The 72,089-nt window shown below is 37.6% G+C and overlaps 1 long non-coding RNA gene across 2 annotated transcripts; it reads left to right on the top strand.

Annotated features, from left to right (window-relative positions):
• The first annotated feature begins 27,262 nt into the window (after window positions 1–27,262).
• On the top strand, window positions 27,263–65,623 carry LOC145672812 (uncharacterized). 2 transcript variants are annotated; one of them, XR_014128674.1, is made up of 3 exons: window positions 27,263–27,341; window positions 47,878–48,060; window positions 63,991–65,623. It is a non-coding gene; the product is annotated as an uncharacterized LOC145672812 (long non-coding RNA). The 2 variants fall into 2 exon arrangements; XR_014128673.1 differs by lacking the exon at window positions 27,263–27,341 and adding an exon at window positions 39,114–39,208.
• Window positions 65,624–72,089: the final 6,466 nt, after the last annotated feature.

The raw sequence follows: 72,089 nt of genomic DNA, 5'->3' as shown, positions 1-72,089 counted from the left end.
GCTCACCTTGGACCAAGTTGAAGCCATTCAATTGCACAACGAACATTATTGTCTTTATGTTAAGTTCAGTGCCCCTAGTACTTATGATAATTTTTTGCGTACAACACCTGAGAAGTTGATTTTTACTCACTCCACTGGAGCAGAAAGCTTCGTCCATATTTCCAGTGCAAGTGAAGATGTCACACGAGTGCGGGTTTTAGAGTTGCCCATTGAACTTAGTCTCGAAGTGATTCAAACAACATTAAGTCCTTATGGAACTATTTCTAAAGTAATAAATGAACAATGGTCTGATAAATTACAATTTCCAGTGTCTAATGGAGTTCGTGTTGTGTATATGACTCTAAAAAAGCATATTCCGTCTAAAGTGACATTTCAAGGTCATCGTGCTACAGTCATGTATCCTGGTCAGCCCCCTACTTGCTTCTACTGTGGCAACAGTTCCCACGTATATAGTAATTGTAATAAACGCCAACCTCGTAATCTACCTGCCCGACATTCGTCTGGTACTTTACAGATGACTGAGTTGTTCGTAGGACCTCTACCCCACACTCCTCAGTATTCCAGCTCTACTGCGTCTCGTCCCTCCCCTGCCACATCAGAAGCTGTGGAGATGACCGAACTTGAACCAGGTGTTCCTAACATACAAGATGTGCAACTTTTCCCCTCTTTACGAACATCGGATTCACAAGCATTATCCCCTGTTATTACTAGTGGTATCACCTCATGTTCCGATATTCATACAAGTGCCTCTCCTCCAGAAGTTCCGGAGAGTTCCCAGCATAATTCTGTGCCCCCCCTCTCTGTTACTTCATCAAGTCTACCCCTTAATAGTGGTGATGTGTCTGCTAACTTAAGTGCTTTACAACCCGAAAACTCTACAAGTGAAAAGTGTGCTGATAAGCTATTGTTGCCTAACGTTGAAGACACAGGTGGTCGGAACAAAAAACGCAAAGTGTCAACAACCAAACAACCGTCACGTGATCCACGTGTACTTACTCCAGACAGTGTTAAGCCTACTTCAGAAGCACCAAGTGAAGGTCAGTTATTACCTGACCAGGATAGCTGTGCGGTTTTGGGAGGATGGCGCTGCTGTTGTGTTTACATCAGTTTCTTGGCGAGCGCGGTGGGACAGGGGAGCGGAGAGTTTCACTTTGCAGTGTATCCAACGGTTTTTTAAAGTTGCATTTTAGATGTTGTGCATAGTCTAATCTCTTTACGCTTAATAAAAAACGCCGTAACTTATGTATGTATTGTAGTGAACCATCCCTGAAGTAATGCAGATGTATTGTGAATAGTGATTTATGAATGGAAATTACCAATTTAAGAACAACATAGCACAGTTGACAATTCAGTGAGCTTCTACCGTGTATTAAGCATATTGTATAAAAATTGATTACGTTTTATTCGATTTCATTATAAAACAGTAGCAGTCTGTAAAACGCAGGAATGACAATGTCAGTGACTAAAAGATTAATTTTGGGTTGATAGCTTAGAGTTTTGCGCAATATCTTGTAACTGTAAGTTTAAATCAAGTTAAGGTTAAGGCTCATGATGCTACTGTTTAAGTGTATGTTTATCGATTGACAAATAAATTATTTTTTCGAGTTTTAGCCAGAGAGGAATCTCGAAACGTTTCCTCTCGAGAACTGTGAAAGTCCTTTCCGCTGGTCTATTGGCCAGCGCATGTGCTTTTATTGTATGTGGTTCTGGCTTTGATTCCCATTGAGAGAACAAAATTTAATTTTACAATCCTTCACTCTCATTAATCATCTGTCTCCTCTAGCATAAACAACATAATCATGGGACGTTAAAATAAATATTTTTTTTTTCGAGAAATGTGAACCCTTTGGGGGAAAAGGAGGTGAAGAAATTTTTCCATCCTTTTCTAAAGATTTATGGGATTGGATAGCTTGCCTTTAGGGATTGATTTGTACAATTTGGTTCAGTGCACCCTTCTTTTAGGATTATTATAGAAATCCAGCCCTTTGGTAGAGTTCGAATAAAAGTATTGATAAAACATCAGCGTATGGGTAGTGTAAGAGTAAGTATCATTGCTTCAGCGCACAATAAATTTTATTTATGAGGAAAGAAATTACCTCTGGACTAATTCTGAATTTCTCTTAGGTTTTAGCTATCAGGTCACAAAGAATTAAATCTACTAACTGTTTTCACACACAATATAATTTTGAAACTTGGGAATTTAGTGTTATATTTGTGTCTGTAGTATATAATAATGCTGATACGTTATTCTGTTGAACATCTTAAAGGTATTTGTCGATTGACTTCAGAGGACTGAGTTTAGCCCGTAAACACAAGTTGCCTATAGTTCAAACATATCAGATGTACGGTCTTGTTTAATAAAACCTGCTCCTCCCTGTCCTCTATCTGAAAAGTCCTATATTGTTATTCACATATGAAATTCAAAGGCAAAGTTAATCGTCTTTATTCAGTTGTATTTTAATTTCAAGTGTAAGTATTAAAATGCGCTACGCATGGTTGCAAGAGGTTGGGTGGCTTTTTAAAAAAATACTGAACTGACATATCTAAGGGCACTCATCTTCTTTATAAATTGATGTAAGAAACGGCCGATTGATTACCAGCCAATTACTTCATCACCGGTATCTTTGAGCAATGAGATAACAATGGAAGACAAACTTCGTTCTTTTCAAACTTGATACTTCGAAAAACTTATGAAAGTGGTTTTGTTATTCAAATACATATTCGCTCTAATCAATTTCAGAAGTAACATTAATCTTAGAATAAAGTAATGGCTGTAAGAGTTACCCTGAAAATGTATTTTGTATGTTTTCTTTTTCACGTAATTCAGAGATTTTGTCTGAATTTTACTGGAGTTATAAGGAACCTTCAATTATCAGGCACCCCATTTTAATCGCTCCCCCTCCGCCGTCAATGCAACACTTCTAACCGTCTCCTCAGGGGTCCTGGGTCCACCCCTGATTGAGATGGTACATAAAAATAACTTTGTCTAATCTCTGTCATTATTTAGCATGGTTTAGTATTTTTTTTTAAAAAAAAAACGATATTTCTGCCACATTTTGAAAAAACTTTATTTGAAAGTTTTCGAAATGTGGCAGAAATATCTTTTTTTTTTAAATTACTAAACCATGCTAAATAATGACAGAGATTAGACAAAATTATCTTTATGTACCATCTCAATCAGGGGGTGGACCCAGGACCCCTGGGGAGACGGTTAGGAGTGTGGCGGTGAAAGATTATCAGTTCTCTCTCTCACCAAATTTTTGAAGTACATCCGAATATGATGTCTATGCAAAAGAATTTTCTTACTCAAAACCCCGATCGCTCCGCCCCTGACTTGAGCATATGCGTGAAGTGGTTTATTACGAACAAGACAGAAAGAACTGTGATAGATTGATTACAGAACTGTGATAGATTGATTACAAGTAGTCCGGTTAGAAACACTGCTGCTTGCTTTTTAGTTCCAAAACCGGCCGCCCGCACTCGTTCGCTGGTTGTGTTATACCTCCCAAGGTTACTTCTGCAGTTCCCACTCAACCATAGTGTTTACGTTTTTGGTGCTTTGTTTTCGTATTGATACGAGCGACTTACCTGTCTCTCGTTCACCAAGATGTTGTTTACATATTGGAGTTTGTGCATTCTTATAGTTTTTTTTTACTCACTATCTTATGTTTCCCTTCCATTTTGCAACAATTAATTTTAACAAATCTATCAGTGTTCTTAAATTTACTGCTTTACAGGACTTTTTACGTTGTCATTCCATTGATGTTTGCTTCTTACAGGAAGTTGGTACTGCATCCTTTGTGAATATTCAAGGTTACAATGTTTATAATAATTTCACTTACAACGCTACCGGTACAGCTATTTTTGTTCGTCAGGGTATGCAGTTTGACAATATTTTTTACCATCCATCTGGTCGCTTAATTAGTGATATGATAGGAGATGTCAAAATTTTGAACTTGTATTCACCTTCGGGGAATAATCAAAGGGCTGCCCGCAACGAATTTTTCGACACAGTGGTTGCTCCGGAATGTGCCGGAAATAATGCTGGTCTTATCATTGGAGGTGATTTTAACTGTGTCATTCATCAATCACAGCAAATTCCGGGCTACAATTATTGTGCTACTCTACACAGGTTGGTAACAGGCCTTGGGTTAAAAGACTGTTGGCTTACGTTACATCCGGATTCTCCAGGTTTTACTTTTTTTACGCATACAAGCTCGTCCAGAATAAATTGTTTTTTTGTTTCTCAACCTTTGCTTCACGGGCTACTTGATATGCAAATTTCGCCCACATGTGCTTCTGATCATTTTGTCCCACATTTAAGTATTATGTTAAATGTTAATAAAATACCGAGAGGCAGAGGTCTCTGGTATCTCAATACATCTATTCTAGTGGATCAACTATATGTGCAAGAGTTTACCGATACCTGGCATCGCCTCGTTCAGCGGCGTTCTCCTCGTAAAACTATTGTTGACTATTGGGAATACAATGTTAAACGCACGATTCGTTATATGTCTATTTCCTATTGCAAAGATAAGGTGCAGGGTTTTAATCAAATGTACAATTTTTATTATGGTGTCCTCCACAATTTATATACTCTGGCTCTTCAAGGGGACAAACGAATAAAATCCATTAAAGAGGTGAAGGCAAAACTATTACAAATCCATCGTCGTCAACGAGCGGGAATTCATATTCGGAGTTAAACTCTATCCATGGACTCCGATGAGTGTGTGTCTGTATATCAAGTATTGCGCGAGCGTCAGCGCTCTAGGTCTCAACTTATTGAAAATATCACTGATGTACATGGAGAATCCGTCACTAAGTTTTCTGATATACAAGCTATCATCCTTCGACACTACCAACAATTATTCAATATGCAGGATGTCGTCACAGCACCTCCCATTGACTACTTTGCCCATCTGCCGCATAGATTAACAGTGGAACAACGACAAGCGCTCACTCAACCATTTTCTCAGGAGGAAGTGAAGCAAGCCGTCCTCACAGCCCAGAATTCTAAAACGCCTGGCATAGATGGACTAGGTATAGAGTTATACAAGACATTTTTTCATTTAATGGGACCCATGCTTACTGAATGGGTGAATTATGTACTGCAAGTAGGCATTTTGGGAGAATCCTCTCGGACTGCTGTCATTGTGTTAATTCCGAAGAAGACTCATCCTTGTACAGTGGCGGACTATAGACCTATATCTTTACTCACCTGCGATTATAAAATAATTAGTCGATGTATTAGTGCCCGATTACAACCTGTTCTTGCCCAACTTGTTGGGCCTCTTCAACATGGTGGTCTACCACATAAACGTGCTCAAGATATTCTTGCTGCTATACGTGACGTCATCACCTACCATCACGATATTGACCAATGTGCTGCGGCCTTAGTTGTCTTGGACTATTCCAATGCTTTTGATCGAGTGAACCATACATACTTATTTTCTTGTCTTCAAGCCTATGGATTTGGCGATGATTTCTGTAATTGGATTAAGCTGTTATATTGTAATTGGACAATCAAACTCAAAATTAATGGATATCTCAGTTCTGCCTTCCGCATTAGTAATGGCATCCAACAGGGCGGTCCCTTGAGCAGTCAACCTTTTATTCTTAGTTTAGGGCCATTTCTATATAATGTCCAACATGCCCTTCATGGTGTCACTATATGTAATACTTCTGTGCGAGTTTACTCATTTATGGACGATGTAACATGTTTCACGACTGGTCACTCTGACTTCGCCGTTTTACTACAGCACATACGGCTTTACGAATCAGTATCCGGAGCCACGCTTAACCCTAATAAAACGTACGTTATGCCTCTGGGTAAGTCAACCACTATTACTACTACTTCCATTGGTCAGTTGCAACAGTCAGTTAAAATCTTGGGAGTGACTTTCAGTTCCAGTGTGGTGGACATTATTACTAATAATGTTGGCCTTGCAGTGAATCGGCTAACTTACGTTCTTGACCAACATCGATTTCGGAACCTTAGCCTTTTATCTCGCTTAGAATTTGTGCGGTTGTATGGATTATCTCAATTATATTACATTGCCCAAGTCCTACCTTTTTCTAACTGTCATCTTGCTAAAATTAAGAAAATTGTGGGTAATTTTTTGTGGAAACCTATGATTTTTCGTGTTTCGTACCAAATCTTGTGCAACAATTTCCAACAAGGTGGATTAAATTTGAAAGATGTCGAATTGCAGACCCAAGCCCTATTTCTCCAACGATGTTTACGTTTACTCCACGAGCATCCTGATCATCCTACCACTCAGCTTCTCATGGACTTATTACACCGTGTTCCATTAGAAGCACCTTTTTATCTTGGACACCTCCCGCCTCAATATACATATCTGAAACCGGTTTTGTATGAGATTTGTTATCGATTGTTAAATCATGATTTAGACGAAGTGCCCACTGTTAAAAGACTGTATTCGGTACTTCGACAACCTTGTACTCTTGTTCCTACCATTGTTACTAAGCATCCCCATCATAATTGGCAACGTATCTGGCGTGTTCTACATGCTCCTTATTTAACTTATCGTGCAAGATCCGTATGGTTTATTGTGGTGCATCAAATTGTTGATACTGTATCCCGACGACATTCACTTGGATTTAGTGACTCTGGGCTTTGTGCTTCTTGCAATGTAACGGACACTATTGCACATCGTCTTACCGAATGTGGTGAAGCAACAGTGGTGTGGCCTCAGTTCTGTCGCTATATGGCCCACATGTGCCGCACTACTCCCACGGCTATTTCAATAGACTTTATACTTTTTCCCGACTTTACTTTTTTTCCGAGAACAAAATATCAAGCTGTTAATTGGTTGATTGGCAACACTGTTTTATACTTGTTCGTAGAATCTCAGAAACTTGTTCATACTACCTATATTATGTTTTTATATGCTCAGCTAAACCAAATTCCTTTTGCTATGCGCAATAGGTTGTTTGCAAATTTTTTTAGTGTTCTATCTGCATAATGTACCTTTTCTTGTATCTGCCCATTTGTATTACCTTCCTTAGTTTGTTTATTGACTTGTACTGACATTAAGTTGCAATATAAAAAAAAAAGTGGTAGAGCGTTCACCTCTGGTGCTTGGGGTCCCGGGTTCGATCCCAGCCCCCGCCAAGTGAGCTTTGTGGTGGACAAACACCGTGTGCGTGGGTTTTCTCGGGGTTCTCCCGTTTCCTCCCACTTTCTTCATTTCACCATTTCATTCATTATTCATCATCACCGTCTCCTTTACCGTGAAACTCAAAGATTTCATTTCATTTTTACTGGGAGGGACAAACATAGTTTGTTCACATTATGGAGATGTCCGTTAAGAGAGGTAACAGTGTATAAATATTTCCAATATTTGAATGATACTATAAGACTTTCTTCGGCCTATATTAACTTGTAAAATAGATGTAAGATTAAGATATGACTACCAAATTTTAAATTTCTCATTAAATTGTAATATTATGTTACTTGTATGTAGTTGACTTTCTTCCCTCTAGGTTCAGATTTGTAGGCGGTAAAGGTTGAATTACTTTTTTTTCATAGGAAAAGTTTGCCCGCGGATTTCGGTGCGCATTATAAATTCGTCTGGAATAATATCAACATCGAGTCTTGCAGAAAGTTCTTGATGACAATTTAAAATTAGTAACGCGTTGAACTGTTTTTGGCCCATGTTAGATCGTAGATAGATGCCCGTGGTGGATGGTAGCGTCAAAAATAAACGAACAATGGAATGTCTCCCTCTTGTCAGTCACTGGCATAGAAGATTCATTCTGCACTTTTCCGTTCTCACTACAAAATGATCCATTTCTCAAATGTGCAATTAACACTATTTGCCAGCAAATAATGAATGAATGAATAAATAAAACTAAAACACTTCACTAAAACTCACACTCCTCTTCTTCCACTAAACTGAAACGATAACAAGGCACTACAATAACGTTTTTCTGTCAACACTACCGATAAACTAAAACACCGAAATCTTTGGAGCAAACAAGGGAGTATACGTTGTTACTCAGTACATTTTCTCCACCCGCACAAAATGACCAAAACCCAGCATTTAAAAAATATGGAAAGAAAGAAAATCAGAAGAAAGAAATGAACGAAGGCAGCGTTGATTTTCTGAAACCAGGGTTCATAAACCCCTATATAAAATATCATGTGTGGCGAAGGCAAGGAGAGGAAATTTCAGGGGCTTCCAGAATTCCTAGAAAAAGGCCCACGATACTTGGTCTTTACATAGGCTCATCTAATAATAAAAGAAGGGCAATTCTCTCTCTCTGTTTGTTTTGATACTTCAGGACGACAGTCCTCACCAGCTAGCAGTAAAGAATTGAAGCTGGGAGCGGGAGGAGAAAAAAAAAGTCAGAACAATATCAGGTTTCCTTCTTTCAAAAAAAAATTCTGAAACATAAAAATAGATGTTTGGCGACACTAGTTTTACTAAAGAAAACTGAATACTAGTATGTTCTGAAAATGAAAATTACCTGAGTAGTCATTTTTTAAAACTAAGTCTGAAAAATTTATTTTAAAGGGATAAGAATACTAAAACAGGACTGAAACATTGGGGGGACTCAGCCCCCTCATCGGTAATATTGGGGGGGCTGAAGAGGTCTGAGCCCCCAGGTTCCGGCGCCTAAGGTGGTAATTAAACCACGCTACTGGACCGTAATAACAACTGAAAATATCTATGAACAGGTCCCCGAATTTCTTACTTTCTGCATTCATACAAACGATAGTTAGTTAGCATAATTAGTTTACATTTAATGTAACAGGTAACATTTGAATTGGTAGTATCGGAAATCTTATGATAGTACCTTCTGCTTTAATTTATCCCTTAACTTATTATCGTTAAGAGTTCATCAAACGAAGTGCTTATCATGCGAAAATAATTTAAAGAACTTCACTTCGTCATTGGTTAAATCAATCAACATGGAAAAAAACTGTAGCTGAAAATATTTGGTCTAGGAATTAATTCGTGCGGGTGGACAAGAGATGGCGCAACGAACGGAGCGTCCCACAGTTCCGTGTATCCACACATGTGTTGCAAACCCCTGTCATCGCGTATCGTTCGTAGTATAGGGCAGTGGATTAAAGCGTCAACAACACCAGTTTGTAGTTAAGTGAACATGGCGCAATTTGTGCCTGATAGTGTTTCTGCGGGGTGTCCTGCTGCATTACTTTAACATGCAGAAAAGTGCGACTGAAAGTCATCGTATTTTGGTGGAAGTGTATGGTGACCATGCTCTAGCTGAGCGAACGTGTCAGAAGTGGTTTGCACGGTTTAGAAGTGGTGATTTCGGCTTGGCAGACCAAGAGCGAGCTGGACAGCCAAAAAAATTTCAAGGCGAAGAATTGACAGCATTGCTCGAGCAGGATTCGTGTCAAACGCAGGAACAACTTGCAGCAGCATTAGGCGTTGATCAAACAACAGTCTCCAAAGGCTTGAAAGCCATGGGAATGATTCAAAAGGTGTCACATTGGGTTCCACATGAATTGAAAGACAGAGACGTTGAAAGACGAAAAACCATTTGCGAATTGCTGCTTCAACGACAGAGCAGAAAGGGGTTTCTGCATCGAATTATTACGGGTGATGAGAAGTGGATCCATTACGAGAACCCTAAACGAAAAAAGGCCTGGGTGAAACCAGGTGAACCAGGTCCATCACAACCAAAACGAGATATTCACTGTGCACAGGTTATGCTGTGCATATGGTGGGATATGAAAGGTGTGGTGTACTATGAGCTGCTGCAACCGGGTGAAACTATGAATGGAGAACGTTATCGACGACAATTAATGCGTTTGAAGCAAGCTCTGGCCAGAACACGACCAGAATGGGAGAACAGACATGATAAACTTATTGTTCAACATGATAACGCTCGCCCACATGTCGCAAAACCGGTCAAAACCTATTTAGAAAATGTCGGATGGGAAGTTTTACCCCACCCGCCGTATTCACCAGACGTTGCTCCTTCGGACTACTACTTGTTCGATTGCATGATCAACGATTTGATTGGACAGCGGTTTACTTCTTCAGAAGATATCGAAACATGGGTCTCTGACTGGATCGCTTCCAAGGATGAGGACTTCTTTCGCCACGGAATTCGTACATTGCCTGACAGATGGGCGAAAGTGGTGGCTAGCGATGGACAATATTTTTCTTAAGGTATTTATGTATTTTGTGTTTGTACTACAGCTTCAATGTGTGCGTACCAACCGCACGAATTAATTCCTAGACCAAATAGTTTAAAGTATTTTCTATGTTGGACGGAAACGCCCGCACGAATTTGTTGCGAGCCTACAGCAGACTTTTCTGCTCTTCTGAACTGGTTGATCTGTGACGCTCGCACGAGTCTGTTGCGGGCCCGCAACTGAATTTTCTATTCGTCCGACCCGAGCCTTAATATACAACATGCGGCCATTTTTTGTTCTTGTCTTCTTCCTCTATCTTCCTCTCTCTTGCTGTGTTTCTTGTGACCCTATCCTCTTCGTTGCATCCATTTCTCCTTAGTTGTGTCCAGAACTTTTTTAAATCTGTTTTTCTCTGTTCTTTATTTGTGTTTAGGTCTCCTATTCTTTTTTCCATGCATTTTTTTATGAAATTCTTCTTTGTATCCTCATCCACATCATTTCGTTCCTTTACACAATAGAAACAAAAAAGAAGATGCAAGAAAGGACTAAACAACACCAGGGTGATGTAAGATTGAAAAAGGGACAACAATGCGATATGCAAGCATCACAAAGTGACAAACCACGGGATACGGTGGGAAGGAGCAGAAGTCATACAAGTAGAGAACAGAACTTTGGTGAGAAAATGGAAGGAAGATAGGGAGATTATGAAGGCAGGAGACAAGGTGATGAATTGGAATGCAGGATTCTCGATAAATAAAGAGTGGAAGAAGATTCTGTTTAAAGAAGATATGAAAAGGAAGAAGAAAGAGAGAAAAAATAATAATTAGGAAAAGGAAAATAAGGATAATTAGAGGACAGAATGTATCTAGCGAAAAAAGTAAACTTTTAATTGGACACGTGTGCAGCTAAAAAGTGAAAGTGTTACCTTTTAATGAAGGGGCGGAGCCTAATTAAAAGTTGATCTCCGCAGAGTATATAAGTGATGACCAACTCCGAAACAGCCAGAAGGAGTGGAAGTCTGATGAAGACACAGTTATTGTGTTGAAACTGTTACGTGATAGTGTTTTTAATATATTATCACATAGCCTTGCTCAGTGGGTTATTGTGTAATAGTACAAAGAGAAAACTAGGCCTTATAGAATAGTCATAAAATACAGGGGTGGACAAAAACTCTAAAAACACTTCATACAGGACACTTAAGGTTGGCCCTCCACTGTACACCACATGTTCCGGTTGCCGATCGTTTTTTTGTTTTCAATGTGTCGTGTGGACCTTCCTCTTCTGTCAGCGGTAATCAGTTCACCTGTGAGTGTCGTGGTGTGAAAGTGATGAGGTAAAATAGGCAATCTGACAGACTTCCAAAGAGACAGGATCGTTGGTGCCCCTCTTGTTGGAGCTTCTGTGGCAACAGTGGCAAATATTGTGGGGGTATTGAAAGGCACTGTGTCCAGTGTCACGAGGGCATACACAATTCATGGGCAAACGACGTCTGCAAAGCACATCAGTGGTCGAAAGACAATCCTGTCAGATAGGGACCAGAGGGCATTAAAACGGATTGTAGCAGCTAAAAGGAAGACCACTGCGATGAAAATTACGTCTGAACTCAATTCCGGCCTACAGAATCCGGTTTCATCGTAAACAGTGCGACGGGAATTTCATAAAATGAAATATCATGGCAGGGCCGCTATCGCCAAACTCCCTGGTCACAGCAGTAAATGCGGAGAGGCATATCCAGTGGTGCAAGGACCACAAGGAGTGGACACATGAGCAGTGGAAACACGTAATGTGGTCCAATGAATCGATTTTCACCTTGTTTCCAACAACCGTTCGTGTTTACGTGTGGAGAACACTGTCGCAGGCCTATGATACAGACTATCTGCTCCCAACTCTAAAGCATGGGGATGGTTCGGTTACAGTATAGGCAGTGTTATCGTGGTGTTTTGCAGGTCCCATTATAGCCCTGCATGGAATGATGAATGCTAAGGCATATGAGGGCTTTTTGGGGAACCAGGTTCTACCCACGACCCAAATATTGTTCCCTGATGATGATGGTATCTACCAAGATGATTTGGCACCCTGTCACGTTGCAAAAACGGTGAAATCGTGGTTTGAAGAGCATGACCAGGAGCTATCACACCTCTCCTGGGTCCCACAATCACCAGATTTGAACATCATTGAGCCATTGTGGTCTGAGTTAGAAATGCGTCTTCGGTCTCATTATCCTCCAGCTGCATCCCTTGAGGAAATGGAGCATGTTTTGGAGGAACAATGGTACAAAATTCCACACAGTACGATTCAGAAGCTGTATACGTCCATTCCACGTCGGATCCAAGCTGTTTTGGACCCAAAGGAGGCCCCAACCACACCATACTAGGTATGATTTTCACACTTTTGCAAACGTTTTAGATTTTTTTTGTCAACCCCTGTACATGTGTCATGATTAGAATTCCTTTCAGGCTAAAAGATAAAATCCTTTCTGAAATTGAAACTTTTCTTGAAATCAAAGTTTTCGCATGATCTTCTCTTACTTTTTCTACAGAGTTTATTAACTTTAAGAAGTTATTTTGGTTTCCTTGCTTTATCACAATTTTGAAAATAGCTGAGAAAGAAAGATTGTACAATTTGGTCTTGACGTAGTCTAGATATTATATGGAATAACTTTCCACTGAACCTTTTTACATTTTTAAAGTATTGCATTGTAGAAAATGAGTTTGACAGATGGCGTGCATAGTCTAACCTTTTGCTTCTGAAATTGAGCGTTAAGGCATCTGATTTCCAAAAGGGCCGGTGGAACAAAATAGGGAGGTTAGGGGCAAAAATTTATTCACGAAGTATGTGAAATAGAATTTCATGTTAAACTTTTATCTTGGTATTGGACTAAGGCCATGACATATTCTATCTATAGGTGTTTTACATTTATTATTAGTATTAATAATAGTAATATTTATTATTATTATTATGCAATCAGCAGCTAAAGATTTAGCTACTCTGGGAAATAGGAAAATGCTCGCTAATATAGCACTTTTAAAGAATTATCAGTATTTCTTTTGCAAATTCTCAGTCTTTTTTTTATTAATTATATAATAACTCCTTGCATTTATATCTTGAGTTTTATATTAATTTTGCAATGGTAAAAGATATCTAACTGACATAAAATTTGAATATTATAGATATAAAAAGTCGGTCAAAAAATGCTCTTGATCCTCTTTGTTTGGAAAGTGAGGAAGGGAAGTGCATGTTTATTTTATTTTTTTTAAAAAAAGGAAATTTCGAAATGGATAATGAAAGGGAAAATGTAAATTCTGGAGGTTTTTGACCCTCTTTGAAGAGGTTTTATTACCTTGTAGAGTTATATGGTTGACTATAGGGATCCATCCCCTTTAATAGTACATGGAAACGTTGATGCTGCCAACTTAAATTTTTGAAGTTGTACATAAAACCAGCTCTTAAATTTTGGAATTGTCAAAGAACATTCTGTAAGTATTTTAAAGAACCTAAATATATATTTCTGTAAATTTGGTATGTACAGCATGTACCTTTTAATGGATTAAAAAAATGCTAAAATTGAGCAATTGGAGATTTTTGACCTAATATATCCTTCTTGATGAGGCTTTAAAGTATTATATGTTTATACGGATGAGTACAGGATCAATTCTTATCCATACGACATTGGTATATTGATGTTTTCCTTTTAATATTTATGTTGACGATATTGGCCCATATCTTAAATTTGGAAATTGTCATAAATATGTATATATGTTTAAATGTTCTCCAGGTGTTGAATATAGATTTCTATAAATTTTTATTAGTCATGATTGTAACCTTTTATGGGTGCAAAATTGTCAAAAGTAGCACTTCACATTCAGTGTGAATTTAACATTTTGGCGGTGATATTGAATTAGAATAAGGCTCGAATTTTGAATGTTGTGGTTAATGTTCACTAGGATAGATTGTAACCCCTCTTTAAAGTATGGAGGGGTAAGTTGGCAAGCAACTTAATTTTGAGAGGAGTACCTAGGACCTTCCCCTTGAATTTTGGACATTACTAAAATTACGAACTTGGTATTGTAGTCTAGGACTAGGGATTAGTGCGAGGTGACACTTTGAATGTAGTTTTCTCTAAGACAATGTTTTATTGCAAGATATGATCATGTGGATTAGTACCATACACCCGTTTCTTTCTTTCTTTCTTTCTGTGAACGGGGAGGGGAAGAGTTAGTGTATGTGATTCATAAATTTTGAAAAATAATTAATTTACTAGAATGCTAATGTGGGAGGAAACATCACACACAAGCTAATAATTACTATGATTATGCGCACCCTTCCACTCACAAAGTTAAACAAATGAAATTAGTTCAGTCGGTAGAGTCTGTATTCTTAATATCAAAATTTCAAAAAAACTAATTTAGAATAAATGTAGCATGATACTCTTGCTTACAGGTATGCGCAGTTTTAACATCCACCCTGAGTGTGAAAATTACCCCCAGTTACATGAAACATGCTCATCGTATTCACGGTTTATGTATAATCCCGGCATCTGGCCTGAAAAGAAGACATAAGGACAGGAAATTGTAACACATACCTGACGGCCAAGCTGTGTGAAGAAAAAGAAAATCCAAAATTTCCCCTCCAATCCTTTTAATGTGCAGAACGAATATTCCAATTATGCTAATATAATTTGTTACAACGCACTCGCGCGCAGCCTCGAATATGAGACAAGAAAAAAAAATTATTTTTAATAACACTTATCGTGAAGCGGAGCTCTCGCTTATCGTATTGTTTGTGCACATAATTTAAACTTTCACCGTTGTCTTCATTCTTGAAGTGTCCATCTAAGTATGTTCCTATTCCACTGCACCGCGACGTTGATTCCTTCGGCTCCTTATCGTTGACGGCCAAGGTTGTCTTGGGTTACCATTTCCCTTCTTCTTCTGGATCTCTGGATCTCAGCTGTCCTCCTTCCACAGGTGTCTTTCAGTAATAGCAGCTGGGTCTCACTACTTCAGTGGCGGCTTTGCAGGCTGTCCTCCTACTCATGTTACTATTAATAACACGTACTTGTACTGAAAGTTTTCTCATTCGCAGCATCACGAAAGCACTTAAAATATTATAACTATTTACACGAAAGATTAGTACAAGGCTATTGGCTTAGTCTCTTGTACGCGTGTACTATCTGATTGAAACAAGCTGCGAAGTATAGCAACATTGGTCACGGGCCTAAAATGACGGGCGTACTAAGTTTGTTAGGACCAATAAATTAGTACTTTTTTATATATTCACTACGAGTAAAATAAGAACATGCTCTCCTGAGCTTAGTACATGATCTTCATGTTTAGTTTCTGCAAGGCACGTCACTAGTTTAAAATAAAAACTGTTACTTCAAACCGCACTTGCCGCAAAACAATCTCAACACCATCAAAACCATCAAACAAGTTTCTTCGAAAACCGAAATTGTCGCAAATGATGTGTATGCCACTAAAACTATGAATCAACTGTCCTGAGTGTTAGCCACTCTTTGGTTTTATCTCAACGGAAGTTCATTGTCTGTTTGAACTCCGCGTCGGGTCAAACCACTTTCAACCACTTCCACCAAAATAGGTAGGGAAGGTACTCCCCTCACAGTAGGCCTACCTGTGACCTACTTAACTTTTAAAATCAACAGGTTTGTTTAAATTTCTGCGTATTGTATCTCACACCAATTAAACTGTTTCACGTCACTATATTCATTCGCTAGCGTATTTAATAAGCTTTTATTTGGTGTATATCACTCACAAGCACTATTCCGTGTTAATTAGCAATGTTTAATTAAACACAACAAAAGATACTAATCTTGTCACTAGACCTATTCGTGGACCTGTCATGACCTGTGCTGCCATCTCGTTACGAAGTACCTAACTTTTTGTCCAAGTGACGTTTAGAATGGCATAAACCTGGAATGTTTACTTTTAATGTTTTTAAACTTTAGAATGATTTCTCAGCGTAGATAAAACAATATAAACAAACTACACATATTATATAATATTAGAACAGTCCCTCACGGGCTGTCATGATCTGGCACCTGAAAACGAGGATTATTTCTTGGTTTGAGGGTTCCCTTCTTTAGCATCCAGCATTGGTATATGGTCGAGGTTTTTAAAAAAACTAATTTTTGTGTTTGCCCATAGGTCACCTCTCGAAACCATCAACCAGGCCTATAATTGCTATTAGAACAAGCCATTAATATTATAACAAACAAAATATCGATTTAAAATATATCTAAATAATACGGATTCATCCAGAAAGTTTATTTACACATTACAAAACATACTCATGTAGCAGACCATGCAGGGGAAGGCAGACAAAAATTACCACACACCAGAGACATCTGACGGATGTTTCTGAATTATTACAACTAGGACCAAAGTGGACTCTTCCAAAATTTCAAATTTCTTCAACTTCTCCTCTCAGGCAGAAGTTCGTTGGTAAAGCGACGCTTCTTGTATCTGGGACGTGAAAAAGAGGTGTGGCTTGCAAAGTTCACAATCCATTGTATCGTCAATTCGCCACGGACATGCTAAAATTTTGCTTGCTTCGAACTCATTGTGAACATCGACTTGCTGTCTACACAGTATCAGTGTATGTCCCTTACAAATAACACACTAGGGAGTGGGACTATCTCTGCTTATAGACAAAGTTTGGAGCTCCTTGATACTATATCAAAATAAGGTGGCTACAGTGGATAACTGTACATACCCACGCTGCAGTCAGAACAAAGCTCCATCAGAAAAGCAAGCTTTCTTAAAGTTTTTTTGAGGGCTTCTCTGCCTCTACGAAAAGCAAACTAGCGTATATGAAACTCAAAATGTTCTATCTTCTCCATTATTATATGTAAATCATACTGCAATATCATTGTCCCAGTATCATGTCCAGTCCTGATGTTAATCTACATATACTTAAATACGCTAAACAATAATACATATACATAAAATACTAATATGTCGTTTGCTCCCGCTGCTACATATGCAAATCAAATAAAATGAATATGCTTATTGTCCTAATTAAAAGATTAAATATTCACAAAATATAGCGAAAATTTAATATGCAAATAATATATAAAAACACTGTTAATGGGCTGTTCACATTATTCCCCTCCTAAGGAAATGCAACCGTTAATTGCTTAATCGTTGCATTTTCTCAGAAGTGGAGACAATACATTTTACGCAAACATCATACATCATCCGTATATTCCTAAAGTTAACAAAATATTCCTAACATACGTAAATATATTCCCACAATAATGAAAAAGAGAAAAAAACTAGTTATCAATACAACACAAACAATACACAACTTATGTATATACAAAACAACACTCAGCGCAACAACTCTCTTGTGCCAGTGGTGGAGAGGTGCGACCGTGAGTGATGGGATCATTCAGCCTTCCTTCCTGTATGACGCGTTTTGTTGACCTTTCCTCTTCTACGACGTCATCAGGTCAGCTGGTTCCTGCTGAGGCGCGGCTTCGCGCTGTACATATCTCTTCAAGTGGAACACGTTTCTTTTCATTTTTATTTCTTTCGTCTCAGAGATGTTAGTTATCTTCTGGAAACGCTATTTTTGAATACTGCGTACTGGACATTACTTGAAACCGACAATAATGCGTAATTGTTATTCAAATGCATCGGAGACTACTTTGACTTTATTTCACTATGTATCTTAACGAGACTTTCTCCACTCATCAACCCTGATGGTTGTGTTGCACACACACTTGTGAAGCACACCTCTGCTTCGTACCAACTAGGAAATTTTTGAATTATCTATCTTATACCACCGTGCAGGAAACTCAATTATTTCTGGCTGTTTTCTTCTACTACAACTGCGCACTGATCCAATCTACATTGGCGCTATGACCAGCGGACTCTGATAAGAAGTGGGATGCTTCTTTATGATTCCCTACGCCATTCATCGATTAATAGTGTTCGTGACGGCAGTTCTGTGACGTAACGGGTACGGATACATTCGGGTCTTCATTGGTCGGTCATCGGTCACTTCTATTGTGTGGTGGTAGTCCTTTACTGTTCCGGGCTTCTCAAGATCTCTCTATGTCTGTAGAGCACGGCGTACAACTTCTGTTTCTCATCCCCACTCAAATCAGTATACTTTTCGACGTGGTCTCTAATGTCATTTTGTGTAGCCTGGGTTCGAACCTTCGCCCACTCCTGTGGCGAGTACACAACATTTGCAAGTTCGGCTGCGGTTGGGAATTTCCCATCGTCCAACCGGCTGCGCAGAGTAGCCAACTCTTGCTGGTGGCATCCATCTGCCGACGCTAGCGCGAACTGCGGCGTAGTCAGCGGTCCTATACTCGACGCGCACATACTACTTACGGTGGGATTATATAAATCAACCACATCATCCTCGAACTCCCAGGATAATTTTCTTATAACTAGTTCTTCTTCTTCGACTTCTATGTCGCGAAAAGAAACTTCTATATGGTGGGGGTGATTCAACAAAAGGACGTTCCTCTCATAGTCTAATATTGCCCTACTTTCTACAAAGAACTGTGAAGCCAGAATGAGTTCACGGTTGAGCCCTTTCACAATTATTGCTGAAGTATAGAACTCCTTTCCCGCAATAATTAGTTCTAATTAGACTTGACCAATGATCGACGCAACGGAACGACCGAACGCAGAACTGACACGTATATTGGATGATTTAATAAACGCTGGTGAGGGGTCACGCTGTCGTATTGTTTCCCAACATTGGAGCGAGATCGCTGAGATACTTGCTCCGCTATCCAATAATGCCAGAATTTTGTTTTCAAACAAACCTACTTCTACTTCTGGTAGTGTCACTAAATTATTTGTCGGTAGTTTCTCAGTTGACGTCTCTAAAAGATCTCTAAAAATCGCATTCGTCTCATCGAACAAATTCTTATCAATTTTAATTTTGTCCCCATTTCTTTTCAAAAACATAATTTCAGAATGACGAATGTCGTCGTTTCCTCCACGATTGAAATGTGTGGTGCCTATAATTCTCTTACATGTATCACAGTCCCCATTCTCTAGTGTCTCTATAATTTTCACATATGTCTCATAACTACCTTCTTCCTTTTCTTCTAATGCATGACTATGTTCCACTACACTATTACGCATATTCCCAGTATTAAAATTCGCCGGTTCTCCAAGAATATTCAGCACGCTAGTATTCATGGTACCGTTCTGAGAACATGCGGACAATTCTCAGTTTCTCTGATTGCTCCCTGGGCTATTCGCACGAGAATTGCCACGAGACGAGACTTGTCTCGTGGACTGGTTAGCCCTCTGCTCGTGAACACGGAGCTCGTTCACCTCTGCAGCAAAGTCACTATTTCGATTGTTGTCTCGTTGCTGCATGTTACCACGACCCCGGTTCCTACCTCTCCTTTGCCCTCTATTGTTTTGGTTCCCAGTTCGAGACCCTCCATCGTCATGAGCACGACCATTGGAGTTTCTCGAACGCCAATTACCGTTTTGGTTGCTGTCTCTATTACTATAGCCTCTCCTGTTACCCCTTGCCTGATAAGGTCCAGTGTCCCTATGGAACCTCCTGTTTCTTGTGGGGTTACTAGGCCTACTGTTCCTTGGTGGGGGAAGAGCGCCCTGCTTCTTCTTCTTCTTCTTCGATTGTGAGGGCATTGATTCCCCTCCGGTTATTTGAATTCGGTGGCTGGTAGATGGACTGCAGCTCACCTACTATACTAAGCTACTCGTCTATAGAGCGCGGTTTCGAAGAAACTATGCACCTATAGATCGAAAACGGCAACTGTCTCGGTAATACCCTCAACAATACTTGTGGTGACAAAATGGGGTCGAGAATACTGTTAGTGTGTAGTAACTCCAACAAGTATTCTGTAGGTTTCTTGCTGCCCCGTGTCTCGAATCTCGATGTCAGGATAGAAGCACGGAGGTTGGCTAGCTTCTCTTCGCTCAAATAAGCTTACTTGAAGTGCTTTACTAGGTCCTGATAGCTTCGGCACTTTCCTAATGTGACCTGCACGCATTGTCGTGATATCCCACGAAAACAGTGGGATGAAAATGCAAGACGCCTCTCTTCAGGCACACCAGTCAAGTCAAAGTAATTTTCTAATTCGACCAAGAAGTTGTGGGCCTGCACCTCAGATTCTGAACCAGAAAAAGTGGGAAGAAATAAATCTCTGTGCAGTAGCCCTAGCGCAGATGCTACTTGACACGTAGAGACATTACTACTGCTATTATTGTTGTTATTGTTGTTGGTGGGAGGGGCAACCTGCTCATCTGAACTCTCACGTCTCGAGAGCTCAGGGGACTGTCTCGCATGGCTCGGTCAAGCGACCGGCGTGTCGACTCCATCATGTGAAACAGAGGCTGTGTTTTGACAGCTGGAACTACTCTCTCGCACCGACTCCCTTAATAGTTCCAACTGTTCCTCCCATCTCAATTCCGCACGTCTTAACTTTGACTGTAAGTGCCCTACGGAGCTCTCTACGGTGGCCTTTACTCGATCTACTTCGCTCGACATAGCGGTAACATTCTCGCCCACTCTCTCCATGTCACCACGTAAATGGTTGACATCACGAGAGACCTGCGCTAGATCCGAACCAAGGAACTCAGATATTTCACCTATTCTACTCTCAGTATTGACCTCCAATTGGTTCACTCGTTCTTCAGTTGCCTCGACAGAAGTTTTCAGCTCCTGGCAGGATGCTGTGATCCGTGACTCAAGAGCTTCCGCTGAGGAATCAATCCTGGCCTCCAGCTCTGAGACATTTTGAAGCATTTCCTGCCTGAAACTGGCAGTAATCTGCTTCTCGACAGCTTCTAACCTCTCTAGCATAACTCTACTAGAGTTCTCCTGCCTGTGAGCTATTTCTTCTAACGTTCTCTCCTGTGCCCTTTCTTGCTTCTCTAGTTTCTTCTCGTGTTTTTCTAACCTATCTGCAATTTCCAAAAGTGATTTCTCATGTTTCCCTGAAAGCTCTAAAAGTGACTTCTCCTGTTTCTCCGAAATTTCTATGAGTGACTTTTCTTGTGATTTTTCTTGTTTTTCTAATTTATCTGAAATTTCACTTAATGTTTTCTCTTGTTTCTTCTCTTGAGTTTCAAGTTTACCAGAAATCTCCCTTAGCATATTAAACAGTGACGCGAGACACGGGTCAGTAACGGTATTAGTGACTTGCGCTGAGGTGGATGGAATCGGTTCCCTAACCTGCTCCGGTTCGTTTACTCTTTCATTGCGTACGGTACTTTCTCCAGGCGGAACTACTTCCTGGAGAGAAGTATTTACATCGCCTATTGCATCACCTACGGTGTCCTGAGACTCCGACGGGAACTCAATAACCTGCGCAAATTCATCTTGTACAAAACTGTTGTCTACAGAGCCCTCCATTTCTCTAGCTTTTCTACGCGTTAAAACCATAAATGTGTTATACGAAAAATGATAACAATAAACAAAAATATTCTCTAATGTGCCTAGCTGTTCTCTAATATATTATTCCCCTCCAAAAGCACTAAAAATTTCAACACACTTTAAAAATGCACACAAAACACAAAAACAATAACACAATTAACGCACCAATAAGCTAACACAAATAAATCTTAAACTTTCTGGATGGCTTCTCGCGACAACCTGAAAGAAAACATATTCTGACTCGCGTCTGGCTTGTGCTAATAACCGTGAATCCGGTGGGTAATTTTCTTCTCCCGTTGTGGCATCATAATTCAAATAAACAGACAAATGAAAAACTTTAAACTTTACTTTCTTGCCACAACGTTAACTATCCAAACAACTTTACAAGGGACATTGATACAAAAGTTACACTCAGGATGGTGTGTGCCGTGCCCCACGCGAGCGGCAGCCAAGTTCTTTGTGACGGGGGGAAGAGTTAGTGTATGTGATTCATAAATTTTGAAAAATAATTAATTTACTAGAATGCTAATGTGGGAGGAAACATCACACACAAGCTAATAATTACTATGATTATGCGCACCCTTCCACTCACAAAGTTAAACAAATGAAATTAGTTCAGTCGGTAGAGTCTGTATTCTTAATATCAAAATTTCAAAAAAACTAATTTAGAATAAATGTAGCATGATACTCTTGCTTACAGGTATGCGCAGTTTTAACATCCACCCTGAGTGTGAAAATTACCCCCAGTTACATGAAACATGCTCATCGTATTCACGGTTTATGTATAATCCCGGCATCTGGCCTGAAAAGAAGACATAAGGACAGGAAATTGTAACACATACCTGACGGCCAAGCTGTGTGAAGAAAAAGAGAATCCAAAATTTCCCCTCCAATCCTTTTAATGTGCAGAACGAATATTCCAATTATGCTAATATAATTTGTTACAACGCACTCGCGCGCAGCCTCGAATATGAGACAAGAAAAAAAAATTATTTTTAATAACACTTATCGTGAAGCGGAGCTCTCGCTTATCGTATTGTTTGTGCACATAATTTAAACTTTCACCGTTGTCTTCATTCTTGAAGTGTCCATCTAAGTATGTTCCTATTCCACTGCACCGCGACGTTGATTCCTTCGGCTCCTTATCGTTGACGGCCAAGGTTGTCTTGGGTTACCATTTCCCTTCTTCTTCTGGATCTCTGGATCTCAGCTGTCCTCCTTCCACAGGTGTCTTTCAGTAATAGCAGCTGGGTCTCACTACTTCAGTGGCGGCTTTGCAGGCTGTCCTCCTACTCATGTTACTATTAATAATACGTACTTGTACTGAAAGTTTTCTCATTCGCAGCATCACGAAAGCACTTAAAATATTATAACTATTTACACGAAAGATTAGTACAAGGCTATTGGCTTAGTCTCTTGTACGCGTGTACTATCTGATTGAAACAAGCTGCGAAGTATAGCAACATTGGTCACGGGCCTAAAATGACGGGCGCACTAAGTTTGTCAGGACCAATAAATTAGTACTTTTTTTATATATTCACTACGAGTAAAATAAGAACATGCTCTCCTGAGCTTAGTACATGATCTTCATGTTTAGTTTCTGCAAGGCACGTCACTAGTTTAAAATAAAAACTGTTACTTCAAACCGCACTTGCCGCAAAACGATCTCAACACCATCAAAACCATCAAACAAGTTTCTTCGAAAACCGAAATTGTCGCAAATGATGTGTATGCCACTAAAACTATGAATCAACTGTCCTGATTGTTAGCCACTCTTTGGTTTTATCTCAACGGAAGTTCATTGTCTGTTTGAACTCCGCGTCGGGTCAAACCACTTTCAACCACTTCCACCAAAATAGGTAGGGAAGGTACTCCCCTCACAGTAGGCCTACCTGTGACCTACTTAACTTTTAAAATCAACAGGTTTGTTTAAATTTCTGCGTATTGTATCTCACACCAATTAAACTGTTTCACGTCACTATATTCATTCGCTAGCGTATTTAATAAGCTTTTATTTGGTGTATATCACTCACAAGCACTATTCCGTGTTAATTAGCAATGTTTAATTAAACACAACAAAAGATACTAATCTTGTCACTAGACCTATTCGTGGACCTGTCATGACCTGTGCTGCCATCTCGTTACGAAGTACCTAACTTTTTGTCCAAGTGACGTTTAGAATGGCATAAACCTGGAATGTTTACTTTTAATGTTTTTAAACTTTAGAATGATTTCTCAGCGTAGATAAAACAATATAAACAAACTACACATATTATATAATATTAGAACAGTCCCTCACGGGCTGTCATGATCTGGCACCTGAAAACGAGGATTATTTCTTGGTTTGAGGGTTCCCTTCTTTAGCATCCAGCATTGGTATATGGTCGAGGTTTTAAAAAAAACTAATTTTTGTGTTTGCCCATAGGTCACCTCTCGAAACCATCAACCAGGCCTATAATTGCTATTAGAACAAGCCATTAATATTATAACAAACAAAATATCGATTTAAAATATATCTAAATAATACAGATTCATCCAGAAAGTTTATTTACACATTACAAAACATACTCATGTAGCAGACCATGCAGGGGAAGGCAGACAAAAATTACCACACACCAGAGACATCTGACGGATGTTTCTGAATTATTACAACTAGGACCAAAGTGGACTCTTCCAAAATTTCAAATTTCTTCAACTTCTCCTCTCAGGCAGAAGTTCGTTGGTAAAGCGACGCTTCTTGTATCTGGGACGTGAAAAAGAGGTGTGGCTTGCAAAGTTCACACTCCATTGTATCGTCAATTCGCCACGGACACGATAAAAGTTTGGAGCTCCAGGATACTTTATCAAAATAAGGTGGCTACAGTGGATAACTGTACATACCCACGCTGCAGTCAGAACAAAGCTCCATCAGAAAAGAAAGCTTTCTTAAAGTTTTTTTTGAGGGCTTCTCTGCCTCTACGAAAAGCAAACTAGCGTATATGAAACTCAAAATGTTCTATCTTCTCCATTATTATATGTAAATCATACTGCAATATCATTGTCCCAGTATCATGTCCAGTCCTGATGTTAATATACATATACTCAAATACGCTAAACAATAATATATATACATAAAATACTAATATGTCGTCTGCTCCCGCTGCTACATATGCAAATCAAATAAAATGAATATGCTAATTGTCCTAATTAAAAGATTAAATATTCACAAAATATAGCGAAAATTTAATATGCAAATAATATATAAAAACACTGTTAATGTGCTGTTCACATTTCTTTCTTTTTCTTTTTTCTTTTTTCTTTTTTTTTTTTTTGAATAGGACATGGGTACCATGATCCATACTTTGAAATGTTTGGATGGGCCCACCCTTAAATTTTGGAAATTGTCAAATCTAGAAATTACAAAAGTGTTTCTAGGACTGAGGTATATACTTCTGTAAATTTAGATGGCTCATATTAATCCTTTGCATGCGTAAAATAGTTTCAAATTTAAATTTTGGGAATTTTGATTCATCTATATATCATTTTACTAGCTGAAATACCCATTCTTTGCATGGAGGCTGTACCTGGAAGTCAACGCATATGAGAGATCACCATTCACTTCAGTGACCGCCTAACTATGGATTTGACACTAATATCGGTCATTTTGGATTATTGGTACATGTCTCGGTATCCTCCGGTGACCTACATCCCGCAGCCGAATAGAGTGAATTTGGAAGGTAATGCAATCAGAGTCTCACCATTGATCTCAGCGACCGCGAAAACTATGAATTTGTCACTAATATCGGTCATTTTCTACTAAACGCTCCCGAGATCCCCCTGGGTCGAAATTTAAAAAAAAAGGTTCGTCTTGGTCTGGAGTCCGGACCAAGGTACCCGTGATCCAATCTTCTAGTTCCCAGTCCGCATACAGACACAGGAACACACAAACGAACTCTTTATTTTATTTATATTAGATTATATGGATAAGTACAGTGCATAGTGTGAGGTCATTGCTGGAAAGTTAGCTTTGGTGATCCCAACCTTTAACTCCAAATTTTGGACTTCAAACCTAAAAGGTAGTTATTGATATACATTAGCAATTTCACAATTAGAATCTTAGGATTGTAGTTATTAAAACCGAATGATGTGCGTCATAACAATTTCACCCTTTGAACTTTAGTTGTAACTCATAATCTAAGGTCATTAGTGGAAAGTTATTCTTGGTGCAATCTGATTGGCTGATCAGTTTAAAATATTCGTTTAATTTTTTCCAATTTTTTTAAAAAGACTTTCTTTAATTTTTGTTTAAAATTTATTTTTCGATTATTGATTTTTTAAAAATTTTGCTTTCAAAATTTTTGAATCTTAGTATTCTGGTTACAGTAAGTACGACTCATAGTTTTAGGTCATCGTTGAAAACTTATACTTGATGCAATCTGATTGACTGGTCACTTTTAAATTTTTGTTTGAAACTTTTTGAAATGTAAAAGTTTGTTGTAAAATTTTAAAGTCAGTGTCTTTATTGTCACAAATGAACTATTTATTAACACATGTGCGTATCCAGTTATGACGACGATAAGATTCATACATCTACATAAATGCTGCACTGGCCGCGGTGGCTCAGTGGTAGAGCGTTCACCTCTGGTGCTTGGGACCCCGGGTTCGATCCCAGCCCCGGACAAGTGAACTTTGTGGTGGACAAACACCGTGTGCGTGGGTTTCCTCGGGGTTCTCCCGTTTCCTCCCACTTTCTTCATTCCACCATTTCATTAATTACTCATCATCACCGTCTCCTTTAGCCTCACCGGCATAATCGTGGGACGTAAAAAACTCAAATTCCAACTCAAAATCTAAATTGAATGCATATTCCAACGGGCCCTCTGTTGAATAAGTATATGATACTAGTATTTAGAAACCTTAATACTTCCTGTTGTTTTTCAGTTTCCATTGACAGGTATTTTCGAGACAAAATAACATATTTATCACCTTCCAGAGTCATAAGTATATATCACCTTCCAGAGTCATAAGTAATCTGGATCGAAACCTTGTATAAATGACTTTTATGGATATAATTTTACAAGGTGTATTCTGATGTAAAGTGGAAATTATGGTAATTCATTTCAAAAGATCACATAAGTATAGAAATTGTTAACAAGTAGCCATGGTGACGTTATGATGGATACTATTTTAATCGACACTTCTTTACGAAGACAATGATATATACATGTACATCATAAACACATGTGATGCTATTTTGTTGATGCTGCAATTATTTATTTTTCTGACATGTATCATTGCGTTCAACTCTTCTGTGCAATGTTGCCAGATATTATTGTTCTACACAGCTCCGATTCTTAGAAACGGTTCTTTTCTACGTCCTCGAAACTTTTGCACTAACAAAAACATCAACTTATTGATCAACTCGACGCCAAAAGTGCAGGAAAAAGTAGACCAATGCGAGTGAAATTGAGTACAGGTATACTAGACGTGAAATAAGGGAGATTGTGTTTTCTACTATCCTTCAAAAATATTTCCCTCCACACTTATTACCACATAATGTCAAAATTAGGAATAAAAGTAGTCCAGACGTCCTGAAGTACATGCAAGATTGTATCGAAACTATGTTCTTGTTTACTTCAGTTGTTAAAGAATGATATAAGTGTTTGTTAAGTTTAAAATTGTTAAGAGCCGTTCTTATTCTACTCAAAATCTAGCAGTGTAGCTATATAAAGTTTTATATTTCAGGCGAAGTGGGAATTAATATTCGGAGTAGAGTAACCATCAGCTCATTGGATTCAGATCGCCTGATTGCAGACAACAGGTAAGAGGATTGTTTAAAATTACGAGCTTATTTATATTCTCTTACAGGTTCGTAGAATTACTTTTGAATCTAAGCAAAACAACGTGGGCTGTTCGGCTAAATGTAAGAGTATTTCTTGTATCAAAAGTTGAAATATAATTGATCCTTTCTAACTCACACCATTCCAAGGATTGTATTGATACTTTCGTATATAGCAAATTGCGATTATAATGTATGTTCGAAAATTAGGTATTGTTTCCTCATGTATCACAGGTTTTGATTTTATGAGTGACATTTTTCTGTTTCTTTTCAACGTAATTTCAGTCTACTTCTTCACTAAATTTGTAGTCTTCGTTTTAACATAACTCAGCTGTCAAAGAGCGAATTCACACTGTCACAGCTGTTGATGTGTGGTTTCACAAACATCGAGTAGAAGAACTTTAAGACTTCCTCTCTGTCCCACAACAATTCGTAGACTTCAACATTAATGAACCAGTTGTCAGTTCTGGAACTCAATATTCTTTTCCATTGTCGGTGACGGAACTGAATGCTGCATTGCATAAAGAATGGCACAGGTGATCTATGAGTTATTTGCCTTTTTCCTGCGACGAATTGGAGCTCTTCTGAACGCTAACGGTGGCGCCACGCCGTATTTATCAGGATAATTTACTTTCTTAAGATCATCCATTGTTTTCATGATGAACTGTATATAAGTTATGGAGCGGTTTAATTCCGAAAGACACGTCCGTTGAATTCAAAGGGCTGTACGAGGAGAAGCGAACAATATTAATACAATAATCAACGATCGCCTCCAAAAGTCCAGTTCCGTGTTTTATTAGGATCACACAGTGAGACTAAAAGATTGCCTTGTAACTACGTCTGACCGCTATTCCGAATAAGAACTCTTAAGGGAGAGCGGATTTCTAAATTCTGTTTTTGCAATAGCTACCTAGAGCGATTATCTCAGTCCAGTTCTTTAATGGAGTGAATCCGTTAAATCTTAACATGTAACGGCGACTTTAATTGTAATCATCTGTATGCCATTTAAGCAAAATTTTGAATTAGTCAAACCATTATCCTGCATGAGTTCGTTAATGTAGTTGATCTATTAACATCTTAATGGATAACGATAGCTATCTACATGCCATATACAGGGTGAACTTGAAAGATGTGCACATATTTCGGGAGGGATTCATGACATCAAAAGAAAACAAAAAAAAGTCCTATTGCATGTTGTCAAATTTCGCGTCGTGTACGAGGTACAGGGGTGTCAACTTGGAATTGAAACTCGAATCCTGACAATGGGAACGGAATAGAAAAATGTGCACAATGTACGTAGGTACACAAAGCGGAATTCGACAACATGCAAGGAGAGTTACGTCTTCTTTTGGTGTCTCGGAGTTTGCGCACATCTTTCTGGTTGACCCTGTATACACAGTTTGGACGATGTTCTTTACTATGTTTACGACCTTTTTACCAATTTCTTTCCCAGTAGCATACGCAGAATTCCATCAAGGGATTTCAAGTAGTAAATATGTATAAGCGTAATACAAGTGAGTCGTGTAGTCTTATAAGATTTCAATAGTAGATCTCCGTCCGTATGTCCGTTACTCCACACGATAATTCATGAGTGAAGTGTAGTTTTTTTTTAATTCTGTTCTTTTCTTTTTCCAATCTATAGACAGCTAAATTATCTCGGTCGAATTCGTTAACATATTCATTCTTTAATATATTCATTTGTAACTTCCGTCTGTTATTTCACAGCTAACTCTTGAGGAAAAGAGATTTTTGAATTTTGAATACCGTTTTCCGCAATAGCTAGTTGGAGCTATTAACTCTGCCGTGTTTGATAATGGAGCATCCCCATGCCGTAAGCGTCGGTAGACCACCGATGGGCAACTAGCGACATCTTGCCAAAAATTGGCGACCCAGCAACGACGATCACCAGTGGCCCCTCTTCTGTTTTGAATATTATACTACCTGCGGCCCACCAGCGTCAGTGACGCGACAAAACGCCAATGAATCACAAAAGTACTCCTCAAAAATATGTTAAATCATCTATATGTGTGATTTGTTTACGTTAAGGTGAATCTTAAAGAAAATTTTAAAAAAAGTAACCAGGGTGGGCATGAACTACTCTACCAACCTTATCATTACTAGGCGCGTGTTCTTCCGACTTCACCACGAAGGCGATGAAGAAAACCTCGTTTGTAGAGGGATAAATCATGGAAGTGTATTTAATGTGGCCAATCAGAGTGCTCCTTTTGAGCCACAACTGTTTGGGATCACATAAAATTCGTTCGCCATGTAATTTTATAACGAAATAACGCACGTATATTTACTTTATTTCATAGTTCTCCCAAATTCACTTTCGAATGATCTGCGATAGTTGCTACCTAAATTAATACACACACTCATCTCAAGAGTTTACACCTCATGATGTAATGGCAGGGGTTAATCTTGAGCTGAGGAGCTGACTTTAGAAACAATTTGTCAGGAAAAAATAATATATAATAATAACTGCATGCACATGACTGGCGATACTAGTTCATGTTGATCTCCTCGCGATTCTCCGCGACGAATCGAAGGAGCGCGGACCATAATGAAGTCCTCGCTGCTACGCGCTGGTGACTTGAACAGACCGACCCTAGATATCTGTTTCGACTCGGCGAAACTCTCCCGCCAGTGGCACACTAGCGGCAATCCTTCCACGTGTCGCTATATCGACAATTGACATTTACCGACAAGTAGGCCACTATGGCGAGGTTTACGGCATGTGGGCGAGGTTTACGGCATGGGGCAGAATGTTTGAAAGGATTTTATAGGATGTTGAGAGAAGAGAGATGCCTCGATAATTATTACAGTCAGTTTTGTCGCCTTTCTTGTGAATTGGAACAATGATTTATTCTTTCCACTCTTGTGACAATTCTTCCTTGTAGATAAGGAAACTGAGTTTGTATATCTTGTTCCACAATTTTTCGCCTCCAGCTAAAATTAACTCAGCCAAAATTTCGTTCACGCCCGGAGATTTGTGTTTCTTTAATATTTTTATAGCGATTTCTACTTCTATTTGGTTGGATTCTGGAATATACAGTTCTGCGGTGTGTATCTCCCTTTTTCCACGCACATTAGTTTTTGGCTGCGTGTTAAGCAAATCGTCAAAGAAATCTTTCCATCTATTTAAAATGCTATCTTGTGTCAGTGAGAACCGTTCCATCAGCTTTCTTTAATATAAGCAAGAAGTTGATAGCCTTTCTTAATTCGTTGATCCCTTTGTGCATGTCCTGAATGTTTTTATTTTTACTATTATCTTCAAGTTCCTAAATTTTAGCTTTCAAAAAATCGCGTTTCTTTGTTCTAAAAGTTTTGGAAGTTTCCAGCCTGATGTCTGCGAAATTTTGTGTAGTTATTTCATTCGGATTTTGTAGCCAACGTAATTTTGCCTGTTTTCTCTTCTCTGCTAGTTCAAACCATGGTTTGTTCCTACGTACTTCCGCGTGTCCCAGTTTTTCTTTTGAGAGAGGATGCTTCGTAAGCAAAGAATACAATTGCTGGGATATTCTTTTCCATAATCTTAAGGTTACATCTGTTAACTAAAGAATATATGACATGTATCAGATTTCTGTAACCACTACTGTAATGTTATTGAGATTATCATCATTTTTTGTGTATATTGTTGCGTCATACATAATTGATATTCTTTCTTCATAGTTTTGCTGAAATCATTATTTATATTATTATATTATTATAAAAGAATTTTAACGTGGATCTTTGTGGATGCCTAATTAGAAACATACTAATTATAAATATGCATGTATTCAGATTTCGGAATGTGTTCACGGTAGAGACCTGCATGGGCCTGGCTTGGCCCGAGCCCCGAAGCCCGGCCCGGCCCGCGGGCCGGGCTTGGGCGGACCGACTCTATTATTTCTTTGGACCGGGCCGGGCTTGGACGGGCCGACACTTATTTCTCTTCAGGTCTGGCCGGGCTGGGGCCGATTAATTGCAATTCTTTACTAATTATTGAGATTCGTTAAACGATATTTAGAATAAAGGCAAACGTTGAAGAAGTGTGTCCGTGAAAAATGTTACAAAATGAAACTTCGAAAATTTATCGAGCCCGGGCCGGGCTAGGGCCAAGAATTTTAAAAAACTTATCGGGCCGGGCCGGGCTCGGGCCGAAAATCTCCAAAAAGTTTCGGGCCCAGGCTGGGCCGGGAATACGTACATTCGGGCTGGATTGGGCTCGGGCCGAAAAATTCGGCCCGTGCAGGTCTCTAGTTCACGGCAGTGATTTGTAATACAGTACTAATATGTACTACTACTTCATCTACATCGCCTAACATATAATATACTCTACAACAGTTGATCAGATTCATCTACCGTAATATGAGTTTCATCTTCCTTCTCTAGAATAAGCCTCAAATCTGCCCACCTCCCAATGTTGAAGACAACCAGTGGTGCATTTAGGATTTTGTTTCGTAGGGCTATGCCCAAGCACAGTTGGCTTGGGTCAATAAAAACTTGACCCACGACCCACTGACCCACCACCCACCGTGACTCACGACCCACCACCATCCGTGAGCCACTCTGACACACGACCCATCATGGCCCACTGTGACCCACCATGAACTACTCATCCACTGTGACCTACTCTGACTCACCAAAATCCATCGTCATCAACTCTGAACACGATCTACGGCCTCTTCCGTACTGACTAAAGAGTTTACACTTGTAATAAAACAAGACTGAAATTGTCACTAATCGGAGTTTGAATTTCTAGTCAATTGCTAAAGCACCACTCTGTTACAATAACGGTAGATCGACCTTTACAATATCAAATGGTAAAGTATTTGTCAGTGAGGAAATTGAAGCACTTCGAGGTGGGGGGAAATTAGTGCGTGCCTAAAATATACGTGTCATACTAAGAGAGTATTCTTGCAAGTGCTAATTTCTGAACGCATTCCAAAAGAAACTTCTATTCACAGGAAAATACCCCTGTACAATATGGAAAAGGTTATGGTTTCTCAGTTCACAGTATTTTTCTCACAAAAGACTTGAAAAATCAGTTTTTCATAGTGTATAAAGGTGCTCGGGTACCTTCTGTGAGAGCATCTCCATAAAGTATGCTCATAATTGTAATTTGTGTAATCACTAAAACACCACGTTAAATTTAAGTTACAAATATGCATCATTGCAATTATTATGAATATTTATTCAAAGTAGTTTACCTAAAGCAAAGAAGAGACTTATTAAAAATTAGGTACATAGTTGTATAACACAAATAATCCATTAGTAATAAGTATACATTTTCCACAACTCGTAATTTGCCACCTTAAAACAAATCTGAAATCGGGTTTATTTCCTGTTGGTAACTTTTTCGTGGTAAATCATCCGCAGCGGAATGATGTCCATCCTTCAGCCAAGAAATAACTAGCTCGTCTACTTTAAGCTTGTCTAACGGTGGGTCATTAACATTGATGAACAACAAGTTAGACAATGTTTGAGCACTTAGTCTAGTTCTAATATGTCATCTGTAAATTCATAAGGGGAAATCCCCGTTCGCACTCTGTCGTGGAAATTAATAATACTTCTACCCGATTCTGCAACTCCTCATCGACAATCTGCTTGTTAGACTTAAGAATGATAACGATTTTTCTCGGCCAGTTTTGAAATACTCAACAAGAAGTATCATCTCTCAATCACCATACAACATGTTTTCCATATCGACCATGTCAGTTGGCAATGTCGACTCATGGAGAACAGAAACTTCATCTACCACGCCTTCCATAGGGAACCTTGTGCATAAATTATCAATTAAAGCCTGATAAACTGATGATTTCTTATTTGTTTATAAATTTAATTTTTGTAATTACACATGAAGGTTTGATGTCATTACAAAATTCCTCTTCCCCTAGAAAGCAAAAAGGAACGAGGTTCCGGGGAATTGTTCAGAGGTGAATGGGAATTTCCCTCTTTCTTCCCCTTCAATTACCACACTGCTGTTTGTCATGGGCCAAATTACGATGAATTTCAATTAAATTATCATAGTATCTTTATTTCCTTGATGAATTATCGGTACTTTTCAGTGCAAAAAAGGATGAAATTCGAAAGTCCCAAATCGAAATAGGGTTATTTCCTCAACTGTCTATTTCCCCAACTTTCCAGAAAGGTGTCATTTCCTCAAGTGCTTATCTTTCTTGTTAATCTGATGACCATTAACCAAAACAAGGAGGACAACTGCTGAAATTCTTAACTAATACAAGAAAGAAGAGGGGTGATACTTCGCTGCTGACTATTTGAGCTGTTGCTGATAACTAGGGTTGCAGGGTATCAAATAAAATCATACTTTATCGAACAAAATTGCATATAATGTTACATGTTTTATATTAATCCAACTGAAAATGAACGTAAGGTATATCTGCAGAGTATGAAATGTCTGTTTTACAATGAATTCATTGAACTGTTCTTTAGAAACAAATCTCAAAGCAGAATCACTACACGGATTTATTCTTTAAATCCCTTAAATCTGAAAGTGCTGGGTAAAGTATTGTGATATAGAACAAGTCACACGGACAATGAGAAGTTACATTAATCAATTGCCGAGTTTCTATTGACACTGTTGGAACCATGTTCCTCCAATATTTGTTGAATAAATTATATAATATTATCACTTTTGAAGGAAATGATCTATTTTAATTCAAACTTTAGTTCATTGGTCAAACTTTCTGTTGACACGTAAGCTTACTAGTGGTTCTGTATAAGACCAAGTTAAAAGAGTGTGAGGTAAACAGTTTGCGCTGCTCTTTTCAATCGTGAGATCTTGGATTCAAATTTCAAGTCTGTATATCCTGATTAGGCAGGCAAATTTTCTCAGTCTTAACACAATGATACATTCCTGACTGGCTTTTCCCCAAATTTTCTTTTACTTGTTAATCTTTCAAAGTGAAAAGACTTTCCGGTTGTATCTTTAACTCAAAGTAAATAAGTTTCCTTGAGCGTTTAAAACCTTGCACTTAGAAGAAACATTATTTTTATTATTAAAATCGCTTATGCCTTCGATGATTTGAAGCTGTAACTGTCGGGAACTTACAGTTGTGTCGTACCCCAAAAGTTCCATAATACCTATTTGTTTATTTAAATTTATTTTTATCATTTGAAAACATGACAAATTCTAATGAGATTAACAGTTTTCTTTTAAAAGCCATTCGACGTAGAATTGATGATATTCTACATTTTTAAATAAATCTAAAATAAGCAAAAGGCATTATTATGCTGTATAGAAAATAGTGACCCAAAACAGTGCTATTCAACCTTTTTTCTCGGGTACCCCTAGACACAGTTCGCCATTCAATTGTGTACTCCTGAAGCTGTTTAAGAGAAATTAAATCAAAATGAACTTATTGAACTTAATACAGGTTTTGTTGATTAAAAAGGGGGACAAAGAGAGACCCAACAAAATGACAATCTGGGGGCCAATCAAAACACTATTTATAGGGGGATAAGTGCACATCTGAAAAATTAACATGAGAAATTTAAAGATATATGGGGGACATCCAGTTCTACTGAGGAGGATTTTCGCCTCATCCTCCCTGATAATTCGTACACTGAAGACAATGTTAAAAGTTCAAAAACTAAAAGTAACTTTAGATCTAACCTGTTAATGAGATAACTGAGCTTGTTTCCAAAACGCCAACTACTCTATTCTTGGTCGAATCTTTGAGAGTGCGAGAATCAGAGCTGATTCTGGATTCAAGCAATTTCTGTGTTTCGTTTTTATTGATGTTAATGCAGAGAAACACTGTTCACACACATATGTTGATGGAATGGAAGAAGTTGTGAAATAGCACTGTCATTAATTTCATTTTACTCTTTTCGAGCATAAATACAAAAGTCACAAATTGACAAGTTATCCAATTTCATTTGCAGTGAACTGTCAACGGACATTTCCAGCAGACCCCCAGAAGCTTAAAGCAGCATTACGTACCCCCAGAAACATCTTCGCGTACCCCTCGGTGTACGCGTACCCCCGGTTAAATAGTACTAATCTAGAACATGGGAAGCACTAAGAAATAGAATAGTAAGAGTTTTGATATGGTATATTTAGGTGCTAAGCATAACACGATAAATGTATGAGATCATAACATTATTATTAAACATATAATAAATAATTTATGGGTAGCAATCCTAGGGTTTTATTTACAGGAAATCTATCCTATATCTCATTCTGTCAACTAGACCAAAAGATCTTGTGATGCATGTACATTATTTGGTCAAAACAATGATTAATGTTTTTTAAAATAATAGTGACTCACTTTTATCGAGAGGGGGCGCGGTGGCTCAGTGGTAGAGCGTTCACCTCCGGTGCTTGGGGTCCGTGGTTCGATCACAGCTCGCGCCGTGTGGACTTTGTGGTGGACAAACACCGTGCTGGTGGGTTTTCTCGGGGTTCTTCCGTTTCCTCCCACTTTCTTGATTCCACCATTACACTCATCTCTCATCATCACCGTCTCCTTTAGCCTAACCGGCATAATCGTGGGACGTAAAACTTAAAGATTTTATTTCATTTCACTTTTATCGAGATCTGCATTACGAGTGTTCGAAGTGGAAAAAAAAAGAGGCGGTATGTTTTATTATGATTTTGACTCAACATACCTGTTGAGTGCCAAACAGCCTCTGCTTATTTAAATATTGTCTTGATCACTGAAAAACCAGAGACGGTATGTCCTCATTACTGAAAAACCAGAGGCGGTATGGCATACCACCGTATATCGCAGCGTTTCCCAACCTTTTTCAACTTGCGGCACACCACAGGTGTAACTTGAATTCTCGCGGCACACTCATATATTATTATTATTATTATTATTATTATTATTATTATTATTATTATTATTATTATTATTATTATTATTATTATTTGCAAATATAAAATACCATGGTATTTTTTTCTGTGATTACTGATCTTCTCACAGAGATGAAAGCTCGATCACTGGTTTTCCCCCCATGCTAATTCATTATGCTTATTTTTTATTCTAATTTTAAAATAGAAAACAATTGCAATGAAATATAGGACTTAGGTTTTTAAAAATACGCTTTTTTTTCGAAAACTGTATCCAATCTTTCACTAGGAACGAAGATCACTAAATAACGAACGAACAAACAAATGTCTTGTACTTTTAACTTTGCTGTTTTAATCAAAACCGGTGCATATTATTGCAATCACACAGCTTGCGATGCGTCGAAGTCAAAACACAGCTGCTGAACAAAGTGTTGTTCTGTCATTCAGGTGCAAATGAGTGTTCTACGAACGTTCACTTGACGCGTACGGTACAAGTGCTTCCATTTCTCGGTGTTAGTATGACTCTCAATCGAAACGTAACATAGCAGCTAACCGTGGAAATGTGTACGAGCTGAAATACTGTCTGCTACACAGTAATAGAAGTAGAATAATACGTATATTACAATTACAGTAACTTTTTCCATGGTAGAAATTCATAGTAATGTGAAATACAAAAATATACATTTTTTCCTATGTCTTGCAATTTGGTTGCTATAGAATTAATAATTTTGTTTCGATTTCCTCGCGGCACACCAGCGGTCCATTCGCGGCACACCGGTTGGGAAACGCTGGTATATCGTCTCATCTCGACCACTGTGTATTACCATATTATTTTGTTTTCAATACTGGAGAATTTACTATAGTTTTCTTCAATCAGCTGATTCGAATTATATTATACACAAACCAAGAAACTAATATGATTTACTGAGGCAATCGTACGTATAGGGCAATTTATTTAAAACAATTCGCCTGTAATTATTTATTGAGTATTTAAAGAAACCTTTTGTTTTGAATGGTTATGATGCAGGGTTTTGCCTTCGTAATTCAAATGGGATACTGAAATCGAGGAAACTGCTATGATTGAATTCTAAATTGAAAGCTTGTGTAGTCTATATAGTTTAGGAATATTCAGATGTCCTTTGATATAAAAGACCTTCATTCTTAAAATTTAATAGTAAAATTTTATCTAACCAGTGGCAATATTGTACTTATTTTATCACGCATAGAAATCATATCCCTCCATTCTGGCTGTTGGCCAAGATTTGTTTCTCTTTCTTGGATTTCTAGTTCGTGATCAATATCAAGATAAGGCACTTGAGGAAATGTCCCACATTTTCTGGACTTGAGGAAAACGCACTTGAGGAAATAACCCGATACCCCCAAATCAAGGTAAGTAGACCAACGTAAAGGGAAAAAAAGAGTAAAAATTTCCATATAATTAGGTATGTGTACAATCCAAACTTAAAATTTCCGTATAATTAAGCTTACAGTACAAATTTTATGTCTATTTTTCTCACAACTTTATGGGTTGATTGCCCTGTGCTGTAAGCGCTCCATATAATAAACGTAAGCTTCAGCAATTATTATAGTACAAAGCAATGACTCTATGAAGCAAAGCACTGTATTTTTTGTTTCTGATTTTTTTCTAAACTAATATCGTTCGTTTTCGATCATTTTTACAAACCAACTCATTACCAATTTTCCATATAGAAAGTCCCCCCCCCTCCATAAAGGAGAATTTAAAAAATGCTAGGACACATTCTGTTTATTTTCAATAAAGAGTTAATACACTGAATTTCAGCTCCGTAAGTTTAACGGTTTGCGAGATATTTATTTTGTTCCCGCAAAACTTCGAATCCTCACTACCTCCTTAGGATATTATGTATTATAATGAAAGCAATATAACATCCCAGTTTGGATTAAGGCCTAACTATATAACAAAAGTAATTTCATTTGACTTTGCAATTTGACCGTGATGATCAGGCACACATAGTCTTTTTGGCTAATTTCGAAGCAGGTAGACGTGCTTGTGTTGAGCTCCCGAAGTCATTCAACCGTAGCACAATGGGAATATCTATTCAAGTCTGGAGGTTTCGTATAGGAGTCTTTAACATAGGCAGTCGCGATAAGTGTTGCAATCTAATGCGCAAAAGACAGCCGTGGGAAAGTGCAGTGAAAGTGTTCTTCGTTGGTGCTATTATTGCTGTATTGCTGGTGATTGGAGGTGTGGAGATGAATCCAGGTCCCTACACCCTGGATGATGTGATTTAAAAACTAGAGAAAATGGAAAAGAAGATGACTGACCTTCATGATGACAATAAGGAATTTCAAAACAAGTTAAGTAATTTGTTTTCCGAACTACAGGAGTTGAGGGAAGAAAATAAAAGACTGAAGGAGGAAATGCTACATAACCGCCGGACAATTGATAAACTTGAGAACTACTCTCGTAGAAATAACCTTCTCTTCACTAATTTAAAAGGGAAGACAAATGAAACATGGGCAGATTGTGAAAGTGTGGTGCGGAAATTTGTGCGAGAACAGCTTCAAATTGAGCTTTCGGATAGTGATATCGAACGTGCACATCGCTTAGGGAAAGGAAGTAACAGACCAATTATTGTTAAGTTTAATTCTTACAAAGTGAAAGATAACGTTTTGAGGAACGCGTTCAAAGCTAAAGGTACACCGACGGTAATCTAAGATTTTTCTGCAAATATACGACAAATAAGGAGAGAGTTAACAGAACATATGAAAATTGCTAGATCCGAAGGTAAACGTGCGTTCTTACGATTTGACAAATTTTGCATCAATAACGAATACTTCACATTGGAGGACCTAAATAACACTTCTTTGAAGTGTGTAGAAGATGTTTCCTCTACAATTGCAGTAGCGTCAGGAACAAAACAAACTGTGAGCGAGTTGGATACAGTGTCAGTGAGTCAGGTCACCGGAACGACCAGCAACAAGGTCATTACAAGAAAAATGACGAAAGGAACAGGTGCCACACCCCGAGGGAACAAGTGGAAGTGACCAGAGACTGATTTCAAGGCAGGTAAGAAAGAGGAAAAAGCACAAATAGATTCTTCTTCAGATAACAACGTGCATTCCGAAGGGTTTCTAAGTGTGTATTATCAGAATGTAAGGGGGGCTAGAAGCAAAACTGAATCCTTCTATTGTAGTGTGCTGTCAACGAACTACGATTTCTTGGCAATAACAGAGACGTGGTTGCATGAAGGTATCTTTGACTCAGAACTCTTTGATGCCAGATATTCACTAATCCGTAGTGACAGAAAAACCGGAAAGAGTAGGGGGCAGGGGTAGTGCTTGCAATACTAAGAAATAAATATAAAGTGTGCTTGATATATAATGATGACCTAAATAATGGCGTAGACTGTCTTTTGGTGAAAGTAAGTGGGGAGAGGGTAACAATGTATATATGTGTTGTGTATTTTCCACCAAATTCTGTCATTTGTAAATATGATGAAATATTTCAGTACATTGAATCTAAGTGTCAACCAGGCTGCACCCTTCTTGTACTTGGTGACTTTAATTTACCATACATTAAAGGGTTTCGATTTCATGAGCGCCCCGGGGCAGTACAAATTTGTAAATAACTTCATGTCATTATACGACTTGAAATCATTCAATGATGTTCAGAATAGTTTAGGTAGAACACTAGATTTGGTATTAACAAATTTATATAATGTAGTGGTTGAGAGAGAAGAACCCCCCGTACTTAAAGAGGATAAACACCACCCTGCGCTATTAATTAAAATCAAACAGAACAATAAGGTAAAGATAAAAAGTCAAAGTAAAGTAATGGGTTATAATTTCAGTAAGGCAAACTACAATCAACTATATCACGAATTGGAAAAGGTAGAGTGGGAGGTACTGGGTGACCATACTGACGTTGATTGCGCTGTTGAAAAGTTTTATTCCACCTTATATAATATATTTGACAAATGCATTCCGAAAAAGAAACAGAGCACGGGAAACTATCCTAGCTGGTTCACGCTAGACATTATAAATAAAATTAAAATGAAAGCACGTCACCGCAAAGCGATAAGACTTGGAAAGTCAAATATAGATTTACATAAACGCGAATTTAATAAACTTCGAAAAATGATTAAGAAAGATATACAAGTCGCATATACAAACTTCGTTAAGGGAGCGGAATTTTTAATACAAGAGGACCCATCTACGTTTTGGAACTTTATTAAGAGTAAAACAAAGCATTTAAATAGTAATGTATTGTGTTATGAGGATAAAGAGTTAGCATGTGATAAAGATATAGTAAATGCATTTGCAACCTACTTTAAATCAGTGTATACAGATGGAGCACCACTGCTAGTTGAAAGAGATGATTCGACATTAGTTGAAATGTATGAAAAAAATGATATGTTGCAAATAGCGGTAATAGAAGTGGACGAGATTCGAATGGCAATCAGAAAACTAAAATCAAAGTGTTCGATAGGTATCGATGATGTACCACCATATGTACTAAAAGGTTGTGAAGAGAGTTTCTTATTACCTTTACACATGCTATTTAACCTAATACTCCAAACCAGCACGTTTCCAGCAAAATGGAAACTTACCAAAGTTTGCCCTATTCCTATAACTCGACAAGTTTCAAACCAAGATGCGCAGATCGCTGCGGAGCACTTCGCATTCCACCACCCTCCCCACTACTCTTCCATCCACTGATCTGGCCTTGAAGGTACCAGTGATACTAACTCAGCAAACTTATGCTACAACAAATATCACCTGCTAAAATAAATGACAAATATTACCGTGTAGCGTTATACCTACAGTATCGACTCGTAATTCTCATATCAGTGGTCCATTTCATTTAATCCCGCTTTCGAAAATGCGTTGCGGTGGTAGCTCTTCGTATTCTACGGTAGTATATTCTGCGTATGTTCGTTATTAAGCTTTAAAACGAAGAGAAACCAAAAGGCGAATGGCTTAATTTTCTGGATTCCACATTAAAGACTGAATTGACAGCCGAGCCTACTAGAACATTACGATACTGAACCAGGGGCGAATACAGAACGGGGGGCGCACCTTTCTGAAAGGGAAATATTTCTGTCTTACTTCAATGAGACGAGTTGACAAAAGTATTTTTGTCAATATAAGACAACAAATAAGCTGCTTTCAGTCTATTGTTAGTACAAACTATGTCTCAAGTGTTATAATGTTTAATATTTTGCGCCCCCCCCCCCCCATCCTTCTGAGTAAGAATGAATAATTATTCAACTTCCAAGGCCGAAGATACAACTTGTGTAAAAAAAAAACTATAACAACTTATAACTAGTAGAGAAAACTTCGTTCAACGATTTCTTTTATTTCAGCTAGTTCCTCTTCGAGAAGTGCGGATCAAAATATTTGGTATAGTTGCAATTAAAATATTTGATTTAATTATCACCCTAGTTATATGTTCGAGGTCCCAAAGGTCATGTAGACCCCCTATTGTATTTATGAATATACATTATTTGGCATAATGTGAATGCAATTTGCTTTAAAATCCTCATGTATATACCTTCTGCATCTGAATGCCCCCAACTTTACAGAGAAATCGGCGCCCTTGGGTCGGGCCTAAATGCTAACTCGAGTCGGGCCTCACATTATTAATTCACGGGCCCGGCCTGAGATGAAACCTACATTCACGCATCACATTCAGTACTGGCGTGTTGGCAAAGTAAGAGTGAAATAGGTGCAACAGAAACTGTTGGAAAAGGGCCACGTCTTATTATGGTTCATGCAGGAGGGGAATTTGGGTTTGTTGATAATGCTCTATTATTGTCCAAATCTAAGCAAAAAAAGTGGAGATTATCATGATGAGATAAACAGTAGAAATTTTTCAAAATGGATTAATGAAAAACTACTTCCTAATCTTCCCGAAAACAGCGTTGTTGTCGTTGATAATGCCAGTTATCACAATGTTCAAATCAATAAAAGACTATCTGTGTCTTCACTTAAAAGCGACATGATACAGTGGCTATCAGCGACAGACAAACCTATAAACGAAACCGAAATTGAAGCGGAGAATAGAGTAAATACATTGTGGAGAATGAACAAAAGACAATTTTTCTTAAGAATTCAAAATGTATCTTATGTGAAACAATACGCGATTGACAAGAAATGTATAAACTCGAGGCACACTATAATAAGACTTCCACCTTACCACGCAGACTTAAATCCTATTGAACTTGTGTGGGGGGGGGAAGGGGGAATAAAGAGCAAAGCAAGACAATGCATTTCCGATTCACTGGATGAAAAGAAAGAATTACTGGGAAAGTTATTTAATGAATATTCACCACAGAAATGGGTAAAATGTTCTGAACACGTGAAAAAAATTGAAGATTCTTACTTTGAAAGAGACGGACTTATGGATGAGCGTGTAGATGAACTGATAACTAGATTTGGTGAAACCGATTCAGACTCAGATTCATCGGCCGATACAGATTCAGATGAGTGGGAGAGTGAAACTGAAGGAGAAATGGAAAATATTTAGAAGATGATTTCTGTTATCATTTATTTATTTATTTTTCATTAAGATTCATTGCGAACTTTTCCACCTTTTAATTCATATATTACCTTGGTAAGGAATACCCCTAATCCTACTTAATTCATTTAATATTCAAAGAGAAAATATTAAAATGCATTAAAAATTTAGTGCAATCAATATACAGCATTTACACTCAAATGTCGTAGAAAATCCTCAGACCATTCTGCTCCCTCCAGATTGCAACACTGCAAAACATCATCGTCGCGGAGAAGGGAGTGGGGAAATGTAGGATTAGATGCGCAACAACTAGGCTGCAGCGTTCTGTTTACAAACTTTTTCACTTATAAAAATAATGACAGTAAAGACATTCAAAATTATAGGCCGGTTTGTATTCTAAACTCATTTGCAGAGATATTTGAAAGCATAATTTATAAGCGCATTGAAAATCACATTAAACCAGTAATATCGGATTATCAGCATGGATTCGTTCCTGGCAGATCCACCGTAACAAATCTCGCTGTCTTCACTGACCATCTAGTTGATACATTGGAGACTAATAATCAAATAGATGTAGTTTATACAGATATTGCGAAAGCATTTGATAAGGTAAACCACACGTTGTTAGTGAATAAACTTAAATTTCTCAACTTTTCTGATCAGTTAATTGCTCTTATGAAGTCATATTTGATGGACAGAAAACAATATGTGGTTTATAAATCCTGTAGATCATTTGAATATATTCAATTTTCTGGAGTCCCACAAGGATCTAATTTATGGCCGTTACTTTTTTATAATATTCATTAATGACCTTCCTAATTGTATTAAAACATCACATAAACTACTCTATGCAGACGATCTAAAATTATATAGGAGAATTACAACAGCACAGGACTGTGTCAGTTTGCAGGAGGATCTAGATAGAGTAAAAGAATGGTGCAAGAGCAACTTGTTAAACATAAATTCAGATAAATGCAAAACCGTGTCCTTCACTAAGAAACGGAATGTTGTTAAATTTCAATATAAGATAGATGGTAAAGAATTAAAGGGGGAACAAACTATCAAAGATTTGGGTGTAATATATGATAACAAACTATCGTTTGAGCATCATATAAATCAAATTGTAAATGACGCAAACAAAAATCTTGGATTCATTTTGAGAATGGGAAGGGAATTTAATAAGTCGAATGTTTTACTGAAATTATATTTTTCATTTGTTAGATCAAAATTAGAATATGCGTCTATTATATGAAACCCCCACACGAAGAAAGACTCTATTAGAATAGAAAGAGTTCAAAATAAATTTCTGCGGTTTCTGGTGTACAAGAGAACAGACATCTTCCCCACATATGAAAATAGTACTTCTCTTAATGAAAATTTTAACACAATGTCTCTCAATCACAGAAGAGTGTTAAATGACATGATATTCTTGTACAAAATATTAAATAACAAATTAAATAGTAAAGATTTGGTCTCTGCCTTTCATCTCAGGGTACCCAATGGAAACATACGTGTGGGCAATGGAATTTTCTTTTATTGTAAGAAATCTCGAACAAATGCAACAAAACAGTCACCAACGTGGAGGATGGGTGTAGTCTACAACAAACTGAGTAAATGTAAAAAAAGTTCTGGATATACACAGTATGTCAGAATAGATTTTGCAAATATATTATAGATATTCTATGTAACTCTGGTATGAACACTGTAATTGGGTAGAATAACCTGTTGTGTTCTTCTTCTTAAATAAATAAATAAATAGTTACATTCAATTTTTTATATAATAATTTATATATTACAGTATAATGTATTTTTTCCAGTAGTTAGCTCCTCTAAAAACTCACAGGCCTCGAAAGCCAAGTAGTAGTATAAGCCCTATTGCTATTATTACAATTACAAATATCAATATCCAAAACTGCCTGAAGTTCTTTTTTCACTTGGTTAGATATATTCACCTCAGGTAAGTAGACAGAAACAAATGGAAAAGAAAGGGAAATGAAGGCCTTGAAAGTAAATCGAAGACAAATTTACAAGTCTTCAGAAGATACCGTCTACAATGCAGTGAGCAGAGTAGGTCGGTAAATCAGACTGAGTCGGTGGGTCGCAGTGGGTCATGATGGGTGGTAGGTCGCAGTGGGTCATGGTGGGTGGTAGGTCACTGTGGGTCATGGTGGGTGGTGTGTCGCAGTGGGTCACGATGGGTGGTGAGTCACAGTGGGTCACATGCAGTTGACCAACGATCCACTCAGAAAACTTGACCCACTTGATCCACTGACCCACTCCATCTCTGTGCCCAAGACAAGGAAAAAAGTGGGCAATTGCCCACCTGGGTTTGCGAATCAAATATATTTTAATTTATGCATAAATTGAAGTTATAATGGCAAGAATTACAGACAGATAAATCCTATACGATATGATTCAAAAATTTAGGAGTGAATCTAACCCTTTATTCTATTCATTCAAGAAAAAGGAAGCATCCTCTTGGTCTTCCTAATTTCCTGGGCTAATTATTCCCCCGTTTTGATTTTCTTTTATTCAAACATTTCCTTTGTTATAACAACTAAAGTCCTGTCATGTTGATATCCGCGCTAGTTGGTGTGAAACACCAGTTTCGCTTATCATTTCTTCTTAGTTTTGGTGTTACTGATGGGCCGACTTGAATCACAACTGACAACGGTCGATAAAGTATGATAGGCGAAATGAAAGAAAGTACCGTCAAGAAAAAGAAACAGAAAGTAGAAAGGATGAAAGAAAGAACAAAAGGACGCAATTCTTACATGGAATGAAATTTGACAAATACAGTATTATTTTAGAACAAAGAGCGTAAGAAAATGGAAGTAAATGACATTCTTAGAAATGGTAAGAAGGATTATTGTTGTACGTGGAATGCGAAAAACTATAACAATTCGGAGGGAGCTTGAGCCCGATATTCCCCTAAATACGCCACTGAAGATAATTCTGCACCCCTGATCCTTTTTCAACTTCATAAATATTTTGAACATCGCTTATATATATATATATATATATATATATATATATATATATATATATATATATATATATATATATATATATATATATATATATATATCTGGGAACGGTCTTACCCGCTCCCCCCCCCCCAATGTTGAAGGCAGATTTGCGCCGGTGCTTCTAGTTAATTAATATTCTTATCTTTATGAATTATTGAAACAAAGTTGATAGGCGAAATGAAAGGAAGTACCGTCAAGAAAAATGGAAAAAATGGGTAGGAAAAATGAATAAATAATTAAGTAGAAAAAACAATTCATTAATCTTAATAATTTAAAGCGATGCATATTGTGTATTTTTAAAAATATATTTCAGTTACAACTTATGTTACAGTAATGATTTACATAGTTTCTTGCTGTGGATAGAACAGAACAATAAAAATATAGTGTACGACACTGAAACATTAAAATATTGGTGTGGTAGTATACATTAAAATATTCTATTATATTTCTATTTTTATTTATTTACTTGCATTAACACGAAATGCAGAATCAATCTTTCATTAGTGACAAGGAAAAAGTAATAGATTAAAAAGGAAAATGACCTCTCAAACCCACATGTCTTCCATGAGTATGAATAGAGCAATATCTCATAACCCAATAAGCTGCGAAGGACTAGGATTTTAAGTCTGGAGGTAATTGTGCTATCATACAAGAGATAACACTTAAATATATCTCAAAATCTAAGTTTAGTATATCAACCAGTTGAGAATGCTCCAAAAGCATTGCCAGAACGAAGTTGAAAAGAACGGAGAGATGGAGCGGGAAGAATAATTGTGGTCGTTCCTAGATGTAAAAGTAAATCTTTTTATCTGCACCTTGTACTGTTTCTTGCAAAATTCGCAAAATATCCTCTCTGTATGACTTACAGTTCCCGAGATATGGCTCCTTAAATCTCCTGAAATTCCAACTTTTTAGGCCAATATCTGGGGAACGGTGGCCTGTTGGCCAGTAGCCAGTTGATCAGTAGCCACCGGTTACTATTTGGTATCAAACAGTTCACCATTCTCTTAGGTATTGATCAATACCAATATGATGCGTGACTTATGATTCTCAAGATATGGCTCCTTAAATATCTGGAAATCGACAATTTTTGGCCAATATCACGAGAGCGGTAAGTCATAGAGATGATATTGGAGTTGATCAATATTTAAGGAAATGGTAAACATTTTAATACCGATATTAATTGATGGCCACTGAACAACTGGCCACTGCCCAAACCAGTGGGCAGTTGGACAGTGGCCACCTGTTACTATTTCGTACCAAAATATTTACCATCCTCGTAGGTGTTGATCAGCACCAATATAATCTCTTTATGACTTACGGTTTTCGATATATGGCTCCTTAAATGTCTGGAAATCGGCCATCTTTTGGCCAATATCTCGGGAACGGTAAGAGTGACGCGAAAATCTTAATCACTTTCTCAGATAGTTTTTGATGCTCTATCGAATGCAGGGTTCAAAATTGAAAAACAAAATCGTAAATAACAGACAGACAGGCACATAGACATAGACCGCCTTATGCAGAGTCATTTTGACGCATGATTAGTGTCATACTAAAGGCATGACTACTGCTGGAAACATATGTTAGTCGAACTCTTTAGTATGGCACTAATCACGTGTCAAAACGACTCTGCATAAGGCCCAGAGAATTCAGTAACAACTCTAAGTTGTTTGAAAAAAGTGAAATTAAATGCACACACATTGTTTGTAGATATTTTTAGTTTTTAGTAAAAACGTCTATATTGTTAGTATAGTATATAACATTTATATTGTGATTTGTTTTTATCTGCTTAAACATCTTAAACCCTTGCACTGAAACGACGAGTCTAGATCGTCATGGCCTTCCGGTGCCAAATCGCACCTGATGAGCTACACTAATCATAAAATCTAAACTATTGTAGCATCACCCCACCCATCTATAATGCACGTTTATAACTTATATTTCAAGAAATTTGATGCAACGAAAGGAATTAAATGATTTAATATTGGAGATAGTCGCTCTGTTTATCATAAAATAAATCGTAGTGGAAAGGGTTAAGTAATAACTTTAAACTGGCTCTTGCAAATTAAATACAATCATTTTAACCACAATTAAATGTTTAGTATAACGATATAAATGAACAACTGTTTGAAAATATATTTCAAATTTACATTACAAATGCTAACAAATTATTAATAACTGTTTCAGGTTGCATATTTACTAATTCACTGGAAGACCTTTATCCGTGACTCGTATGAGCACTTATATTGGAATTTCACACGAATTGGAACGAGTAAGACGAAAACATCTTTACAGCCTGGTCATCTGTACATAGTTATCAAACTCACCTGTTTAAACCAACTAGGGCCATTTCTAAATAAATATCCAATGGTAAGACTTCTCTTTTCCTTGATAAGTCAGAAATTATACTAATCATAAAAACGTATTTTAATCAGAAATGTAGTTTTAATTTCCTTATGTAAATTTATAATATATTCAAAGGCCCTAGTCAACGACGTTCAGGAGCATGATGTATAGGTGCTGCATCATAGTTATTCGGAAGTAATAATCACTTTAGACTTTTTCGTAAGCAGGTAAAGAGAAACAACTTTGTTCAAGTATACAGTATAGAGGATAAAGAGATTGAAACTCACAACCAACAAAAAGATTAATATAGTTTTTTTTTTCTTTCTTTATGAAATTGAAAATAATCGAATACAAAGACCGATACCATTTGTTGACCGTGGGAATCCTTGAAACTTTGCTGAAAATTTATTTAGAAAATTATTTCGTATTTCTACAGATCTCATCAATGAAATAATACGCCACATTGCACCCAGGGTGAACATATATGAAGTAATGTGTCATATATATATTAGGGCCGAGCGAAAAATCACTTTTTCATATATCGAAAATACAATAGTTAGGAATAGTTGTCAATTCATATTGATAAAATACTGTAAAAATTTCGTCGCTGAAATCGAGCATCTTCGGGTGACGAATCGCCAAAACAGATTTTGTGTCTTTATAAGGTATGCAAACCCGAAGTACACACCACTCTCCTGTGTTTCTATGATAAATGAACAAAAATATTACCTATATTTCTTAACTTAAGCAGTCTATAAAATTGAAGAAATAATTTCCAGATAATTTAGGCAGATTTGGAACCTTAGGATAGCCCATTTTAGTAAAACAAAGTATTGTATATCATCTACTGTACTTGTGGTTTCATATAAGGTTCTAGCATTGAATTAATACGCCGATAAAAGTGTTCATTGTTCATTATAATTTTTCCTTCAACACACTTTTTCCTTTTAAAAAAATTCTCATACTACTTTATAGAGCTTACCTTTCTCCCTGCGTAAGAATTTAATTTGAACTAATCCAATTGATAGTACCAGTATTGAAAAGAAACAACGTAAGTATTTTATAACTTTGTTCGAGAGTGGAAGACGACCTTTTCAAGGTAATTTTGCGGTGTTAACATTGTGTTTCAGTGTTTATTTCGTTGTACGTAGTTGATAAGTGTATAAACAGTTTGTTTGTGTACTGTAAATTAAACTTTATGTAATATTATGAGATCTGTATTTTATATCAATATTGAAACTAACAATGCCGAAGATAAGAACAAGATTCAAGACGACTTACCCCGTGTTTGGACATTCAGCTGAACTTTCAGGTATACAATCGCCCACAAAATTAGATGAAATGAAGCATTATTTTCAGCTGGTAGAGCTTAAAAAGCATGAGAAAGGGTATGATCGATCTGTAAAGAAGGTGGCGAGAGACGTTGCTCAGGGTGTGAAATCTGTTTAGGACAAGACTTCCATGCCTACTGTGTCGTTAGAACGTATAGTTCAGCTTCTACTTGCCTTGCACGGAAGGTATACAAGATTTTTTTTTTAATCTAAGAAGAAAACGAAAGCTTCTGCTAATTTCCAGAAAAAAATGAATATATTTAAACAAATTAAACAAAGTTCTTTGATATATGTTCCTGTAAATGTCATGAACTTCCCACGTGCTCATGTGAATTGAGAAAGAAAGTACCTAAAAAGGGTGGACATTTCTGCAAGTTCAGAGAACAACATGACTAGACAGAATAGAGGGAGTTGACTACGACGTGACTTTACAACTAATCATACGCACTAAAAGGAAATCACGAGAGACCACCCGCCAACAATCTTCTTACATATCACAAACGAGTACTTCTAATGAACTCCAGACATCATCCGGAGGGGAGCTCAGATTCCACGTTAATCAGAAGGTCCACGTCTCATATATCTCGCTGCTGAACGGGACGTTAAATTCAACTCAACTCAACACCAGACATTAGCTTCTGATTGCGATGAGTCAAGTGTTGATGATTACTTTGCGAAACAACAGGATATTAGAAAAAAAAAAAGAAGCAAGCAGCAACGACATGTCCTTAGACTTCTCATTATGCTGGCAGACCGATTTGGAACATCTGATCGTGCAACTGCTTTGATAGCAACAGCTACATTGCAATCTTTTGGAATAATTGATCCAAAGAATGCTGGCCAGATGATAGCTCAGAAATCCGTCGAGAAAGAGAAAATATATGACAAATGTAAGTGCTAATGGCCAAAGAGGCTTGTACTTTGATGGTCTTAAAGATCAAACTCTATGCAGAAAAGAGACAGGAGGTCTCTGGTTTTCAGTAAAAAGATACTCTACTTGTAAAAATGGAGCTAAATATGTGTGACTAATGAGACCTTCTTCAAGATACATACCACAAAAGGAGCGGCAATTGGTTCATTAAGTGATTCATAATAACTGTATTTCGCACACCTGGAGAATATATTGCTTTCTATGGTTCACAATGACAGACTTCACGTCAGAAAAGAGGCATGGAGAAAGATAGTCATTGTAAGGGAAAAGGCTAGGAACGAGAATAGTACAGATAATGACAGTAGCAAAAGTAGGAAAAAGAAACGAGGAAGACCACCTAAAGTAGACAATGAGTCACATGTTAAAAAAAATGCTACCAAAGCTCAATTTCAATTCAAACGATTACACAGACCTTTTTAATTGGAAATCAGTTGAAGTGACGCATCCTCAAGCGCTGTCTTCTTTTCCAACAAAGAACATGAAATATACAGTAATAAACGTGAACAACAAGGCATAAAAAGAACTTTGAAATATTTCTGTCACATTAAGAGTACAGAACGCTGCGTGAAAGTTGTAACAGACGCACCTATAGCAGTTTGTGGCAGAGATGGTTTTACCAGACTAAAACCCCTATCTGCAAACTCAAAAGTAGAAACAAAGGCAAACTATGCTCTGAAAAGAACAAAAGATCTAATTTTGAAAATACGTGTATGGATGGTAGGGTGGGCATGGGAGGGATCCGACCTGCACCCACGTTCTTGTCGTGAGTTCTGGGTCGTTTCACTGAAACAAGCAGACAGGTACAGAATAAATATATATTTTGTATTAAGTAGGTTGGCATTTTGATCAAATTGGCTATTGTGTGATTCCAAATGTGCCTAAATCATGCAAAAAATATTTCTTAAATTTTAAATATTACTTAAGTTAAGAAATGTAGGTATCTGTAATACTTTTGTACATTTATCGTAGAAACACAAAAGAGTGGTGTGTACGGCAGGTTTTCATAACCTATTAAGACACATCTTTTTCGGCGATTTGCTACCCGTAGATATTCGATTTCAGCGACGAAATTTTTACAGTATTTTATAGGATGTCCAGATTTGCCTAAACAAACTATGTAACTGGTAAACTCATTTGGCTAAACACTCACGGGTGGACCTGTTTTTCGGGAGGGCACAAACGGGTCTGCGCGGGGAGGGCACAAGCGCGTAGTCTCCTTTCAGTGTTTTGAAGGTAAACTTTGTGCCTCCTTTACGGTTCTTTGGGGGCTTTCGGATCCAGGTCTGGAACCAGTTCTATGATCCGGTTCTGGAACCGGGTTTTTAGATCCAGGTCTGGAACTGGTTCCTAAGATTCGGTTCTGGAACCGGTTCCGGAATTGGTTCTGAAAATCGGATCTCCAAGAACAGGTTTCTCGAGGAATCAGTTCCGCCGGAATCGAAACTAGTATTTTATTAAAATCAATTGACAACTTTTCCGCATTCCACACTATTGCGTTTTTTATATATAAAAAAGTGATTTTTCGCTCCGCCCAAATATGTATATATATTAGGGTGGTTCGAAAAAAAATCATTTTTCTATTTCCAGAACGCTATAGTGCGCAAAAGTTGCCGTTGATTAGTAACAAGAAGAAACCTAAAAAGAAAAATTTTTTATTTACATATCTTCCAGTCCCGCATCGCCGTTGAAATTTTAAAAATCCGGTAAAAACAATAAATTTTCAATATTTTTCTAAAACGACTAAATAATAGAGGATGATGACACTACATAGCTTAAAGGTTTTTTCAAGTATGTAAAAACAACTTTGAAATAAATAAACTATATTTATATAGTATTTTCTGGTCGCGCATCGCTGTAAAAAAAAAATTGCAAAATTTGCGAATTTCGCAAAATTTGAGGGTTTGACATGTTTTTCTTCTTTTCTTAAAACAAGTAAGATAAGAATGCTACTCATCACGAAGTAATGGCTGTACTTGAAGTTCCACTACCCAACCAGCCATCCATTCCATGCTTACGAGACCATTCAGAAAACGCGGAATTTTGCCAGAAGAGCTGAAATAAGTTGTAGTCCCCGTTATATGATAGAACGGAATGCTTACTTTGCTCATCCCGAAAATTTGCAGGCGATGATCATTGATAACAGAAACCACATTCGAGAGCTTAGGCAGAGACGACTTTTGAAAGCAAGGAAAGCAGCTTTTGAAAGTGATCCTATTAGGCATTTTTGCCACGCATGAACTTTGTAGCTAAAGATTTCACCGAAATAAAACAATGGGATACTTGTAATCATACTTCTCCTTTATTAAGAGCATTGACTAATGACTTAATAAGACAGTTTATAAGCAAACATTAAACCAGTTATGAATTTCAAGAAGTTCCTATGTCATACTCATGCTGCCGAAAGATGCGTTAAACTTGTGACGGAAGCTTCCGGTAGAGTGTGTGGACACAGTGCTAGAGACGGCTTCATCAGAGCTAAATTATTGTCAAGATCATCTAGGCCTACATTTTCACATAAATCAGAAAAAAATGAAATCTTTAAGTTTTACGTCCCATGGTTATGCTGGCTAAGCTAAAGGAGACGGTGATGATGAGAAATGATGAAATGGTGGAATGAAGAACGTGGGAGGAAATCAGAGAATCCCGAGAAAATCCACCCACATGCTGTTTGTCCACCACAAAGCTCACTTAACGCGAGCTGGAATCGAACCAAGGACCCCATGCACCAGAAGTGAACGCTTTATCGCTGAGCTCCCGCATAAATGAGAGTTTAAAATTATTAGTAATACACAAAAATTAAGGGGAAAATGGAAGTTTGTAGGGGACGAGTTATGTGAAATTATAAATGTGTAAATGCAATTGTAAATAATATACCCTAACCATTTGATGGCTAGTTGGTTGAGCTGATTTTGAGTTTAACGTCCCTTTTCAGCAGCGAGGCTATGTGAGACGTGAACCTAGTGATTAAAGTGGAATCCAAACCGCAGGGAATCGAACCCGGGTCTCCAGCGCCAAAGGCGCGTACGCTGTTTCTTTTCTTTTTCTTTCTTTTCTTTTTTTTAAGATTTAGCCACGGATTCTGTTAGCTGTAGTGAGCCATCTTGAATGTGAGAAAGGGCCAGAATCACGAACTGAAAAGTCTTCAGAGCATTGTCCTAACTGGATAACTTTTGATATGTCTATTAAATATCGTTGGTCTTTGCTTAGTATCTGCCTGTCTACTTCAGGAATCACATAATTGATAGGTTCAATTTCAATAACTGGTATTGTGTGTGAACACAGTGCTAGAGACGGCTTCATCAGAGCTACATTATTGTTGAGATCATCCAGGCCTACATTTTTACACCAATAAGAAAATATGAAATCTTTAAGTTTTATGTCCAACGCTTACGCCGGCTAAGCTAAAGGAGACGGTGATGATGAGAAATGAATGAAATGGTGGAATGAAGAAAGTAGGAGGAAACCAGAGAATCCCTAGAAAATCCACCCACACGCTGTTTGTCCACCACAAAGCTCACTTGGCGCGAGCTGGAATCGAACCAAGGACCACATGCACCAGAAGTGAACACTTTATCACAGAGCTCCCGCATAAACGAGAGTTTAAAATAATTAGTAATAGACAAAAATAAAGGGAAAAATGGACATTTGTAGGGGACGAGTTATGTGAAATTATAAATGTGTAAATACAATTGTAAATAATACACCCTAATCATTGGATAGCTGGTTGGGTAGTGGAACTCCAAGTACAGCCATTACTTATTGATGAGTAGCATTCTTATCTTATTTGTTTTAAGAAAAGAAGAAAAACGTCAAAATCTCAAATTTTGCGAAACTCGCAAATTTTACAATTTTTTTTTACAGCGATGCGCGACCAGAAGATACTATATAGATATAGTTTATTTATTTTAAAGTTGTTTTTACATACTTGAAGAAATCTTTAGGCTATGTAGGGTCATCATCCTCTATTATTCAGTCGCTTTAGAAAAATATTGAACATTTATTGTTTGAACAAATATTGAACAAATATTGAACGGCGAAGAGGACCGGAAGATATGTAAATAAACATTTTTCTTTTTGGGTCTTTTATATATATATATATATATATATATATATATATATATATATATATATATATATATATATATATATATATATAATAAGTGACTCACAAATAAGTGGCCGTAAGTGGGATATCGTTTTTGTAATAAAGCAAGTTGTAAGGAAAAAACATCACACGCAAACTCATTTCAGGTTTCGGTAGATATTTGCGGCCATTTGGACAATGCAGAAATATCTCGAGTGGCAGTTGAAATCCTAAAAAAAAAAAAAAAAAAAAAAATGTCACATTGTAACGATTAACAATGGGGTACGTTATACTCCAATGCTCCCGCTTAAGATTTAAGTTAGGGAGACGAAACTCAGTATATGAAATCCCCATTAAAAATAAATGGACAAGTGCTCCAGCGTCTTTGCAAAATTCTACTTTTAAACGGAAGGAAGTACAATTTCTATCATCTTTCTTTTGGTAATGGTATGTTTTTCGTTTTATCTCGTTAATAGTACATATTTTTTTTAAAAAAAATAATACATTAACAAATCTTGAGTAATACAAATATATTTTGTTTGTGAAGTCTGAAAAATATTCTTTTTCTAACGTCTCCCATACGAACACCTATTTTTGTGTAACCACATGTCGATTAGTCGGCAAAGTAATAGAAAAAGAACATTAAATCAATAATTAGAGTTCATAATTAAACATATTTTTAACCTATAGCGCACACTGTTCAGAAGGCCGAGGGCTTGGACATGACAACTAGCTTGATTAATATAAAACGTTAGTAACAGTTTTACCTTGCCTACAATAATTAGTTTGATTACGCGGAAATAATACAGTGAGACGTTTCGCTTTTATTCAACGGACACAGAAGATTTTAGTCAATTATGTAAAATTTTAAAACAATTCACAAACTGTATTATTTATATATATTTGCAATTTTACATCATTAATCTCATAGTTTTAATTTTTTTCAATTTAGTAATATTAAATGCCACTCAGGTACTTACGAAGGAATTTATTTCGGAACGGGTCCAACCTTTGGACGTCCAAATTTCTTTTAAATATATCAACAAAAGAAAATTTTCTATTAAAATTTGTAAAAGCATCCCTAAAATTAAAATAAATTTACAAGTAAACGTCAGGATTTCGGGGGAAGAGCTTAGGACCTGCAGCACCTAGTCCCTACGTACGTCTCTAATGACAATGATTTAAATTGAGTCTGATTAACCAGAATAGGACATCCATAATTTGACTTGGACATTGGAGATCTGAAATTTTGATTAGCATATAGATTATTTTAAAAAAAAATCCTTCAGCGCCAGTATGCCTTGAATCCCTTTTAAAACTACAGGTCAAATCTTATACAACCTGGATGCTGAAAAAGAATGCGATCACATTCTGTATCAAAGTCAACATGGTTTGTTAATTTTGCGTCTCTCTCTCCCTCTCTCTCTCTCTCTCTCTCTCTCTCTCTCTCTCTCTCTCTCTTTCTCTCTCTCTATTAATAAGAAATAAACTTATTTAGTGTTTTCATATATACTACCACAACAGTGGCGTATTTAAGAAGGGCTTCCGGGCTTAAGCCCCCTCTCCCAAAATGTTATTTACTATTTTAAAGTAAATGAGCTATCTTGCAGAATCTTCACATTTCCAGGAATAAATTTGGCAAAGCCCCTCTCGAAACAGAATCGTAAATACGCCACTGCTACCACAACTAATTTGTATATTTCTTTGTCTGTCCGTGTTTCCGACCGTCCAGGAGACAAAAAAAAAAAAATCTCATGAAGTACTTGATGGATCGTTACAAATTTTGACCAGGATGTGGAGGGTCAAAAGTTAAGAACTGAATTTGTTGATTGAGATAATATTTAAACCGGAAGTGGCAAAATTCATGATTAACTTGGATCACAATAGACCAAAAGCGGTATTAAATAGAATAGAAGCAGTGTTTGCAATTTGATTAAGTATCTCCATCCATAACTCTATACCGAAACGGGAAGTGATAAAAATCCAGTATAACTTCCGGTTTCAATATTGATTTATGTAGATCCGGAAAGATAAGAGACAGCAAGAAGTTATTTTTAATCGATTTAGCGTTTTAAGAATAGGTGCCATCTTCCCTCATAATACCTTTATTCAAACAGACACTGGAATAAATCAACTTCTTCCGGTTTTAACGTTGATTGCTATGGAGTAAAACGGTAATAGTTAGTGAAAGGCAGTTTTCTGCAGCCACCTAAGCGTCCCAATAATATATATCCCATCCCCACTCTAATCTCTCTACTTAAACCAGTGCTGTCAATGTTAATTAAAAAATATCACGCTATACTAACCAAATTCCTTCCCGTGGTATACTCATAGCACTCGGTAATTCCTACTGCTTCTTGTTATTTAAAAGGAAATCATAGTTCAGATTGAACCAGACTTTCATATGATATTACTTAGTACTTATTAGTCACAATCTTCTAATTTGGAATCAAGTAGGGAATTTGTGTAGAATATTTGCGATTTTTATTATTATTATTATTATTATTATTATTATTATTATTATTATTATTATTATTATTGCACTCTCTTAGCGGGACTAAGGTTGTGGAGGTCCTCAACTGGAGGCTTGTTTTGAATTATATGGGTAGTGAGTATTAAAATAATAAAAATTTAAAAAAATCGAACCTATATGAAGTTAAAAAAAATAAAATGAAACATGAGTTTAACGTCCGACGCATATGCTTATTTCGCTAAGGGAGAAGATGATTAAGGCAAGTGAATGATGATGGAAGAATTGGTGGCAAGAGGAAGTGGGAGGAAACAGGAATACCCGGAGAAAACTCACGAACAGAGCTTCCCCACTACAAACTTACTTTTTTAATTATTTTATTTATTTATTTAGAAAACAACACAACAGGCTTGATGCCTAATTATAGTGTCGTATAATACATACATAGACATATATACATTTATCCGTACAATTAATCACTTCACTTCGAGTATCATGTACTCGATAATAATCCTGTTTCTAAATACATATTCTGACATACTGAATATATCTAAAACATCAGTTTTGTGACTTAATTAATTGTAGGAGTCACATATTCTCCACAACGGAGATTAGCTTAGAATATTTGTTCGTGCCCTTTGACAGAAAAATATACCAGTATTCCCTGGTCTTGTTCTGCCTGCTGGAACGCTCAGATATACTTTCGTGAGTAGCTCTGGACAGTCAATTTTATTATTTAATACTTTATATAAAAATAGTAAATCAAACATCTTTACTTACCAGGGATCGAACCAGGAATGCCATGCACCAGTGATAAGCGCACTACCAATGAGCCACCGTGGTCCCTGTATGAAGTTCGTAATAGAGGGGAAATTATATATTTTTTTAAAAAAAATTCAGTTAAGGAAGCTGCTATGTGTACCCTAACTACCGTCGATTGATTTACAGTTAGTATGTCGTTAACTTCGGAATGAATCAATAGTTTCTTTGATATCAAACATCTGAGTCATGGATCTATAAATTCACGAAAGAGAGAAACAAACTGAATTATTTATGGCAAATACTTGTTCAACATTTTAACCCTCCTGTCGTGGTTCCACAGTCAGATATCTGCACGAAAGGTACCTCAAAAAATACCACATGTTGTAGACCATACATTTGCCGAGTTTCTTCACAAGATGGACAGCGAACATGAAGATATAAAAGTGTATCAAAATAAACAAATCAATCAAGTAATTTTTAAAAAAGTATTCAGAAGCCTCCTGCTCAAAAAAGAATTATCTTTGGCCTATGGTTCGTAAATCATTGTATTTAGAACGAAACAGGCTTTCAAATTATGTGGTACACATGCTCTTTGACTTAAAGTTCGTGTTTATCTACAGCTTGAGGTGGGATCCCAACTACATGAACTCCCACTGGAAATCGAATCTGAATCCGTACATTCGGGAGATATTGGAAAATATCCCGAAAAAGACCATTGACCATTTTTTCAAATTTGTGCCTTCAGATAGATAGCAGTGGCGGCTCGTGCTTTGAATTTTAGGTGGTGCAATATAGAGGACATCTCCTTTTTCATTATTATTACTATTATTATTATAAATAATAATAGTTTAATAATAATAATAATAATAATAATAATAATAATAATAATAATAATAATAATAATAATAATAATAATAATAATAATAATAATAGCAGTGCCGTATTTACGATTTTGTTTCGGGGGGCTTTGCCTGAGAATGTGAAAATTCTGTAAGATATTTCATATACTTTACTATAGTAATTAAGATTTTTTGGGGGGCTTAAGCCTGGAAGCCCCCTAAATACGCCACTGATAGTATAAATAATAGCGATTACTTCATGGCATGCTTCAAGCATGCAATGGAGAAGCTCATTTTGTATGATTTTTGACGTACTCTTGAAAATTATTGCGGTTTCTAAATGACTCTTGAGAGCGCTGTCAAGTTCTGCACTGAAATTAATTAATCTACGAAAAACGCCTCGATTTGAAGAAGTCTGTTTTTCATCATGTCCTCTTAAAGCCAATTCGAAGGTGCTACGAAACCAAATGCAATTGATGATTATATTGAGCACGTACCTGTTTTGCATTACTTTTCGATTGAGGGTGCGGTGGCTCAGTGGTAGAGCGTTCACCTCTGGTGCTTGGAGTCCCTGGTTCGATCCCAGCTCGCGCCATGTGGACTTTGTGGTGGACAAACACCGTGCTCGTGGATTTTCTCGGGGTTCTCCCGTTTCCTCCCACTTTCTTCATTCCACCATTTCACTCATCTCTCATCATCACCGTCTCCTTTAACTTAACCGGCATAACCATGGAACGTAAAACTTAAAGATTCCATTTCATTTCATTTTCACTTTTTGGTTGTGATTCTCAATGGACCGCCTATAACCAGCATTTAGTTGAGCAGCAATATTGACGTTTCCCAACACAGTGAGATCAGAACTTGTCTTATATGACCTAACGATTTATTTATTTATTTATTTATTTATTGTCGTGCAGATGCTGGATATCCCCTTTTTTTACCCCATGCATCTTCCTCCTCCCCGAACAACAAACAGGGAAAACAAAACAAAGCATTTTTAATTTCACATTCACATAACCACTTACGCTGTTCGTACAAGTTGAGATTTAACTTCCTTGTAAATGTTCGTTTCGGATTTATAATTACTTGCGTTATGTTGAGAGTCGAAATTGGTCTTCCGATGTCTTTCACAAGTAGGTTTGCTTCTGAAGTTCTTTTTGAAAACGGGTAATTCAACAGAGGCGTTACATAATTCATTGCTACTGCATTGCTAGTTCACGTACGTATATCAGGGACAGACACGTAATTATGCAATTACAGCAACAATATTCCAATGAACAACAAAAACCGGTATACACACACAACTTCCCCAATTAACGCCCTTTCTCTAAAAACTGTTCTCCAATTTTCTCATTCACCCATGCACACTTGAAAAGGAAAACGTATCTATGCTGCCATATTTCTACTTATTCAGATACGAGTGTATTAAATATCGACACCTTCAATTTGTCTTCACTCTTCACGGGGTCGCCTTTACTGTCTCCATAGCTGCCTTGACCTTACTTGGTTGACAGAACCAATAGTTATGACCTCTTGGCAATCTCGCATTTAGGCAAGGTGCAAGGTTTTTTTCCCCCTCTGTAGCGACTTGGTTACGGTACGCAACATTGTCACAAAGAACAGGCGAGAACCGTGTGAACCCAATACTGCAGGGGGAGGGACGGTGGTGAAGTTCCAGTTCCAAAGCGTCATGTTTTGGAAAGGCTGTTTTTGTTTGGTAGATTTGTTTGCAAAAGATGTGCAAGCATATGGAGTCTTATGAGGCAATGCATAGCGTGATAACCCCCCTCTTACTGCGCAGTCCCGCAATGGCCCAGAAGCTGTTAAAGCTGGGAGAGTTTGGCAAACTTTCAAACAGAAAGCAACTAGCCAGCCTCGTTTCAAACGTACTTGTTTAAGAAAAGATGATGTTGACAATAGAATGAAAAGTGATTTAGCACAAATAAAAAATGAAAATATTGGAAGTAGGTTTGTACAAACATGCAAACATTAAGAGAAACCGCCACTGATAGATAGATAGATAGATAGATAGATAGATAGATAGATAGATAGATAGATAGATAGATAGATAGATAGATAGATAGATAGATAGATAGATAGAGATAGAGAGAGAGAGAGAGACAGACATAGGGGGAACGGAACTACGTTGAAAAACTTCAGCAAGTGATTCCGAACACCCGTACGAGTATAACGTCTTGAGAACAAATGCGAGCCGATCAATGGTTTGGGCGCTACAGGTTGCCGAAGGCGTGGGAATATTAACTTGAAAGCTCCATATCTCTACTATCCTGAATGATGAGCTAATGCGGCAAGGTCACGTCAAAGAAACCGAACTTGCTCTATCCAAAAATGCCTATGCTGCAAGCGTGACATTCGTGTGCAATGTAGTCCCCAAAGGAAGTGAAGAATCCCCGGAAAGTTTCTGCCGAAAAATGGGTTCCAATGTGAACGGTTCGACGGCTAGACGAATAGTAAGCAATGATTTATTGGCCGAAATGTCATATCGCCAACATTATCAATATGGCGCAGGAATTTACATTTGCTATGTGGAGTTGCATAACTAACCGTAGGCAGGCGTTACGTAATAACAAAAATATGTTCTTGAGTGACCAGACCTGAGAGGGGGAGTCATTTGAAATGAATAGAAGCAGCATATTATGTACACAACTACAACGCGTAGACATGGGAATTAGTCGTAACACAGATGAAAATAGTGTGTAAGAAGTAGAAACTATGAAATGTGAAAGACCACTACATAAGGCAAACATTTGTATTGAAACATGCATTCGTACAATACCTTATTGCATGCCATAGATGTTGTTCTTAGGTCTGCAAACTTTATAGATGTTGGAAGCGCTCTCCCTGCTTGCCAATGCATCCAGCAACTCGTCACATCATGGATTGCCGAACCCGCTCCATTCGTCCATCTTGCAACCGAAGTTCGTCAAATGGTATACGGATATGTTGTTGAAGTTTCTGGAGATCAGGAAGGGGCTCGACATGCACGAGACTTTTCGCGTGTCCCCAGGCCCGTATCCAGGGAGAATCTAGGGGGGACGTCCCCCCTAAATTTTGGCTGCCCCCCTAAAATTTTCACAGTAGACTGGCAAATGAACTATAATATGGCGATGAACTATAATATAGTTGCATCGAGCCCCATAACTTCAGCCGCCCCCCTACATTTTTGGGCTGGTTACAGGCCTGCGTGTCCCCACAAGTAAAAGTCGAAGGGGTTCAGGTCAGGTGACTGGGCAGACCATGCAACAGGATCTCCCCGACCAATCCATCCCCGGGAATGTGGTATTTTGATATTGGCGGACGGGACGTCGGAAGTGGGCTGGAGCTCCATCATGCATCACCACACCGTCGTACTTGGAGTGGCACATCTTCAAGTTTCATAGCAGAGTGTTCCGCAGAAAATCCAGATAAGCCTGTCTATTGAGACACTGTGGCAGAAGTATTGGCCCAAGTAGGTGGTCCGCAAGAATCCCCGCCCAAACGTTTTGTCACATCCGCCACACACACAGCATAATCTTCATCTTCTTCAAACAATCATTGAACTGTAGACTTTATTTTAGGCATTTATTCCGAAGTTGGCCATTAGCCTAGTTTTTGGCTAAAAGCGTAATAATTGGTTTCTTTGTGTACAAAAGTTTAAAATTTAATTCACATAATATTACCGAGCGAGCGTTAGCGAGTGAAGGCGGGTTACAGCTACGCAAGGCACATTGTTTTCTGTCTTTATTACAGCTAAATTAGAAGGGGTACCTGTGTTCTAGAACCTTGCCTCCATGTTGGTTATGTTACTTTCCGTTACATTGAAAAGTATAACTTCCTCCACGTTTCTTTACAGTTATTTGCTTAACGCATTTTCTACAATTTATTTTTAGACTTATTAAACCATGACTTCTACTTACGGTACTTTTAATAGATTTTCCTGACTATCACCAGCCATGTTTACAAAACAAATGCTCATTACATGCCCATAATCGTACCATGAAGTAACCTTGCGCCAAGTAGTTCCCTCCGTTTGCCAAATAGTTCCATATTTAGAACCGCTCATATAAGAAAAGGCATTTATTCCGAAGTTGGGCGTCCGCTTTCGCCACGTTTTTTCGCTGTTATCTCCTTTCCACACTTTCTGCAATTTGTTATTAGGTTCATTAATCAGTGCTCTTCACAAATTTTTAAAAGATTTTGCTTGTTATCAACGTATTGCTTCACAAATGTTAAAACTGTTAGTTCATTGCCCTTGTACATTCGCCATGTTGATAACATAAATGCTCGTTTCTTTCCCACAATCCATCTGTTCGGTTACCTTACAAGTAGTTCCCTCCGCTCTCCGTATAGTCTCATGTTTATAACCGCTTATATATAACAAATAAACAGATTTTTCGAGACTCTTATATATTATCAAGCACACAAACGATCAAATTATCCATATCTTTCCTGTAAATTTTAAAAATTTTGCTGGAAACGGACGCCCAACTTTGGAACTTAACCCTAAGAAAATAAGCACTACTTTTGCTCTCCTCATGCATTATCAGGCACACAAACGAACTCATACTCTTCAAGGCGGAGTCTTTCTATATCATAACGTTGACGAACTGATATCTAGTCAGCCTGGGTAGTATCAGATACTATTTTTAGTACTTTCAATTCCTCAATTGTCCAGAAATGTTGAGATAATAGAATTCAATAATAACGTCATCGTATGAAGATTCTGATAAATGCACTAATTGACTTGTAAATCTTTACTTAAAGGCAAACATAGAAATAAACAAGAGGCTTAAGCAGTTGGAGGCCCCGAACTTGATTTACGCAAACATAGTTTTAGCCATGTTACTCATCAACAGATAAATTATCAATATGAAAAAACGAGATTATCTCATTTTCTGGAGTGAAATAATTATATTTTACTTGGCACTGGATTCATAGATACAAATAACAAATTTAAAACATTCGTTAGAAATCTTGATAACATTTGATTACAGTGAATAAGTTTTAATTTGATTTATCTATGTTCGTTTATGCTTAATAAGTTAGCTGCTAACATATTTACTATTCGCATCTTTCAAAATTCAGCGAGCTTTTGAGACATAAATCATGACTTTTAAATCAATAAACTAATTTCTCTTTTTCTTCTAAAATGTTAAATTATAATTTTGATAAAACAGCTGTAGTATTGGTGTTGGAAGTAACTTTCTGAGGTTCGGACGGGGGTGTAAAACAGATTTATTACACTGGAGAAAATACTTATTTTAAACAATAATTCTTAAAAATTTTAATATTACATTAAAATGTATTTTGTTTTAACATTTTGAACTTTTTTTTTCAAATCACTTGTAAAAATGTATTACGGATTATTACAAGAAAATGACCATTCCTTTAGTAAATAATACTAAACCATTATCCATTGTGGTCGTAGTTACTATGCAATAATTGTAGAATTTTTTGTTAGTTAGCACATATTACTTGCTAATTGCTACATATACTTGGTTGTTTCTTTCTTCATCATCAAAATTCCTTCTTTGCAGTTCCATCTGGCTGATGCTGAAGAACGAATGAAGACGTTAGAAGACAAGATGCCTCACACGAAGGATGGAATACTTGACATGGAGTTACTTGGGAAGATGATCTTGTCTAAGCGTCCTAACCAGATCTCGAATTTTTCCAAAGCTGAAGAAGCTGGAAATAGTGCGTGGGGGAATAAGTGTGTGCTGAGCGCTCATTGTCCATTCGAAGAAAAGAGCTCCAGGAACTTGAAAAAGAAGTTAAGTTTCTAGAACCTAATTGGAGCCGTAATATCTGGATCTGGAGCATCCGTGGATTTCTCTAAATCTAATGATAAGTTGCCTTGAAATCTTAAAATGCCAGAAGCTGACAGAAGATAGACAGTAGTGATTGAATATGTTAGGAAAGTTTCTTGGGAAGATGATCTTGTCTAAGCGTCCTAACCAGATCTCGAATTTTTCCAAAGCTGAAGAAGCTGGTAATAGTGCGTGGGGGAATAAGTGTGTGCTGAGCGCTCATTGTCCACTCCAAGAAACGAGCTGCACAAATTTCAAGAAGGAGTTAACTTTCTAGAACCTTAATTGGAGCCATAATATCTGGATCTGGAGCATCCGTGGATTTCTCTAAATCTAATGATAAGTTTCCTTGAAATCTTAAAATGCCAGAAGCTGACAGAAGATAGACAGTAGTGATTGAATATGTTAGTAATTTTGACCAATCAGCACAAATTGAAGTGAAAGATGGCTTGTGAAATATGAGTGTGCTGAGCGTCATTGTCCATTCGTAGAAAAGAGCTCCAGGTACTTGAAAAAGAAGTTAAGTTTCTAGAACCTAATTGGAGCCGTAATATCTGGATCTGGAGCATCCGTGGATTTCTCTAAATCTAATGATAAGTTTCCTTGAAATCTTAAAATGCCAGAAGCTGACAGAAGATAGACAGTAGTGATTGAATATGTTAGGAAAGTTTCTTGGGAAGATGATCTTGTCTAAGCGTCCTAACCAGATCTCGAATTTTTCCAAAGCTGAAGAAGCTGGTAATAGTGCGTGGGGGAATAAGTGTGTGCTGAGCGCTCATTGTCCACTCCAAGAAACGAGCTGCACAAATTTCAAGAAGGAGTTAACTTTCTAGAACCTTAATTGGAGCCATAATATCTGGATCTGGAGCATCCGTGGATTTCTCTAAATCTAATGATAAGTTTCCTTGAAATCTTAAAATGCCAGAAGCTGACAGAAGATAGACAGTAGTGATTGAATATGTTAGGAAAGTTTCTTGGGAAGATGATCTTGTCTAAGCGTCCTAACCAGATCTCGAATTTTTCCAAAGCTGAAGAAGCTGGTAATAGTGCGTGGGGGAATAAGTGTGTGCTGAGCGCTCATTGTCCACTCCAAGAAACGAGCTGCACAAATTTCAAGAAGGAGTTAACTTTCTAGAACCTTAATTGGAGCCGTAATATCTGGATCTGGAGCATCCGTGGATTTCTCTAAATCTAATGATAAGTTTCCTTGAAATCTTAAAATGCCAGAAGCTGACAGAAGATAGACAGTAGTGATTGAATATGTTAGTAATTTTGACCAATCAGCACAAATTTAAGTGAAAGATGGGTGTACCCTTAATCTATATATGTAGTGCTATTTGTTTGCTTGCAAATTAGTAGTGAAATAAATTCAGAAATTGATAAAACATATTTTAGGATTTTCTAAAAATTCAATGTATTGGACATAATTATTTACAATGAAATGAGAAATGTAATGAAATTTTTTAGTTTTACGTCCCACGATTATGCCGGTTAGGCTGAAGGAGACGATGATGATGAGAGATGAATAAAAAAAGATAGGAAGAAACGGGAGAAGCCCGAGAAAACCCACGCACAAGTTGTTTGTCTACCACAAAGTTCACTTGACGTGAGCAGGGTTTGAACCCGAGACCCCAAGCACCAGAGGTGAACGCTCTACCACTGAGCCACCGCAGCCCCGTTATTATTTACAATAAGTAATCATTTATATTCTTAAATTGGAAATAAAAGGATAATATTAATAAAATTAAATTGGTTATTTAATTCTAATGAAATCTAATTGCGTTCGATACCATGTTATGCTTTTTATTATTGTAATAACCTTTGACAACTAATATTAAAATTGGCTATTTGTTATTTCTTCCGGAAGAAGATACTAAAAGAGCTGTCAGGAATTCAACAAATGTAAAATTTGATCCGTTACACGTTGACGCTGAACTGTTTCTGATGGGACGATTCAACCATTCCATGGGGGTTCTCTGTATCCCACAGATGACGGTTGTGTAGGTTGATGACGCTAGTCGTACCAAAAGTCGCATCATCTGAGAAGAGGATTGACGACAGAAATCCAACAATAGTGGTGACCCTATGTAATAACCACCCAGGGCCGTCGCGTGGGCGGGCCAACCTGGGCAATCGCCCCGGGCGCTGCGACCAGAGGGGCGTCGAGACGACATATCAACAAAATTCAAGGAATTCAGATTATATTGGTAAATGAATTTTTTTTTTAAATAATGTTAATTCAGATATTTTAATAAGATCAGGCCACCGCTAAGTAAACTTTATTTATTTATTATTTCATAAGAATAACACAACAGGCTTAATGCTCAGTTATAGTGTCGTGTACATAATTATCTAACAAACAATATTATACATACACAAATATACGTCATTTAATTATGCAGAACTTATTGCTTTACAATTGTTTTGAACTTGTTTTTTGGACATTATTAAATACATTTACTACATGAAATCTAATAATTTCGTTATATGAAGCACACATTCTCCGCACAGCAGGCTTATGTAATATGTTAGTTCTTGCTTTTCTACAATAGAATGTCCCAGTTTTTGCTGTTCTAGTCTTACCTGTTGGGACACGTAATAACACTTCTGAAACTAATTCTGGACAGTCAATTTTACCGTTTAATAATTTATGTAAGAACAAAGATCAAATACCCATTTTCTTTTCTCTAATGTTTGGAAACTAAATTCGTTATTAAGTCTTGATAGGAAACATACTTTGGCTAGAAACCGGCTTTCCTGTATGCAAGCATTTTTTTTTAAATTTAAACTGTATATTTCCTATTGCATCAGTGATATTTAGTGATATTTAGTGTCCAAACAGTAAAACAGTATTCCAATTTTGACCTCGCATACGAAAAACGTAACTTTATAATGTTGATTCTTTGTAGAAATCCTGTCCTATCCTATAATTTAAACCTAGGTTTCTATATGCACTACTCGTTATTGCGTCAACGTGTTGAGCAAAGGTTAATTTATTATCAAATATAACCCCTAGATCTTTAATAGTATTTGGAGTAGACAAGGAAGTGCCACTTATTGTATAGTAAAAGTCAATTGGATTTTTTTCCCTCTTGAAAGATACAGATTTACATTTGAACACACTCAGAACTAATTTATGCTTATCACACCATTTTTGAACTCTCTGTAGATCCTGTTGAAGTTTCACGCAGTCATCAATTGAACTTACTTTGGAGTATAATTTGAAATCTTCGGCAAAAAAGAAGAGGCTGAGAAGTTTTAATACACAAAAGAATATCATTAACAACAAGAGAACCTACATTCTATATTTAAATCTAGGAATGCATAATAAACTCTGGTTGTTTTTCATAACACACTGAGGGGGAGGAGCGCCTGAGAATTCTCGCCCCGCGACGGCCCTGTAACCACCGACAAAACTTTCTCGCGGAGGGAAGTCCACAGGTGATAATATCTGGACGCGTTGCAGGTGATAGGGATAGGAGTTGCTGTCGTGCAGAATACTTAACACTGTCGCTTGGCTTATATCATACTGGCGGACCACTTCCCTAGAGCTTGCACTGGGGTTATTTGCAATCTCTTGTAGCACACGTTCTTCGAGGTTTGGTGCATGAACGTATTCCACACTGCCTCCATGTTAATGCATTCCAGAGTTGGCGTGGGTCAATGAAAACTTGACCCACGACCCACTGACCCACCACCCACCATGATCCACTCTGACCCACGACCCACCGTGACCCACCATGACCCACCACCCACTCTGACCCACCACCCACTGTGACCCACCATGACCCACCACCCACTATCAACCACTCTCATCCACTGTGACCTACTCTGACTCACCAAAATCTCGTCATCAACTCTTACACATAATTCACGGCCTCTTCTACTGACTAAAGAGTTTACACTTGTAACAAAACAAGACAGTGAAATTGTCACTAATCGGAGTTTGAATTTCTAGGGTCAATCGCTCAAGCACCACTCTATTACAATAAAGGTGGATCTGACCTTTACGATATAAAATGGTAGTGTTTGTCAATGAGGAAATTGAAGCACTTCGAGGTGGGGGGCAATTAGTGTGTGCCTAAAATATACTCGTACTAAGAGAGTATTCTTGCGAGTGTTAATTTCTCAACGTATTCCAAAAGAAACCTCTATTCGCAGAAAAATACTTTTGTATATACAATATGGAAAAGGTTATGATTTCTCAGTTCACAGTATTTTTCTCCAAAAGACTTGAGAAAAGCCTCTGCCATGGCCTCACTAACTTGAACCAACGAAAACTACTAATCACTGCCTCTATCCATTAATTCTTCAAGATACACTGAGAAAAATCCGTTATCCGGACAGCGGTATATTGTACAAATACACAGAATCCTCTTGCTTACTACAGAAATCAGTATGGAGCATACGTTATCCATATGCTACATACGCACTGTCCTTAGATGTTACATCATGCCGTTGCAGGATGTTTGACATCTAACAGTTTTTCTGTATATCACATGCATATACTTATGTAACCTTCGTCAGCTATTTGTTATATACGTCCATTTGTATGCGAGATCCTTACCGCCTATATTGTTTCATACGAAAAGTACGTATAGATGGAACACTTATACGGAAAGTATTATAAAACATCCGTTTTCCGTTATAAGTCTGGTGTAAGTTAAGTTCAAAAATTACAGGAATTACGCATGTAACCTACCTTTTTAATTTACGCTTCCTACATTTTTTCTTAGTGTAGCTCACAAGAAATTTATCGAGTTGGAATTTTACACCTGATTGTACAATAACTTAGTTTTGTAATAGCCTTCCTCATATCTGAACCAAGAATTTCTTTAAACTAGGGCTCAGATACAAGATCCATTGATCCAGATATACAGTCACTCCAATAAAAGCGACATCTGACTTCTAGTGAACAAACAAACTCGCTCCATTTGATCATGTTGAATCATCTGTGCCGATTCTAATGGTGCAATTGGTTTAAATGGGTCAGCTCACGATTCGTTCACCACAGAGCCGATCTAAAACAAAATCGTTTGCATGTCATGTCTACTGAGCCGATGGCTCACCACAAGCGAGCCGGCTCGAGCTGATGGCTCATCCCAACCGAGCCGGCTCGAGCCATCGGCTCACTTGAGCCAAGTTGGCGGCTCACCCCAACCAAGTCGACTCGAGCCTTCGCTCAATTGAGCCGAGTCGATGGCTCATCCCTACCAAACCGGCTTAAGCTATCGGTTCAATTGAGCCGTGCCGATGGATCATCCCAACCGAGCCGGATCAAGCTGTTCTGACAGTTGAACCGAGCTGAGCCTGTTGACATCACTGCCTGGGTTGGGCTTTTGCTTGGGCTCAAAAATTCGACCGTACAAGTCTCAGCCTTGATAGTAAGATCTACACAGTATACATACTTTATTGGTGCTCACAACATTTGAGACTGTCTCGTTATAAAAATCTATTGTCTCGTTATCGAGACGAGACGAGACGTGAACAATGTCCCCTCTCGTGAGCAACATTAAAAGTAATCCACTTTACTACTTATATTTCTCATGGCTTTCGCTTTCCACTCTAGTCAGGTCATTATTTCAAAACGATCTAAAACGAGCTGAACGAGCGAGTCATGTATCAAACTCGACTCGAATCGAAACTCGACCTCAAAACAGTGACTCGACTCGGAACTCGCCTCGAGAAAATTACTTTTGACTCGACTCGTAACTCGACTCGCATTCGAGTCGAGTTTCGAGTTGAGTCGAGTTTTAGCTTGACTCGTGCCCATCCCTAAAAAACACAAATAAGCCATTAGTAAATCAAGTATACATTTTACATAACTCGTAATTTGCCATCTTAAAACAAATCTGAAATCAGGTTTATTTCCTCTTGGCCTCCAGGACTTTTTCGTGGTAAATCATCCGCAGCGGAATGATGTCCATCCTTCAGCCAGGAAATAACTAGCTCGTCTACTTTGAACTTGTCTAGCGGTGGGCCATTAACATTGATGAACAAGTGAGACGATGTTTGAGCACTTAGTCTATTTCTAATGTCAGTCATCTGTAAATTCATAAGGAGAAATCCCCGTTCGTACTCAGTCGTGGAAATTGGTAATACTCGACAATCTGCTTGTTAGACTTAAATCTGATAACGATTTTTCTCGGTCAGTTTTGAAATACTCCGCAAGAAGTATCACCTCTCTATCACTATACAACATCTTTTCCATATCGACCATGTCAATTGGCAATGTCGACTCATGGAGAACAGAAACTTCATCTACCACATCTTAGATAGGAAATCTTGTGCATAAATTATCAATTAAAACCTGATAAACTGATGAGTTCTTATTCATTTATAAATTTAGTTTTTGTAATTACACATGAAAGTTTGATGTCCTTATCAAGTTCCCTCTCCCCTAGAAGGCAAAAGGAAACGAGGTTTCCGAGAAGTGTTCAGAGGTGTCTGGGAATTTCCCCCTTCTTCCCCTTCAATTACCACACTGCTGTTTGTTATAGGCCAAATTACGATGAATTTCAATTAAATTATCATACTATAATTATTTCCTTGTTGAATTATAGATACTTTTCAGTGGAAAAAGGGATGAAATTTGAAAGTCCCAGATTAAGGTAAGTAGACCAACGTAAAGGAAAAAAAGTAAAAAGTTTTCCATATAATTATGCATACAATCCAAACTAAAATTTCCGTGTACTTAAGCTTACAGTTCAAATTTTATATCTAGTTTTCTCACTTTATGGATTGATTGCCCTGTGCTGTAAGCGCTCCATATAATAAACATAAGCTTCAGCAATTATTATAATACAAAGCAATGGGTATATGAAGCGAAGCACTGTATTTTTTGTTTCTGAATTTTTTTCTTAACTAATATCGATCGTTTTTGATTATTTTTACAAACCAACTCACTTCCAATTTTCCGTATGTATTATAATGAAAGCAATATAATATCCCAGTTTGGATTAAGGCCTAACTATATACCAAAAGTCATTTCATTTGACTTTGTAATTTGGCCGTTATGACCAGGCACACATAGTTACATTTAATTTTTTTATAATAATTTATACATTACTGTGATTCAAAAATGTATTTTTTCAGTAGTTAGCTTCTCTAAAAACTGACAGGCCTCGAAAGCCAAGTAGTAGTATAAGTCCTATTGCTATTATTACAATTACAAATATCAAATCCAAAAGTGCCTGAAGTTCTTTTTTCACTTAGATATAGCCTATTCACCTCAGGTAAGTAGACGGAAACAAATGGAAAAGAAAGGGAAAAGAAGATCTTGAAAGTAAAATGAAGACAAATTTACCAGTCTTCAGAAGATACTGTCTACAATGCAGTAAGCAGAGTGAGTCGGTAGGTCAGACTGAGTTGGTGGGTCGCAGTGGGTCATGGTGAGTGGTGAGTCGCAGTGGGTCACGGTGGGTGGTGGGTCGCAGTGGGTCACGGTGGGTGGTGGGTCACAGTGTCTCACATGCTGTTGACCCACGACCCACTGACCCACCCAGAAAACTTGACCCACTTACCCACCGACCCACTGACCCACTCCATCTCTGATGCATTCCCTCAAACAATCCTGTTTCTCGCAAACTTCGAAATATTGCAGCAAACGTTTAGTGATTCGGTTGCTGTCAATGAGGATACTTCTCCGCGTATATTTTTACTGCTTCCCGACCATTGCTGTCTGCTTGGCCATACACGAACAACATATCAGCCGGGTCTCGGTAGGATCAACGGACCATTTTACCAGCACAACACAACACAGGTTCACCTACGAGGCACACTCGTACAGTAAATATGCTGGATGTGCCGTGACTGCTGCTACATGA

Source organism: Thermobia domestica, chromosome 16, assembly GCF_964235325.1.
Source record: "Thermobia domestica chromosome 16, izTheDome1.hap1.1, whole genome shotgun sequence".
NCBI lineage: Eukaryota > Metazoa > Arthropoda > Insecta > Zygentoma > Lepismatidae > Thermobia > Thermobia domestica.
The sequence above is the reverse complement of the archived record's forward strand: the minus strand, read 5'-3'. Positions and strand labels throughout refer to the sequence as shown.